This window comes from Equus caballus, chromosome 25, assembly GCF_041296265.1.
Source record: "Equus caballus isolate H_3958 breed thoroughbred chromosome 25, TB-T2T, whole genome shotgun sequence".
NCBI lineage: Eukaryota > Metazoa > Chordata > Mammalia > Perissodactyla > Equidae > Equus > Equus caballus.
The window spans coordinates 40,583,087-40,652,797 of NC_091708.1; the positions used below are offsets into that span (position 1 = coordinate 40,583,087).

Below are 69,711 nucleotides of genomic sequence, written 5' to 3' on the forward strand. Positions count from 1 at the left end.
TCTGGTAGGCTCGTCCCTCTGTTTATCTCTGAGCCCCCAGCTCTGGTCATTCAGGAGAGGGACTTCTGGGCTGGGTAACTGCTAAACGCTGGGACATCTGCTTTGTAGGCCTGCAACATTTAGCAATAAAAATAAAATAAAAATACAGCATACTTAGTTAAACACGAATTTCAGATAAGCAAAAAAATAACTTGTGATTATAAGTATATCTCAAATATTGAATGGGATAGACTTATACTAAAAAATTTGTTATTTCTCTCAAATTCAAATCTAACTTGGCATCTTGTATTTAATCCGGCAGTCCCACCCCCTCGGACCCCTGCCCCCATGGCAGGCATGCTCCATAGCTAAGGAGCCTATACATCCAGGCCGAGCTGTACGCCCAGCCCTCAGCAGGGAACTCAAGCAGAAGCAGCTGCTGGATAAATAAATGCCCACTGACAGGACGAGCGTGGGGAACCCACACCGAGCCAGGTGGAAGAACGGTGCGTGGGGCTCTCGTCGATTTCTGCAAAGACCAGTGTGAATTAGTGAGCGGAGTGAGAAGCGGGCTATTTGATTCAAGAAGTACTTTTTAATTATTGTAAAACGTGGTGAGCGCTGAGCACCCACCGTGCACCAAGCCTCGCACGGTTGTTACACACATCGCCTCTCACAACAGCTCTGTGGGGAAGCCATTCTTAGTGACTTTCCATGGGGAACAGCTTCAGAGAGGGGGTGTGCCTGGCCCCAGGTCACACAGCCAGGAGCCGAGGCAGGTCTTTCTCCAGCCTGGCCCCGGCGGGGTGCCAGCCCAGTGCCTCCCTCGTGGGGTGAACTGGCCTGCCGGGCACGGGTTCTTTAACGGAGAGCCTGTGGGAGTGGTGCACCTGCTGTGCCAACCCTTCCGTGTGCTCCTGAAGTTTTGGAGCAGTGTCTTCTCCCGGGGTAACTGGCTCCCCATCAATCTTGCTTACGCAGCTCATTTTTTTTTTTTCCAGTAAATCCTGCTTGCCTCCACATCTGGCGCAAAGGAGAATCTCCCCCATCTCAGGAATTCTGAATTAAGGAGGCTTTGAATGAATGACACTCTGCTGAACTTAAACTCCCGCTGGGGCAGAGAGATGGCAGGACAATTGGGGAAGGGGCACCGGCTGGGCGGTCAGAAGGGACAGGGGTCCAAATCCAGCCCCCACCATTTATTGGCTCTGTGACTTCGAGCAAGTCACTTCCTCTGTTTCGCTGTCTCTAAAGAGGGAGTTAAATGAACTCGGATACCCCAAGGCCCCCAGAAGTCCCAGCTGCCCATGGGGAAGGCTACTAGGGGCAGGGCGTGGCCTGTGTGTGTGTGCGCATGCGTGTGCGTGTGTGAGACCAGGCTGCAGTCTGGGGGCTCTCCCCTGTTCTCAGTTCATCACCTGGCTGGGGAAGAGGGACTGTCTTTGCTCCAGAAAGGCGGCTCTGTTTTCCCAAACTGTCACCACTGTCTCTCACATGTGGCTGGAATAAACTGCAAACTCCCCCGAGGGCTGCCCCCTCCGGACCCCCTCCTGACCCCCTCCCTCCTTGACCCCAGCCCCATGGCGACCCTCAGTCACCCCAAGTTCTTTCCTGCCTCACAGGCCTTTGCCAGAGCTGTGCCCCCCAATGAACCCCCTCTCCCCTCGCTGCCTCTTCTCCCATCCCAGTCGCCTCAGAGAGGTTCCTGACCATCCATGGACCCGGGGCGTCCTCATGGCCCCTGCAGGCTCCTCTGAACCCCTGGTTTGTTTCCCCCCAACGGGAACAGAACCTCCTCCATGCCGGCTCTTCATCCCTCATCCTCCCCTCAGGATCTGTCGAAAGAAGGAGAAAGCGGGCTGCGCCAGTCAGCTCCCATTTTTGTTTAGAGCACACATTCATTCATACATTTGTTCTTTCAACAAAAAACACCAGACACTGGGAAATTCAGCATTGCGCGCAAGGCTGGCCGCTACCTTTGTGAGTCTGTGTCCAGCCAGGTGTGTGTGGGCAGTGGTGGGGGGGGGGCGCCGAGACAGGTGCCAAGCAGGTGGGAGCAGAAAGCGAACCCATCCTGGCGACTTTTCTGGGACCCTCCAATTCCAGGTGCCTCCGGTTCCCCCACACATTCTCTCTTCTGCATGGAAAGAGATTAATATATGCAAATACCCTTTTCCTATGGCGGTTTTAGCCTTGAACTCTGAGGATTAAGTTACTTGATTTAAATACATATTTGGGCACCCCCCTGACACACATATACATGTATAAATCTTAAGCGCTAAATACCATCCCCTCGTTTCACATGTGCTGTCGAGCTTCTAATCCTGAGTCCTGTGGGCATTTCGACAGTTAAGACAGTTCACGGGGGCTGCCGAGATTTTATTTGGAATATCAAATGCTGTCTAATATGGCATGCTCCTTAACGGGGCTTGCTAATGCCAGCCGAAGGGGGACAGGGATAAGGCAGGCGCTGCAGCGTGCGGGGAGGGGTCCTGGAGGGACGCAGGCTCTCGAGCGGGCGAGGAAGGAGGTGACTCCACCAGGGCTCTCAAGTAGCCCGGCTGGGCGTTGCTGGGCGGAGAGAGTGACACGGAGGGACAACTGGTTTGGATGCACTGGAGGCCTGGCCAAGACTGTGGGTTCAGAGGAAGCCTGTAAGGAGGTTTGGGAACAAATGTGACCAAGGATGAGACCTGGAGCAAACATTTAGGGAGGCACCGAGATGGAGGGCAAGGCAGACGGGTCCTTGGGGAAGGGCACAGGATGGTCTCCGACAGCTGGACCAGAGGGTGGCCTGGGCTGACTTGGATAAAACAGATAATAGGATGACCGTTTCCCCAACAAATGCTGCCAAACTGGGACCTCAGTCCCCCTCCCAGCCTCCGGGCAAATCGGGGGCCCTCCGGGCCTTGTGGACCACCTGGTGGATCAGCTCTGCTCCAGAAGTTGAGGGACAGCCCTGGGCCTGGCCTTTGGTTGCCCGAGTAGCAGGCACATTGCAGCAATACTCACCCTCCCCTGTGACCGGGTGGCCTGGGACACCCCTCTCACCCCCTGTTCCTGGCACCCTCCAGACTCCCTCTGCCTGGAGATCATCCCCACCCAGATTTCAGGGGGACTCCCTCCTTCCCCTCCTTTTCGAGGAGTCCAGCCAGAGCAGCCTGCGCACCCCAGCCCAGCGCGCCCCAGCCCAGCGCACCCCAGCCCAGCGCGCCGGGGCCCTGACCCTGCCCCACTTGGTTTCCCCATGGTCTCCTTCTAACAAACTTTGTCATTTATTTTTTATGATGTTTACCGTTTACTGTCTCCCCTCCTCCTCATCAGAATGTAAGCTCCTCGAGGTGAAGGTCTGGGTTTGTTTTGTCCGACAATGTATCTATCCCCAGGTCCGGGCACAGGCCGGGCACACAGCAGGCGCTCAGTAAATATTTCATCGACGCGATGAACTTGGCAAACATCGCCCGAATTCCTCTGGCCCCCTTTCTAGGCTCTGGCCAGGAGCCGGTAAACCAAGGCGATTACAGCCTTCGGACCCAAGACACCACCCCGGAGCCCACAGCATCTGCCAATCTCGGTGAGCGCCTCCCGCGGACGTGCCAACCCCAGGTGGGTTTGGTGGCGGGTGGGTGGAAAGGTGCGCGGGAAGACCCCGCCTGGCTGAGGGCGGCGCCGGGGTGCACACAGCCCCGGCCCAGTGCCCAGCGCCCTGCCCCTTCCTCCTCCCTGTGGTGTCACGGAAGGCTTCCCCAGGGAGGGGACACCAACAGAGCTGGGGGTGAAGCTAGGGAGCGGGTCCCGAGAACATCTGGGACAAGCTTTCTTGGCCGTGATATTTCTATGACGCGCCCGCCTCCCTTGGCTTCCGGTTGGCTGTGTATCTTTGTCTTTATATTTAAAGCCCCACCCTGTGTTGGTTCCTCTGCACCTCCTTTCCTACCCTCTTTGCATTATTCTTATTATTATTTAGTGGTTGCTTAAGGGATTAAAATATACATCCCAAATACCTCGCTTTTCAGTTAACTTAGTTCACATTGAACTACTTCCCACAAAGTGTAGAATTGTTGTGACCAGCTAGGTCCAGTGGCCCCCGCCTCTGCTCCCCTTTATGCTGTCGTTGTCATGTGTATAATTTTTGCTTTAGATAGTCCTACATATTTTATAGAAATTAGGAAGAAAAATGATCTTTTCTATTTACTTGGATATTTATCATTTCTAATGCTCTTCTTGACGATCTGAATTTCCATCTTGTACCTCTTCCCTTTCCAACTGAAGAATTTCCTTTTGGGCATTGCTTGTAATCCATGTCTTCTGGTGAAAAAGCTTCTTCATTTAAAAAATTATTTTTAATTGGAAAATGATGATTTTACCTTCATTCATAAAGGATATTTTTGCTGGATATAGAATTCTTGGGTTGAAGTATTTTTTTCTTCCTCTTTAAAAAAAAAAATTTAATTTCGAAAATATTACAGATTCAGAGAAAGTTCCAAAAATAGTACAGAGAGATCTGGGGACCCTCAGATCTGGGTTTCCCCCACTGGGTATATCTTCCATCACAGGAGAAGAGCAAAACCAGGAGACTGACATTGGTACCATGCACGTGTATAGTTCTACCTTGTTTTTTCACATGTGTAGATTCCTGTAACTAACATGGAAATCAAGATAGTGAACATTCCATCACCACAAAGATCTTCCTCATATTGCCCCTTTAGGGTCATACCCCTTCCTTGCTCCTGCCCCCCAGCCCCCAACAACCACCGATCTGTTCTCTGTCTCCAGTTTTGTCATTTAGGGAACGCTATGTAACTGAAATTATACTGTATGTGATCTTTTCAGAATGGCTTTTTCACTCAGTGCAATGCCCTTGAGATCCATCTGAGTTGCAGTGTGTGTCAATATTCCATTCCTTTTTCTTGCTGTGTACTAGTCCACGGTTCGTTTAACCGTTCCCCTACTGAAGGGCATTTTGACTGTTTCCAGTGTTTGGCTATTATAAATAAAGCTGCTATGAGCACTCACGTACAGGTTTTAGTGTGGATTCCATTTCTCTGGGATAAATGCCCAGAAGCTTGATTGCTGGGTCATATGGTGACAGGGTCATATGATCATATGGGGTTGTGTTTTTTGAGAAACAATCAAACTGTTTTGCAGAGCGGCTGTACTATTTTCCATTCCCAACAGAAATATAGGTATGACCATTTGTCTGCATCCTTGCCAGGATTTGATGTTGTCACTGTTTTGTTTTTTAATTTAGTTGGTTATAATACGTAAGTAGTGATGTCTCTTTGTGGCCTAAATTTGTATTGTCCTAATGGCCAGTGATGTCGACCATCTTTTTCAGGTGCTTTGTAGCCATCTGCCTATCTTCTTCAGGGAAATATCTCTTGGTGTGCTGTCCATTTTTCTAATTGGATTGTTTGTGGTTTTTCATTGTTGAGTTTCGAGAATTCTTTATATAATCCAGATACGAGTTTGTTACATGGGTGATTTGCCAATATTTTTTCCAAGGTGAAGCTTGTCTTTTCATTCTTTTAATGGGGTCTCTGGCGGTACAAAAATTTTAAATTTTGATGTAGTCCAATTTATCAACTTCTTCTCTTATGGATTATGCTTTTTGTGTTAAGTCTGAGAACTCTTTGCCCAGCCCTAGATAATGAAGATTTAGAACGTCTCCCACGTTTTTTTCTAAGTTTTATAATTTTACATTCTAGCCTACAATCCATCCTATTAATTTTTCTATAGGTATGAGGTTTGAGGTTCAATTTTTTTTTTTTTTTTTTTTTTGGTCTATGGATGTCCAATTGCTCCAGCACCATTTGTGGAAAAGGCTATCCTTCCTGCACTGGATTATTTTGCACCTTTGTAAAAACAAATCACTTGGATATATTTGTGTGAGTCTTTTTCTGGTTCTCTATTCTGTCCATTGATCTATGTGCCTGTCCCTCCACCATTACCACCCAGGCTCGATTACTGTAGCTATATAATGTTTTTTTTTTTTTTAAAGATTTTATTTTTTTCCTTTTTCTCCCCAAAGCCCCTCTGGTACATAATTGTATATTCTTCGTTGTGGGTCCTTCTAGTTGTGGTATGTGGGACGCTGCCTCAGCATGGTTTGATGAGCAGTGCCATGTCCGCGCCCAGGATTCGAAGCAACGAAACACTGGGCCGCCTGCAGCGGAGCGCGTGAACTTAACCACTCGGCCACGGGGCCAGCCCCTGTAGCTATATAATGTTTTAAAATCAGGTAGAGTGATTCCTTTCACTTTATTGTTCTTTTTCAAAATTATATTGATGATTCTAATTCCTTTGATTTTTCCATATGCATTTTAGAATAATATTGTCTGTATCTAAGAAATATTTTGCTTGCATTTTGATAGGAATTGTGTTAAACTTACATGTCAGTGTGGGGGAACTGACATTCTTACTATGGTGATCCTTCCAATCTATGAATGCAGATTTTCTCTCCATTTATTTAGATCTTTTTTATTTCTTTCATCTGCATTTGTAGTTTTCAACACAGAAGTCCTGCATAGGTTTTATTTGTACTTAAGTACTTCATTTTTTTGAGCAATTATAAGCGGTCTTATATTTAAAATTTCAGTTTCCATGTGTTCATCACTGATATAGAGACGCACAGTTGATTTTTGGTTGTTGATCCTGTATCCTGAAACCTGGCTGAACTCACTTTTAGTTCTGGGAGATTTTTGTAGCTTTCTTGGAATTTTCTACATAGACAATCATGTCATCCATAAAAAGGGACATTTTATTTCTTCCTTTCTGATCTATATGCCCTTTATTTCCTTTTCTTACCTTATCGCTCTGGCTAGAACTTCTAGTACTAAACATAGATTGTTGACGGTGGGCATCCTTGCCTTGTTCCCAGTCTTAGGGGGAAAGCATTCAGTCTTTCACCATTAAGTATAATGCTAGTTGTAGATGTTCTTTACCAAGTGGAGGAAGTTCCCCTCTACTACTAGTTTTCTGAGAGTGTTTTCATGACTGGGTGTTGAATTTTGTCAAGTGTTTTTTCCTGCATTAATTAAGATGATCATTGATTTTTTTCTTTAGCCTGTTGTGTGGTGGATTACACCAATTAATTTCAAATCCTGACCCTGTCTTTCATCCCTAGAAAAAGCCTCACTTTGTCCCAATGTATGATTCTTTTTACATATTGCCAAATTCCGTTTGCTAACATTTTGTTGAGGACTTTTGCATCTATATTCATTAGGGATATTGATCTGTACTGCATTTTGTACTATCTTTGTCTGATTTTGGTGTCGGGGAATTCTGCTCTCATAAAATGAATTAGAAGTGTTCCTTTCTCTTTTTATGAATCCAATTTCTTTAATAGTTATAGAGTTGTTCAAATGAATTATTTCGTGTTGGGTGAGTTGTGATAATTTGTGCTTTCCAAAGAATTGGTTCATTTCATCTAAGTTGTCAAATTTATGTGTGTAGAGCTGTTCATAATATTCTCTTATTATCATTTTGATGTCTTCAGGGTCTGTGGACTACCTCCTATTCCATTCCTGATATTGGTGATTTGTGTCTATTTTTTTCTTTGTCAGTCTTGCTAGAGGTTTCTCCATTTTACTGATTTTTTCAAAGAACTAGTTTTTTGTTTCTATGATTTTCTCTATTGCTTTTCTGATTTTAATTTTATTGATTTTTGCTTTTATATTCATTAATTCCTTCCTTCTATTTGCTTTGGGTTTATTTTGCTCTTTTTTTTTCTGAATTCTTTTTTTTTTTTTTATTTCACCAATACAATATTATTAGATCAAAACTTGATTTAAAGTTCATACTTTGTAGGTGGGACATTTCATTTACATAAAATTATTTCAAAAGTCTACTTTCTTAAGGTGAGAGATTAGATAAATGATGTGAGACTTTAGTGCTATCAATTTTCCTTGCTGGACTGCTTTAGCTACATCTCATGAATTCTGCTATACTGTGTTTTTGTTTTCATTCAGTTCTATGTATTTTTTCAATTTTGTTTGAGACGTCTTTGATCTGTGGATAATTTAGAAGTGTGTTGTTTAGCTTCCAAGTGTTTGGAGATTTTCCTATTATCTTTCTGTTATTGATTTTTAAAGATTTTTTATTTTTTCCTTTTTCTCCCCAAAGCCCCCCAGTACATAGTTGCATATTCTTCATTGTGTGTCCTAGTTGTGGCATGTGGGACGCTGCCTCAGCGTGGTTTGATGAGCAGTGCCATGTCCGCGCCCAGGATTCAAACCAATGAAACACTGGGCTGCCTGCAGTGGAGCGTGCGAACTTAACCACTCAGCCACGGGGCCAGCCCCTCTGTTATTGATTTTTGGTTTGATTTTCTTATGGTCAGAGAACACCCTCTGTTTGGTATCAATTCTTTTAAATTTATTGAGATTTTTCACATCCCCTAGCCCCCACACTTGCATAGCCTCCCCCATTATCAGCATCCCCTGCCACAGTGGTACATTTAGTGAAACTGATGAACCTACGCTGACTCATCATTATCGCCCCACATCCATGGCTTACATTAGGGTTCACTCCTGGTGCTGTATATTCTGTGGGTTTGGACAAAGGTGCAATTACATGTATCCACCATTACAGTATCATATAGAGTGATTTCACTGCCTTAAAAAGCATAAAATGCTTAGTAATAAATTTAACCAAAGAACAAAATTAAAGAAGTCCTAAGATAAATGGAAAGAAATGGTATATTCATGGGTTGGAAGAGTCAATCTTGTTAAGAGGTCAATTCTCCCCAACTGACCTATAGATTCAGCACAATTCCAATTATAATCCAAGTAGCTTTATGAAAATACATAAATCGTCAAGCTGATTCTAATATTTATAGGGAAAAGCAAAGGACTTACGGTAGCCAAAAAACTTACTGTAAGTTGGAGAACTTACGCGCCCTCATTTCAAGACTAAAGGATTAAGCCAAGGCAAACAGAAGAACGTAACTGACCAGAGAGTCCAGAAGTAGACCCACCCTTAGCCAGCATGTTCGTTTTTGACAAAACAGCCAAAGCATTTTAATGGGGAAAAGAAGTCTTTTGAACAAATCGTGCTGGAACAGATGCCCAGATTGAGAAAAATGAACCTTGACCCTTACTTCACATTTAATTCAAGATGGATCATAGATTTAAGCTTAAAAACTAAAATGATAAAGCTTCTAGAAGAAAATATAGGAAAAAATCTTCATGACCTGTGAGCAGGTCAAAATTTCTTAGCTGGGACCCAGAAAGCAATAACCATAAAAAAGATCGACAAATTGACTTCATCAAGATTGAAAACTTCTGTTCACTGTTAAGAAAATGAAAAGGGAAATTGGGAACTTGGAGAAAAGATTATGAAACATGTATCTGACAAAGGACTCGTATCCAGATTATATAGATAAGCCTACAATTCAATAATCGAAGGGCACATGTCCAATTAAAAATGGTCAAAAGAGTTGAATAGACTGTTCACAAAAGAATGCGTACGACGGCCAATGAATACATTAAAAAGTGCTGAACACCACCAGTCACCTGGGAAACGCAAAGTAAAGTCTGTGAGATGCTACTGCAGTATTTCATGGTTAAGATAATTCGTGATTAAAATTTTAAAAGACTGACAACACCAAGTGTTGGTGAGGTTGAGGGGCAACGGGAACGCTCATAAATTGCTGATGGGAACACACAATGTTGCAAGTACTTTGAAAAAAGTTTCACTGGTTTTCTATAAAATAAAACATACGCCTACCCGTAACCCACATATTTTCTCTAAAAAAATAAGTGCATATGTTCACCAAAAGATTTGTATGTGAATGTTTATAGCAAGCTTTATTTCTAAAACTCCCCAACTGGAAACAACTCAAATGTCCATTAACAGGAGAATGGATTTGCAAATTGTGATATGTCTATACTACGGAACAGCACTCATCAATAAGATGGGAATGAACGATCAACACACACAACACAGATGAATTGCACGGTCATTGTGTTGAACGAAAAAAGCCAGACACAAAAAAGCACAAACTGTATGATTCCACTTATATGAAGTTCTGGAACAGGCAAAACTATTCAACAGTGGAAAAAAAATCAGAATATTGGTTGCCCTTGGGGGTGCAGGATAGTCTAGAAAGACACAAAGGCACTTTTCGGGGCGATGGAAAGGTTCTATGTCTTGAGAAGTGTGTGGGTTACACAGGTGTCTGCGTTTGTCAAAACTCATAAATTGGAGAAAAAGGAACCCTCATACACTGCTGGTGGGAATGCAAACTGGTGCAGCCACTATGGAAAACAGTGTGGAGATTCCTCAAAAAATTAAAAATAGAACTACCATACGACCCAGCCATCCCACTACTGGGTATCTATCCAAAGAACTTGAAGTCAGCAATTCCAAAAGTCCCATGCACCTCAATGTTCATTGCAGCATTATTTACAATGGCCAAGACGTGGAAGCAACCTAAGTGCCCATCAGCAGATGATTGGATAAAGAAGATGTGGTACATATATCCAATGGAACACTACTCAGCTGTAAAACAGAAGAGAACCGTCCCATTTGTGACAACGTGGATGGACCTTGAGGGGATTATGTTAAGTGAAATAAGCCAGATAGAGAAGGACAATCTCTGTATGACTCCACTCATATGAGGAATTTAAACATGTGGACAAAGAGAACAGATTAGGGGCCAGCCTGGTGGCGCAGTGGTTAAGTTCGCACGTTCCGTTTCTCAGCAGCCCAGCATTTGCCGGTTCGGATCCCGGGTGTGGACATGGCACTGCTTGGCACGCCATGCTGTGGTAGGCGTCCCACATACAAAGTAGAGGAAGATGGGCATGATGTTACCTCAGGGCCAGGCTTCCTCAGCAAAAAGAGGAGGACTGGCAGTAGTTAGCTCAGAGCTAATCTTCCTCAAAAAAAAAAAAAAGAGAACAGATTAGTGGCTACCAGGGGAAAGGTGGGGTGAGGGGTGGGCACAAAGGGTGAAGGGGTGCACCTACAACACGACTGACAGACAATAATGTACAACTGAAATTTCACAAGATTGTAACCTATCATTAACTCAATAAAAATTTTTTTAAAAACTCATAAATGGTACACGTGAGATTTGTGCGTTTCATGATACGTAAATTCTACCTTAGAAAACTCTAAACTGTAAACAAACGAAGATTCAGAATAGCACTGAACAGGCCAGCAGGCACTGCAGCGAAGCGCGGCCGCTGTTCACGCATCTCCCGGGTCTGTGAAGACCCCACAGTTGGTTCAGTCTCCGCTTGGCCGCCCTCAAGCGTGGCAGGACAGAGCTCATGCTGCACCGACTGCACTTGCTCGTCGAATCACGAGGCAAAGTCCTTCCACGTTCCGGAAGCGGGAGGCGTCCCTTGGCACTGGCGCATCATTGCTTCGCTCCCCGGAAGCTGGGCATCAGCTCGCGCCTGCTCTCCGTCACGGGCACAGCCTCTTGGTTCATGTCTCTGCCGAGGGACCATCCTCTGCTGCACCAAAGACAAATGTTATGTCTCGGTCGCCCTCTCCCTGGGGACCTTCAGGCCCCAGCGGGTGAGAAGCCCCTGGTCTGCTCCCCCCAGTCAGAACTGGGCTGGGAACTGGGCTCCTTGGTTCTAGTCACGGTATAAAGATTTCCCTGTGAAATGTGGGGCACCTTCAGTCCCGTGTTCATGAAGCACTGAATGCTCATCAAGCACTGACTATGTGCCAGACTCTGTTCCAGGTTCCTGGGACACACGAGCGAGCAAATTAGAGAAAAACCTTCGTCCTCTGGGGCTCTCATTCCAGTGGAAGGACGCTGATGTCGGTAGGCAGAATAACGACCCCCCGAAGACATCCACACCCTAATACCCAGAGCCTTATGTGGCAAAAGCAATTTTGCAGCTGCGATTAAAATAAGAACCCCGAGATGGGGAGACTGTCCTGGATTATCTGGGTGGGTCCAACGTTATCACAAGGGTCCTTATAACAGGGAGGCGGGAGGTCAGAGTCAGAGAAAGCAACATAACGATAGGAGCAGAGGTCAGAATGATGCACTCGGTGCAAGGAGGCCATGAGCCAAGGAACGCAGGAGGCCTCTAGAAGCTGGAAAAGGCAAGGGAATGAATTCTCCCCTAGAAGTGCCAGAAGGAGGGCAGCCCCGCTCTTCTTGCCTTTCGCCCTGTGAGACCCATTCCAGACTTCTGCCTCCCGGAGGTCTACGATGAGAAATCTGTGCCGTTTTAAGCCACCACGTTTGTGGCCACTTGTCACAGCGGCAACGGGAAACCAGTGCACTGACTTAAATAGCAAAGCTAATACGCGAGCAGACGATCCACGACGTGTGGGAAGGCGATGGATGGGCCAAGAACGCTGGGCTCCTCCTTGCCTTAGAGGGAGGTGGCTCTCAGGACGACTGTGTATTTGCACACATAGTCATTGGGCGACCTTGGTTGACAGTTCTTGCCGCGCCCCTAAAGGAGAAACCTTTTCTATTGCTCGGAGGGTGCCTAACTACAGTGATAAAATCTGGCTGCACGTTTAAGTAAAAGTAAAACCCGCGTGCAAAAGTGTCATTCCCGGTGGACTGCTTTGTACTTAGACAGAGTTTCATTGTATTAAAATGTGCAAATGAGCATCCTTGGAAAAGCCCCATTTACCAGATGGAGAGGCTGAGGCACAAGAGGGAACAGCAACCCGACCCAGGGCCTTGTGGGGAGACGACGGCGTTTTGCCTCCATTGGGCTTGCAGCTGGGCCTGGGTTTCCTCTCCACGTGAAAGTCAGAGTTTCTCTCTCGCACAGCAAAGGCACCGTGTCGGCTCACACAGCTTCCCCAGAGAAGTGACCCAGCCTGAGTGCTGCTAGCCCCCGGCTGTCCGAGCCGGAGGGAGCGGGGAGGCCCTGGGAGCCGAGCCCTGCCATCTCCGCAGCTCACGATGCGGCTCAGCCTCCTGGCTTTTGTCCTGGCCCTTCCCCTGTCTAGCTAGCCCATCCCTCTTTTCAGGAAGCACCCCCAGCTCTCTTCCTTTCTTTGGAACTGTTGTGTCTCCTCAACTGCACGGGACACTCTCTGAGAGCAGCAGTCCTGCCTCCCACTCTCTATGAAGCCAAGTGAGGGGCTGGAGGTGTGGACGGCACTAGCCTTTGTCACCTGAAGGCAAAACTGGAATGAAGTTTGGTGCATTGTGATGACCGTATGCTTTCATACAGGTTCAGCTGCTACAACCTCACCCAAAACAGCAGTGACCTAAACACGATAACCAGCCCTCAACATACACAGCCCAGCGTCAAGGGTTCAGACCCCTGCTGGCTTGCTGTTCTGCCATCCTCAATACACAGCTTCCACCTCATGATTTAAAATGGCTGCTCCTGTTCCTGCCACCACATCCTCATTCCAGCCAGCAGGAAGGAGAGAGGAGAAAGAGGGCCCTTTTTGCTTTTAAGGGCTGGATAGGATGTTGCCCCGATCACTTCCATTCACATGCCACTGGCCAGAACCTGGTCATGCTGGCACCCTTAGTTGCAAGGGAAGCTGGGAAATGGGGTCTTTTGTTGGGTGGCTAGAGGCCCAGCAGAAATTCTTATTAATGTAGAAGAGAAGAGCAGACGTCCTCTCTGCCGTGATGATTTCCTCAGCTGCAGGAGGGAGGCAGGTGGGACCTGGCGAAGAGCTGGGAGTACAGGGCATGGCTTTCTTCTCACACCGGAGCAGCTGGGACAGCAACAGCATGAGCCTGACATTCCCACCTCGCCAAGGGCCATGGCTGGGGCCCGGGGCTCCCATCCTGCAGCAGGAGCGACAGCCTACAGCCAATGTCTGCAGAAGCCAGCTGGGGGGCAGAGGGTCTGCACCCTCTCGGGGACCGTTCTTGGATGGGGGCACGGGTCTCAGGCAGGGGTCACTTCCTCCGAGGGCTGCTCATGACTTGGGTCCTCACGCAGGGTCACTGATGCGGGGGCTCGCTCTGCGTCCCGTCGCTGTGCCCCAGCACCGACGCAGCCCGTGCTGGACAAACGTGCAGAAGTTAGGGACAGTCGGGCACTTCTCCTTCAGAGCACTGGTCACAATCACACGCTCGTGTCACTTCTCCTTGCTCACAGAATCCCAGGCTTGTTTGGGCAAGACTGAGGCCAGCCCAGGGGTCAATCACAATCAGTTCAAGCCAGTCCTGTTCCCCTTTTCTAGTGACTGGGGCAAGGGTGAGGATGTGACCCAATTCTGGTCGATGAGATAGAAAGGGAAGTCCGCTGGGGGCTTCTGGGAAGACTCCCTCCTCCCACCTCACAGAGAGAGAGAGAGCTGTTCTGGGTGCTGGTGTGAAGATATGATGCTGGAGATGTGGCAGCCGTCTTGCAACAATGAGGAGACAGATCTGAGGTTAAAAAAATCCCGGGGATGGCAGAGTAAAAGGGTGGAAGGCACCCATTAACATGTTATCTCATGTGGCAAAAGGAATTTCACACACGTGGTTAATAGTCTTAACTTATCTTGACTCACGAGCCACTGCACTGACCACAGGACATCTTATCTCAGTAATTCTTGAATAAACTTTATGGTTCAAGCCACTCAAAGTCGGATGTTCTGTTACTGGTAGCGACGAAAGTGTTCAAACACCATCAGCAGTTCTCCATTCTGCTCAGCACAAGCACTGAAAGCCTTACCCTGGCCCACGAGGCCTGTGTCTAACCTCCCAGCTGTACCTCATAACCCTCCCCTCTTCGCTCACTCTGTTCCCACAACACTGACCTTAAATTTTTTCTTTGACTCCCCAGGCTTCTCCCCACCTCGGGGCCTTTGCACGTGCTGTGCCCTCAGCACCTCCCAGCGTCACCTGGACTACTTCCACAGACTCTTTTGGCCTCAGTTTGTGTGGCTTTAAGTGAGGCCTCGAGCGTCTTTTCTCTTATGGCCCTCGTCTCATGTGGGATCACAGGTTTATTTATGACTTTATCCAGCACCTGTCTCCTCCATCAGAATGACAACTTTATCACAGCTGGCACTGGGTCTGCTTTTGTCACACTGTGGAACTGTTCATAGTGCCATCGAGCCCAGAGGAGGCACGCAGTTGTGTTTCCTGAATGAATGAAACAGTTTGAATCATTAATTCACTGCCCGTCTCCTTGCTGGACTTTAAGGCCGCCGCGGCCGGGAGTGCCTCACTCAGCCCACAGGGATCCTTCGTTCCCTGGCCACTCCCCTACACACCTGTTGGCACTGGATTCGTTTGTTTACAAGTCTGTGACACACACACACATGCCCCACTGTACTACTATGTTGCTACATAACAAACAGCCCCCAAGCACACAGTCGCTTAAACAACCACAGACACCTATTATCTCCCTGTTTCTGTGGGTCAGAAATTTGGGAGCGGCTTGGCTGGGTGGCTCTGGCTCAGAGTCTCTTAGGAGAATGCAGTCAGGGGTCGGCAGAGACCGCTGTCACCGAAGTATGTGCAAAGGCCCCGAGGTGGGGAGAAGCCTGGGACAAGGCTGGAGAAGCAACATCTGATGTGGCTCCCTTCTAGGCCCAGAAAGCTCTGGGCCTCTCCAAGGGCTACGTGAGCATCCTCACAGCATGGCAGCTGGCTTCCCCCAGAGTGAGTCGTCCAAGGGAGCCAGCCAGAGGCCACGAGGTCCCCTGTGACTTGGCCTTGGAAGTCACATATCATCATCTCCACTCTATCCGTCACAACACAAGGGCGTGAGAACCAGCAGGGCCGTCCTGGGAGCTGGCCATCACACTCTTCACCTCCTTGAGAGCAAGCCCTGCCTTGCTCACCTTGGGATTCTCAGCGCAGGCCTGGGGCGGGGGGTGCCATCCATGCTCAACAAGAATTTGTGGGAAGAATGAATGAATGAATGCAGTATCTTATAATAGTGAATGCAAAGGCTCAGAATAACAGCACCCCCCTCTTAGGGCCTCATAAATGGGCTGATGAGGACATCTGAGCCCATGGAGAGAGCTCTGTGCCAGCTCTCGTCTAATCGGGTCCGATGCCCAGAGGAGGTGCTGTGTAGGCATGTGACTCATTTCATCCCACTAGCCCTGGTGAGTCAGGGGCATGGGGCATCAGTGATGGCTCTCGGGGTTTGCGGAGGGGCGATGCTTGCTCCAACCCTTCACCCTTGATGAGAAAGGGTCTAACAATCAGCCTTCGCAGCGAAGACATGAATGAATGGATGGATGCATGAATGAATGATTGTGTCAACACCTTGAGAAATTCCTTGCTTGACAGTGAAATTCGCTCTCCTTGGTGTCCCCTGGGCCTGGACGGGTTTTGGGGGAACAGAGAGCTGGGCAGAGCTGCTGCAGCCATGCCCAGAGAGGGCAGGGGCCTGTGGGTCCATGAACAATGTGCTCTCCTGGCTGCGGAAGTGCTCAGAAAGTATGGACGGTGCCCAACAGCCCCTGTGTCACCCGCTGGGATTGTCCATGGACCCAGACGTCTTCTTGTTGATGCTGGCGGTTGGCGGTGGGCTTGTGTCCCAGGCGCCTTCTCGGGGGTGGGGGCTCCCTCCCCAGCCTGTGGTCCCAGGACCCCGGGAGAGGCTAAATGTCCTTTTGCACAATCCAGGCTTCATGGAAACTGCCCAGACTCAGTTAATCCTGGCTTCCCTTGCTCTCAGCAATCCGGGTTTTTGGAAATCTCTGGGTTTGCAGTTAAAGTAAAAATACTGGTTAGCCTCTGATCCTGCCCCAGCTGGCGGTGACACTCGCTGTGTCGTTTCTGGCAGTGAGTGGACATTGCTTCGTGCAGCCTCTTGCTCCTGTGTCAGCATTGTGAGGTCGCAGGAAGACGTGCCTGCACTAAGCACAGAGATAAGTGACTAATGGGGCCTGGAAACGCCCCTGCCCATGGGAGGCGGGGGCCGCTGAAAAGCGCTGATGCTGAGCCCAGACGGACTTAAGAGCTTGCACAAATTGCCCAGCATCCCTGAGCCTCAGTTTCCTCATCTGAAGGCTGGGGGTGGCGACAACAGCACATCTCAGATGGCTGGAGGACGAGGGGCGGCAGATGCTCAGCCTGGCACGGGCACACGGCACATGCCCCACGTGGCAGCTATAACGGATGTCACCGGGCACTGCGTGGATGAACCAGCCCAAGATTTGCAAAGCCGAGGTGGGCGGCAGACATGCTTGCCGCCCCTGCTCTGGGCCAGGGCCCCGTCCCCCAGAAGCAGCCGTGAATGTGACGTGCATCTGGAGGGGAACTGTGGGCGTGGGAATAGATCAACTTCGCCAGAGTGTGAGGTCTCTGTGCTTTCCAAACTTTCCATCATGAGTGTTTATTGCTTTGATAATGGAGGGTGGGATCCCCCCAAACCAACCAAACAGCAGAGAGAGAGAGAATGAGACCAGGGCTGTGGCATGTGCTAGAATAGAAGACACAGAGAATCCTCTCGACTGGGGGTTTCAGATGATGCCCAGGGGAGAGGAGGCCTCCAGAGGGAGGTCTGTTGGGAGGAAGGAGGAGAGGTGGGCTGGGCCTTGGCATTAACGGGATGCAGCTGGACCAGAGGACAATGGAGTTCACCCGCCATGTGCCGGCTGTGGGGCCTCTGGAGCCTCAGTCTCCCGCTCTGTAAAGTGGGGATGCTGGAGATAACCGCCCCCACCTCTCAGGGCGGTCATGAGGACTAAGGAGTGAACAGCCATTGGGGAGCAGAGCCTGGCGCCGTGGGTTCATTGATAAACAAGAGTAACGTCTGCCCCCTCCCGCAGGCGCACCCCCCCCATGCCGGCAGGCAGGTCTGTGGTTCACGTCAGGGGGTCTCCCCTTTTCTTATCCTCTCCCCTGTCACTCCCCGCTCCTTGTCCTAGGGGAGGGGATGCTGAGCAGACATCGCCCACCCTGAACCCACTCTGCTGGTCCCTGAGGTCCCTCCTCAAAGATGGGGTGCTCTCTAAGCCTCTGCCCATGGTCTCCTATTAACAGGATGGGGGGAGCTGTCAGGGGCCTGAAGTCTCCAGAGGCCCCTGGCCTGGGGGAGAGAGGCTGGCAGGCACTGGCCTCTTCCCCCTCAGGGCCTGGGCTCCCCCCAGCACCAGCAGACAGACCCAGCTGGTTTCTGCCCTGCGGGTCTGGAAGCCCCTTTACAGTGATCCTCTGTGGGGTCAGCTCAGACCCGGGGGTGGCCCTGCGAGGCCCTGGCCTCTGCCCACACCTGCAGCACGGATGGGGTGGGCTGGGAGGGGGCCTCATCGAGAGCGATGGGGACACAAAGAGCCCAGGGACCATCCTGGCCCCCAGATAAGGGAGCCGATCTGGGCCTCAGTCTGCCTTGCCCGGGGGGATGGTGCCACCTCCCTGCCCCGTGGAAACAGCGCCAAGCCTCTGCAGCACAGAGCGTGGTGACATGTCAGCTACACGAGGGGGTGGCAGGGCGGGGCAGGGGGCAAGGGGGGACAGGACTGCCAGGCCAGCCCCAGAGCTCTGGGCCAGCTTTCTGAACACTGACGCCCAGGGTCTGTGCAGCCCCTACAGCGGGACTGTCCTCGTTCCCCCGGCTGCACGAAGGAACACGACCCAGTCAGCATTTGTCCTGAAGGGTGTGGCCACCCCACCCCAAGAGAGTCCTCCGAGCTTCCTGGTGCACGCCCGCCCCTCCCCTTCATCCGCCTCGGTCAGGCTTCACCTGGGGAACCAGACCCAGGAGGAGATCCACGTTAGGCGATTTCCGGCAAGGAACCGGTCACGCGACTGTGCGGCTGGCCAGACAGTCGGAAAGCCGGACCACTGGGCCTGGGCCGAGGCCGCTGTCCACACGCGGAGTTTCCTCCCCGCCAGGAGGTCTCAGCTCTGCTCTGCAGGCCTTTGGGGTGGTTGAGCCGGGCCCACCCGGAACACCCAGGACAACCTCCCACTTCAAGTCCACCCATATGGGCTGTAGTACATGTATGAGGCATCTTCCCAGCGACACCGAGATCAGTGTCTGAAGAACTGGGGACTGCAGCCTCACTATGTTGACAGTGACCATCCCTCCTCTGTCCAAGCTTTCTAGCTCCTGCCAGCTTGAGCACCCCCACTCTCAGACCAGTCCCCACTGCGGGTGGGGTGAGGCGGGCAGCCCTCCCAGCTCCCGAGCCAGCTGTGCTTCCAGTCCTCCTGGGGTGAATTCTCGCCGGGACACTCAGCTCTTGCTGGTGGAATCCTGGGCGAGCCCCAGGGAGCCCAGCCTGGGGTAGAGCACCCGGCCCGCCTCGCCGCCCTCACGGAGGCTTCGGTTCCTCGCGGGGGAACAGCAGAGCCCGCCACACTGCTTTGCTGCACGCCTGTTTTCCTGGCCCAGCCGCCGTGCTCTGGGCTGCGTTCCCTGGTGAGGTCGCAGCTCTGGGCTGCAGGAAACTGGTCCCGTTGTTGTTTTGTTTCGATTGCACAACCCTGTGCATGAGGCAGAGCGGACATCTGCTGTTTTGGCCAGCCCTGGCCCCACGCCCCCTCCTCTTTCTGGGAAAAGCCCCCCAGTTGCCTCCAGGGGAATTCCCCCACATGTGCAGCCTGGGGAAAGGGCTGTTGGTCCAGACGGGCCTGCCTTGCCAAGGGATGGGCCTGAAGCCCGGGCTGGGTCACCAGCCCTCCTTCCTTGGGGGGAGGGGGGCACTCGGTCCTCATCCTGATGGCCAGTCCCTGAGGGTGGTCACCGAGTCTCTCCAGCTCCCCAAGATGTCCTGGTGGTGTCATCCCCGGGGCCCACCTGCTTCTCCTGCATTTCCTTCCATCCTGAGCTCCCCCTCAGTCTGGAGACGAAGCCCCTTTCTGCTCAAGGCTGACAGAGCCCGCTTAAGTTGCTAACAACCACACAAACCCAACTAAAATTGAATGCCAATCCTGGCTCTGCCCAGACTCGCTGTGTGACCCTGGGCAAGATGGCCCCTCTCCGGGCCTCAGCTTCTCCACCTGCACGTCTAAGCTGGCCTCCAGTGCTGACACCCCAGGACCTCACGGCTGCTTTGGGCCACGGCAGCCCACTGGGTCTGGTGTGTCCACTGCCATGGATCGACTGAGGCCTTCTCTGCCCTGACCCTGAGGTCTCTGGGGCATTTGGTAGAGGAGGGAAGACGGTGAGTGGGGAATCCTTGGTTCTACCTCCTGCCATGCGTAGTGGGGCCACGAGGATCAATGTACTGTGTACCAAGGCCTTGCTAAGGCGACTTCGCACCTCTCTTTAAGCCATTATGCCTCAAAGTTTCGAGAATCTGGTGAAAGCTTTGGATGCTCTCCCTATACCAGACACATCTCTCCACCCATTCTCTCTCTCTCTCTCTCTCTCTCTCACACACACACACACACATACACACACTCTAATGTACAGTTTCAGGAAGAGGGCTAGGACCAGCCCTCCGACATCTGTCCTGACCTTCAGGTGAGCAGCCTCTGGATTTGGAGGACAGATAACCAGCTTTGGCACACAGACATTAGGGGCCAGGCCCTACACTAGGTGCTTTGTGAGCATCAGTTTACACACCCATTCATTGTTTCCCTCTTGGGCACAGAGCTGGACTACACTTCCCAGCCTCCCTTGCAGCTAGGCACAGTCACATGACTGCGTGCTGGCCAATGGAACATGAGCTGAGGTGATGTGCTCCCCCCCCAACACTTTTAGCCTGGTCCACAGAATTCCTTCCACACCATCCTCCACACTCTCCCTTTCCCCTTTCACAAGATTACTGCAGAGGAAGATAAGGCCCTAAAACATGCAGAGCCACAAGTTGAAGGAGCCTGGGTCCCTGAGTGACTGTGGGGAGCAGGACCCTGGCCCCTCCCCACCAGCCCACATACACTGTAATGTGAGCAAGAAAGACACTTTTTTTCTTTTTCTTTTCTTTTTTTGCTGAGAAAGATTTGCCCTGAGCTAACATCTGTTACTAATCTTCCTCTTTTTTTTTTCCTCCCCAAGTTCCCAGTGCATGGTTGTATATCCTAGTTGTAAATCCTTCTAGTTCTTCTATATGAGCTGCCACCAGAGCGTGGCAACTGACAGACGAGTGGTGTGGTTCTGCAACAGGGAACCAAACCCGGGCCACCAAAGTAGAGCACGCCGAACTTTGACCACTAGGCCATCAGGGCTGGCTCAAATAAACTTTTCTTTGGGGGCTGTTTGTTACATCCATTAGCCCATCCTGACGAATGCAGCATTTCTATTACCCCCATCCAGGGAGCTTCTCTTCGTTCTGAAGGAATCCATTTCAGGTCTCCTTTAAAATAGCAAGTTTCCCCACTGGCTTCAGCCTGGGATCCCTGAGGCTGGAGAGGGCCCATGGCCGGCCCTGTGCTGGAGCCCACCTGAACTCAGGGCATCTTCTCCAGGACCCCGATTCACAGCCAATATGGGCTTCACGCCTGCACTCAGGCCCCTCCACCCCAGCTTGCCTCATTTCATTATGTCTGTAGTCTGCCGTCTTCTTGTTCCATCCTGTGGCCTCCCGTTACTTTGGCCGTTGCCTGGGGTCTGAAGACCAGCATTCAGGGTCAGCTGTATCTATCTGTTTTTCTCCCTGACAAACAGCTTCTTGAGGGCGGGGCCTGGAGCTGGTTCACTGCTGAAGCTCCTCATGAGCAGGCGGGGAGGGCTTCTGAAATGCTGTGGTCTTTGTAGTTTCACAGCACGGACAGGCCTTGAGAGCACTGTTTCCAGAATCCCGTTTTCTTGGGCACCTGGATTCCAGAGGGATAAGCTGGCCTCTGCCTATGGCTCGGCTCCTAAATGGGTTATAACGGGGCTCCGGAGGGGAGGGGCCGGGAGTCTGGGTCTGAGCTGCCTCGCTCTGGTCCCGTTTCCCAGCCACAAACTGCACCCTGGCCCGGGCCCTACATGCTGGGAGACTGCGAGACAGGTCAGTGCCCCTTACATCCCCACCGTGGGCAACCCTTTCTCTGACTGCGCCCCAGAGGGAGCACGGGCCCCCACCTTTTTAATAATTCAGTCAGTCTCCAAACTACCTTTAGCCCTTTACAAAACCTTTTGCCCTCCATTATCTTCCCAATAATAATAACAACAACATTAACGCTATTTCGGGGTATGTGCCAGGCCCCAGGCTGGGCCACTTACATCCTACATCTCTCTGGGCCCTCACAGCAGCTCCTGGGGATGGATGCCAACATCACCCCCATTTGACAGATGAGGAGGCCGAAGTTCCTGGAACCCCTCCCCAGCAGCCCCCAGCACCAGCTGTGAAGGCAGCGGCCGGGGTCTGGCCAGGCGGGTGTGTTCCGACAGACAGGGCCGCCCAGGACTGGGGCTCCCACTCCAGCAGTGGGAGAAAAGCCGTGGGAGAAGAGGAAGGTGAGGCCCTTGGGGCTCTGGGCAGCTCCCAGCGCCCCCACTCCTTGGCTCCTTTCCGTGGGTCCTTGCCCTTGCCCATGCCACCCGCTGGTTTGACCCCACCCTGGCCCTCATTTCCTCTCTGGTTCCCACCATCAGAAGCATCTGCCGTGGGCCTGGCTGTTCGGTTTCTCCCGAGCAGACCCAGCAAGCGATGCCTCTCTGAGGTTGTGTGCTCACTTTGCAAAACAGCAGAAATTTATAGCCCAAGTAATTGATCACGGTGCCTCCGCCTCCCTCCATCTCTCTCCGTCTCCTAATTCCCTTCTCCCTGCTCTCTTCTCTCTTTTTTCTCAGCGCGCCATCTGTGGTGTCAGAGAAAAGGAAGCCAAGAAGTGGGGGGGGGGGGGGGGGGGGGTTCTAGTCCCAGTTCTGCCAAGTACGAGTCACATGAACCTCAGTTTCCCCATCCGCAAAGCGGAGACGTTAATACCTGCTCACAGGTGCGCTGGGCTGGGCCCTGTGGGTGCTGGGGCTGTGAGGAGCCCCGTACAGTGTGACTTTACTCCCTAGGGCAATCTGTGAGCTGGGGTGGCTCTCGGGCCTACCTTCCAGATGGAGGCACTGGGCCCAGAGAGCTCAGGGCGTTCGCTCGGGCTCACAGAGGTGGTAAACAGCAGCCCTGGGCTTGAACCCTCGATGGTGGTGCTGCAAAGCCCAAACCATTATGCTACACTGCCTCCCTTCCCGCCAGGGTCAATCAGGACGGAGGTGACGGGCCAGGCCTCCGGATCCCTATGTCACTTCCTCCTGGGGCTCACCATGGGGAAGAAATGGAGGCTCTCGGGGCAAGGGGGAGTGCTTTGCCAACTGTAGAGTGCTGTGATGATGGGAGAAAACTTCACAGTCGTTTCCCTCCCTCGGCTATCTGGGAGACTCTGGGCCCTAAGCACTTGCCTGGCCCTCAGATTTCTCCTCTCCTTCCAGAGAGCCTGCGTGAACAGGGGCCTCCTACCAGCTGGGCCCCCACACCTGCTGGCCTCCTGGTACCTCCAGGGAGGTCCATAGAACCTTCCAGAATGACCCACAAAAGGACTCTGAAGAGTATTTCACTCATCCTTCATGCCCTGCATACCTGGCTGGAAAGCCCCCTCCGGACTCCCAGTCGAGTGCTCGCCCAGAACAGAATTTTTGTTTCATTCGGGGGGAGAATTTTTCTAGGGGCCAGAGCTTGTCTTTTTCCTTCCACTCCCTTCTCTTTCCTCTTTTCAGTCTAGGTTTCTCACTGCTCCGGTATGTCTCTCTCTCCAGCTGTCTCTCTGTCTCTGTCTCTGTCTCCCACCCTCCAGCCGCTGCGATGACTCGCTTCCCTCCCCTGCGTGGCCGCAAGGCCAAGCCGAGCTCCCATCGGGCTCCCTTAGCCTCCAAAGGCGCCTGTGCAGGCAGCACCTGCCTCCTGACCTTCCCACCGCAGCCCTGGGGGGCTGCACCTGGGGGGCAGCCGGGGCTTTGTTCCCCCCTTTCTGGAAGGACAGGACGCTCCAGCCCCTCCGGCTTCCTGCTCCCGCCTGGCTGGCGGAGATGAGAGCCGGCTGCAGAGCTGGGAGCCAGGCAGCAGCATACAGAACAAACAGAATTTTTTTTTGCAACTAGAGGGGGAAGCACAGAGCTAAAAATAAAACGAAAAGATCAGTATCTGTCAGTCTGACAGCTGATTGGCTGCTCGGAGATGCATATAATTACCAGCAACTGGCGCTGGGTAGGCAAAGCCGGGAGAAACTGCTGAGACGAGGTTAGGATTTAACCTTTAAATTCTGGAGCCACCGGAAGCCGAGGGGAGGACGACGGGCGTCGGCGCTAATGAGGCTGGGGGTGGGCGGCGGGGCGGTGGGCCGCCGAGTCGGGGCAGGTCCCGGGGCGCCTCCGGGAGGGCCCTGGGCGCCCTCCGCCCCGGCTGCCTCCCCCATCAGACTGGGCGTGCGTCTGATTGGGCGGCCGGAGGTAGTGTCCTTCTCCCCGCCCAGCTGGGGGGCGGTGTCTTCCGGGAAGTCAGGGTCTCACCCCGAGGGAGTGAGGGGGCTGCCTGGGGCCCTGGGGCCCTTCCAGGCCGGCCTCCTGGAGAGGCGCACCCCAACCCCACCCACATTCCTCCGCCTTTCCCTGCCTGGTGTGGGCTTCCGCCAGCCGTCCCCGCTCCCCTCCTTCCTTCACCCCAAGTCACCCCGCTCCTGGCTGTTTCCTGCCCGGCCTGGGGAGGGCATCTCGGCGCCTCAGGCTCGTCCCATCCCCAGAGATAGACAAGCACCGCAAGACTAGAGGGATGTTGTGGTCTCCCTCGGCCTCAGTTTCTTCATCTGTAAAATGGGGGTGATGATAGCAGGCCCGCCTGGGCGCTCAGCAGATGCCAGGGGTGCCGCAGACCCAGTCTGCTGATTCTCTCACCTGAGCCAGGAGTCAGAAGAGGCGGGCTCTAGTCCCAGCCAGGAATTGTCGCTTTCTCTCTTAGAGCTGGTCTCCCCATCTGTGAACTGGGGCTAAGGACTCCTGCCCTCTGACCTCTGGGGGTGTCGGTGACAGTGCTCGGTGAACTGCACCTGTTGTAGGAGGTCAGAGAGAACGTGCGGCTTCTTGAGCCCACTGCTTTCTCCCCTCCAGGCCTTTGCCTGGTCTGTGGCCTCTGCCTGGAACTCCTTCCCTCCCTCTGATTCCAGCCCTTCCCTTCAGGGCCTCTTCCTCTGGGAAGCCCTCCCTGACTCCTCTGCAGGCCCTTTCCTGCTGGCCCCGGCTGTCTCACCTCCTACTCAGGCCCCGATTATCTGCCTTGCATGCAGGACTGTGAGCCCTGTGAGGGCAGGGCCCCACGCCTGGCAAGGCCCTGGCCCAGGGCCCCTCGGGAAGGGAGACAGCCCGGTCCCTGATGCACGGCCTACCCTGTGGCCTGGGGAGCCAGGAGGATGTGGGAACCACCTTGTGCTTTGCTGCGCAGGCGTGGGGCAAGCGGTGGCCTTGGTTGGTGAGGAGCTGTCTTTCCCCAGTGCATCAGGGAACACCCGGCCCTGCCCTCTGAGCACTGACAGTCTAAGGTGATGCCCAGGGGAGGCTGCCCCTGTGTGTGACTCCTAAGGAAGAGGGAGTTTCAGAGTGTGCCTGCCAGCACTGGGCTGGGTGGGGTGGTGGGTGGAGCTGCTGTGTTGTACCAGGACCTAGAAAGCCCAGACCGAGGGACCAGAGACCCTGCTGGAGCTCCTCACTGGGGCGAGATGCAAAGGGCAGTGGAAGGAAATCACAAGAGTTCCCACTTGGGTGGCCTCGTGGTGAATGCTTATCTTGACCACTTAGAGCCCTTACCTCACTGAGTGCCCACAACCACTCGTGACTCCTCGAAGGCGTGCTATTGTTATCCAGGTTTTGCAGATGAGGAAACTGAGGCACAGAGCAGTTAAGCAACATGGCTGGTGAGGGCAGAGCCTGGCCTGCCCAATGCCCCATCCCCCACGGCCAGGCCCAGCAGCCCTGCCTCTCCGAGAGGATGAAATGAAGGAGGTGGAGGGAAGACACGCTGATGCAGAGTCTCGAGAAGGCTTGTGTGTGTGGTGTGCAGAGGGACTCCCCTTTGGGGTGTATTTGAGAGATTTCTGGAAGATTTAAACTGCTTTTCAAGGATTTGAGGGTGTCACACTGGTGTTTCTTTTGAATGTGACATGGTGATGAGACTGGGCCCGGTTTTATTCAGGTTACAGTAATAATAGCAGCAACAAAAGCAGCTGTCCCTGACCGCATGCCCGCCCCGAGCTCGGTGCTGGGCTCAGCCTTGACGTGGCTGCACCCTCGGAGCCTCCCCACCAGCCTGGGCTAGAGATGCTTCTCCTCTCTGTGTTCTTTCTTTCCAGCGGGTCTCAGAATTGGTTTGTCTCCACATTTGCTGCCTCCCGTTAGGCAGTGAGGTTGGTGAAGGCTCCACTCTGGTCTCCCCCAGGCATTGCTGAGTCCTCGGCACCCAGCACCTGCTCCACAGAGAGCACCTGGACAGTAAAGCTTTGCTGGACACATTTCAGATGAAGAGACAGAAGGTCAGGGAGGTCGCACAGCTTGCCAGGAGAGAACCCCAGGTTTCTGTGGCTCCAGAGCCCAGATTCTAGTCACCACCTCTCACAGCTGCTTCAGAGACCCTCTCTGAGACCCCTGAAGAAAGACACAGAGCACGAATCCCCCCACCCCACCCCCACCCAGGGTTCTCAGGCCTTGTACTAAAACCTGAGAGGCTTCTGAACGGACCCTGCCCTCTCCTCACCTTTTCCTTGCTTCCTGGGAAATCAGAGGAGAGTTGGCCAGAGTTAGCTCCGTCTTGGGCAGGTCACACTCTCCCGGAGTTGCCCGGTTTTTTCGTGTGATCTGATTCAATTTTCCTTCCTTGTCACATTGGGTCCCACTCAGAGAAATCTTTCAAGTGGATGTGCCTTTACTATGTGACCATGACCCAGTTAATTCATATGTGCAGTTGATCACTGTTGCTTATCTCTGTGATAGGGCCCCTCGTTCTGGGGCTTTAAGCAAACGTCCCAGAGAGGCCAAGGGCTATAAACCCAAGATCCTAATGGTTAAGAGCTTGGTTCTGCCACTGAGTGACTTTGGGGACCTCACTTGACCTCTCTGAGCCTTGGCTTCCTCATCTGTAAAATGGGCATGCATGGGAAGTATCTATCTCGATTCCTGGCTATAGGTGGGGAGAAGGAAGTCAAGCTTTCTCTTAAAAAAGAAAACAAACCACATTTTGCACAAATAATATATGATTTTTATCCCTATACTTTAAGAAATGTTGGTTTAAAGAAAACCTGTCTGGACACCAACCAGTACCTGAGCGCCCGCCACATACCCAGTGTTGCAATCAGCCCTGGGAAGGATGGTGATCCCCCGCTTGTGGGCGTGTCCTGCACGCTAGGCATGGTGAGAAACTCAGTGAGAAACCAATGAGCCTGGCTTTGGCCCCGGCCCCCTGTTTTGCTGATGAACAGAGTGAAGTCCTGCTTCCAGCAGGGGCTCAGCGTGGTGGGGAAGACACCCCATAGGGACTTTGGGTCCTGCCTGCAGGGTACCCAGTGAGCTCTCAGGGTGCAAAGATGAACCAGAGGTGGTTCCTGCCCTGGAGGAGGTATGTCTCCTAGGAGATGGGGACACATCCACAGAGCAGAGACAACACGTGGTGTAGTTGATCCACACCCTAAAGAGTCACTGGAAAGATCCCCACAGGACCTTGACTTACAAAAGTCCCCTCGAGCCAGCCCTGAAGGTCTAGTGGCTAAAGTTTGGCTCTCTCACGCCTGCACCCTGGGTTCATTTCCGTGGTGTGGAACCACACCACCGTCTGTTAGTTGCCATGCTGTGGTAGCAGCTCACACAGAGAACTAGAAGGATTTACAACTACGATACACAGCCATACTGGGGGGCTTTGGGGAGAAGAAGAAAAAAAAGAAAAGAGGAAGACAGGAAGATGGGCAACAGATGTTAGCACCAGAAGAATCCTTCCGCGCATAAAAAAGATGTCCCCTCCTTGGTGTGTCGACATCAGAGTTCTAGGCCCTTTACTGTGGCTGATGGATGGTGCGTTTTTTATATCTCACAGTGGACTCCTCTTGAGCTGTATTTGAAATCTAGTTGGCTTGACCTTCATTGTCCTTGACCTTCACCCGTTCTAGTCCACGGTCGTGGGGCCTCTGGACCAGGGTGTCCAGCTCCTGCTACTCAGACACATGAGACTCATTTTTAAGAAGCGACTGTGCTTCTCCTCCCCAATCCTGTCCCCAAAGGTGACTTCTAGTCCCGGATGGGAGGACACTTTCCAGTGGTCATGAGCTCTGGGGTCCTCCCCACCAACGAGATGTCTCCAGATGGACGAAGCGTGTCCAGGAGTGAAGTTGGAAGTTGGTTGTGAGCCCCCGGCATCCATCAGCCTTCCGAGGCCTGGCCTTGAGCCTCTGCACGCTCCTGACCAAAAGCTCCAGGGCCTCAAACCTCCTGTGGGTGTGGGGTGGAGGGGGGAGTGGTGGAGATGGGAGGGGTGGAGGGGAGGGTCTGGCTAGAAGGAGCAAGAGAAGCCGCACCCCAGCCCCACGTGTGCACTCGGACGTGCCTGAAGTCGAAGGAAGGTGCAGAGCGGAGTGGAGGCCGCAGGGAGAGGTCCACGCCCCGTCTCGGTGCAGGTTCCTACAAGAAATTCAAGCATGGCTGTGGTTGGTTTCCACTCGGCTTCGCTGAAAACCTGCAAACAAGAGCCCACACGTCGTCCTCAAGGTCAGCTTTTGTGGAGAAGGTGGTACAAGGAGCAGCTAGTGAAGACCTGGGCTGTGTGCCCAGCCAGCCACCCCCCCTTTGCCTCCCAGGGCGGTGCAGGCACCAGGCTTTGTGGGGGTGGGGAAGTACTTACTTCATTTTAAAGAAAGTATAAGAAGCAGTTGCCGCCACTGAAAAATAATGGAGACAAATGCCCTCCCTTCAGGAACTCCCATTTCTAAGCTAATTCCTCTCTACGTTCCCACCAGAAAAGCCCCTCCTGCTGTTACTTGCCCCAAGGCCCATGTTTGGCCAACAAACAAACTGTGTGTGTGAAGTAATGTAAGCTTTCTCATTTGGGGTTAGTCAAGGACAACGATGATGCTTGCTCAGCTGCCATCAGCCCCAGAGACTCTGAACGGGCACAGTGGGTGGAGATAATCCCAGTTAGAGCGAAGAAGCCTGATGTCGCAGGTAGCCCGTGGTGGCCTGGCCAGCAGTAAAGGTGCGTGACCATCGGGGGTTTCGGGAGGCTGTAGATAGCTTGGAGCCCCGCAGAGGGCCTTTGAGGGCCCCCCAGGGAACCCCAGATTGGGAACCACTGGGCTAAGCCAGTTGACAGTCCCTGAAGCCACTCCCCTTTCCCCATCAAGGAAGTCCCATGTGGCAGGGTGTCAGGGGAGAGCTCGGTGGCTGTGGGGTCATCCTGACTCTTCCATTTATTGGCTGTGTGACCTTGGGTAGATGGCTTCTCCTCTCTGAACCTCTGGGCCTCATTGCCTCCCTCCTGGGTTGTGAGCCCCCTGTAAGGGCTGGGTGTCTTTACTGTTGTCATTACCTCTTGTCCGGGTCTCCTGACGTCCTACCCCCTCACACCCTCATCATCTCACTGGATTTCGGTGAGAAAAGGGGGCACAGAGGTGTGTAGAACGCACATGAAAATGGGTCTCGGGAAATTCCGCTTGGAACCCCTGAGAAGTCTGTGATGGGACAGAGAGCCTGGGAGGGGAATAAGGAGGGCGGGCAGGGCAGCCCGTTGGCAGGCAGGCTGAGGACATCTTGAGACAGCAGTTCTGGGGTGCATCCGATCCCTCCCCAGCTTGAATAACCCCCAGATCACTTGAGGATCTTGTTCAAGGGGCAGATTCTGAGGCAGCGGGCCGGGGCAGGGGCTCCCAGGTGAGGCGGATGCTGGGCCAGCGGGGCCACGCTCCGAGCGGCAAGGTGGCCACACCAGGGCCTCTGGCCCGAGGGAGGAGGGCAGGCCACTTGGTGTCTGGAAGTGATGGCTCCAGACAGGCCCCAGAGCCCCAGACCGTCCCTGCTGGGAAAGATGAAGCAACGTGAGGGTGAAATTATGTTTTCAACAAAAGAAAAGACCTCTGCCTCCTAGCGTGTAGAAAGATCTCGTTCCCACCCCCATGCAGCCCCAGGGGCCTAAAAGAATGTGGTTTTCTGAGCGCAGCCTTCCCTCAGTGAAGGGGGTGGATTTGCTCTTGAAAAGTTGCCTGTGAAAGGAATTTTTCTCCATCAGACGCTATTTTCCAGCGGTTCGTGTTTTAAGACCACGGTTGCATTCCCACCCAGAGATGCCCAGCTCTGAGGCCGGGGTACCGAGGATGCCGCCAGCACGGGGAGTGCAGAGTCCAAGGGCACAGCGTGGCCCACGTGCCGGTGGGCTGCGAGCTGATGAGCTGGAGCTACAGAGTTTGGGAACGAAAATCTGAGTCCAAAATGGTCCCCAAATAGGCTGAGGTCCACCGCCAGACACTGGCCCGGAGCCCTGATCAATACCGTTGATTGTAAGACCGGTGGGACCAGAGGGGACCCAGGGCAAAGCGGCCCCACAACTGGAAAAAGAGGCCAGAGGGACTGTGTGCTGGGGGAGGCGGCCGTCCTGTCTGTGTATCCACCCCTCAGGCCACACTCTGAATATCAGGCTGGGAGTGTTTTTGTTTTCATAAATGGGCACAATTGTTTAATGTGCCCGAGGAGCCTGCTGCCATGATGGTTTGCCTGTGTTTCCCAGAGTGCTCTGAGGCGGTGAGGCCAGAGTTCCACAGAGACTCCTGGGAAATGCTGGGTTAGGAGAACGCTGGGCTTCGTTGCCCAGCGGGGCCTGTGCTTGATGTACCAAGGAGCACTGAGACTCTCGAGTAAGAGACTGAAGTGCACAGTCTGCTCACACTCATGGGCCGTGGTTTTCCAGAGCATAGCCTGCGATCAGTATTCCAAGGACTACACTTTGGGAAGCCAGTCAATGAAAGGCCCTGGTAGCTAAAAGCTCTCCCTGTTCCTGTATTAGTTACCTCCTGCTGTGTAACAAATCACCCCAAACTTAGTGGCTTAGAACAATAAGCATCTATTATCTCAGAGTTTCTGTGGGTCAGGAATTCAGAAGTGGTGTCACTGGCTGGTTCCGGCTCCTGGTCTCTTTGGAGGTTGAAGTCAAGGGGTCGGCTGGGGCTGCCATCATCTGACGGCTTGACTGGAGCTGGAGGACGGGCTTCAAAGACGGTGCCCTCGCAGGGCTGGCAAGGTGGCGCTTGCCATTGTCAGAGGCCTCGGTTCCTCGCCACAGGGACCTCTCTGTGGGGCCACTTGAGTCTCTTCACTATATGGCGGCTGGTTTCCCCCAGAGCAATGCAAGAGAGCAAGACGGAAGCCACCGTGCCTTCTGTGACCCAGCCTTGGATGGTCCCTGCAGTCATTTCTGCGGTGTCCTATTGCTCACCCAGGGCAGCCCTGTTCGTTGTGGGAGGAGCCAGAGAGGTGTGAACACAGGAGGCAGGAATCATCGGAGAACATCTTGCAGGCTGACTACCAAGGTAACCATGACTCAGGACAAGGACGGATAACTTGCCTCATCCCCCAGCTGGTTTCTTACCCTTTAGTGCCAGTTGGTGAGTGAGGACTGAAGCTGCTCACCTGTGCTGTGAAGGCGGGAAGAAGAGGTCTGGGACTTATCAGCCACGCCCAGCCCCAGGGAACAGCAGCAATAACAATCATCCAGCCCCTTTGGGGGAGCGCTCACCCCATGCCAGGTGCCTCCCAGACATCACGGCCGCTGCACAATCCTTGTCCCCAAGCAGTAGCTTCCACCAATATTTCCAAATCAGGCCACTCATTCTATGAAATGCATAAAATGAGATTTTTTTCCTGATAACGGCTACAGCCACACCAGCAGCTCTGCCTTCTGGAAGTTCAGAGACAAACTCCTGGCCCAGGTGAGCCCAGCTGGAGATTGGAGTGGAGAGCAAACTGGGGTGGGTTAGATGCTGAAGATAAACAGATAATAGGGGAGATGAAAGCTTTATTTCATGGACAGTCGCAGACGAGGAGTCAGGGCGAGCCGGGGGGATCTTTGCTTTATGGAGCCTCGTTGCTGTGACAAGTGGTCACATCCCCAGGCTGGGAGGCCGTGAGGCCCGGGGGTGAGGAGCGTGCACCTGGTGCGTCCCGGGCCTGCCCATGTCTGTTACTCGCTGTGTGACCCAGGCAAGTGACTTCATGGTCCTCAGTTTCCCTTCTGTAAAATGGGGTGATGATGGCGAACTCCTCCCGTCATGATGAGGATTCAGAAGGTTCCGGAATGCTTTTTCATGGCCGAGCTGATGGTGGGTCATAGAGGTGGTGGCCCCCAGGTTCGAAGAACTCTTGTAGAAATGCCATTGCCTGGAAGGAGGCTCGGTCACGCTTATGACCAAGAATGGACCCATCGGCTGCTGCCCAGGGATCCTGCAGGGTGACCCCTGGGACCTGGAAGGAACCCAGCCCCCCTTCTGCTGGGGGCATGTGCGGCCGTGGAGCCGGCCAGGCCCCTTCCTGTCCTGTCGGGGCACAATTTCAACAGAGGGAGCGTCCTTGGCGTGTTTTGCCCTCTCAGCTCGCAGCCGCTGAGCAGGACCTGGGGAGTCCCAGCCAAAGGCCAGGCCAGGAGACGACCCTTGGAAAGCAGGACGCAGACCTGCGCCCCCATCCTGCAGCCTGGGCCCGGGCCCATGGAGGTGTTTGGGCTGTAGGTGCTCAAGGCGGGTCCTTGGGGCCAGGCTGGCCTGGGGGCACTTGGCTCCATCCCTCAGAGCTGTGTGACTCTGGGCGAGTGCCTCCACCTCCCAGGACCTCGGTTTCCCCATCCCTAACATCTGCGGCTGGGCTGGCCTGCTGGCCCTCAGTGGGTTTGGAGGAGCCCGGGGCTGGCCAGGAGGGCCCGGCGCCCACGTGGGTGTGTACGGGGTGGACCCAGACCACCCCTTTCCTCTCCAATCGGGCAGCTCCGTTTAACCGCTGGTATGTTGGTGTTCTGAGTAATACCTCATTTAAAAAAGAAGGAGGAGAAAGAAAAGGAAACGTTCTCCAGCGAAAGAATACAGTCCAGAAGTTTCCGCTAACTTACTTTGTCCCTTGGCTCATTCCTTCACGCTCTGAGGGGGCAGAGACGCGGACTCCCTCCGCCAGCTAGGTTCAGCGACCGTCCGTTTCCAAACGGTTCCTGGTTTTCTGGATTTGAATCTCTGGTTCTTTCAGCCTCTGTGAAGGCCCATGAGAGAGGGAGACCAGAAGGGGGCTTGGGTTGAGGGTCCTCAGAGGTTCTGGGGTCTCCTCTGTGGGTGCCAAGGTCACAGTGGGCTGGGCCTCCTCTCGGGCCACGCGCCGTGGGCATCTCAGATGCATGCCCCTCGGCCCCCGGACCGGGCACACCCACGGGGCCGGCCCAGCGCTGCCCCTCCACCTGCACTGGAAGCCTCAGCCGGCCTTGCTGCCTCTGGGGCTGCTTCTTCCTCTGTGAAGTGAGGAGGCAGTGGGCCCAATGATCTCTCAGCCCCTTCTAACTTCAACGCTCTAACTGCTGCATTTATTGAGCTCCGGCTGTCTGCAGAGTGGCCTCTGGGGTGTGGGGGGGGCAGACCCCAGCCCGGGACAGGAGCCCGCCTGCTGCCTCCAGCTGGCCTGGGAATGGTGGAGCTCAGAGTGGCCCTCCCAGCCTCAGGAGACCCCAGGCCAGGCCCAGCTGCCAGGCTGCCATTTGAAAGGCCTCCTGTTGGTGGCACTTTGGCGTGGTTTGGGTGCTCTGTCTTAGAGCAGATCTGGTTTGTCCCTGAAAACACGCTGGCTCCCTCTCCGTCAAGGTTCTGTTTTTCTCTCCAGGGAATTTCAGTGCCTCGAGCTAGACTGGACCATGTGATTCCCCAGGTGAAACCCTTCCGTGGCTCCTCACTGCCCTCAAAGACAGTCCAAGCCTGGGAGTGTCCCAGGGCCTTCTGGGGCCCGGCACAGGCCAAGCTCTCCCTCCTGGGGGCTCTCCACCCCTCACCCTCTCTCCTCCAGACACACAGACTAGACCGTGTCCACTTCTGTCTTCTCTCTAGAGCCTCACGCTTGCTCTCCTCTGCCTGGAATCCTCGCTCTCTCCTCTTAAGGCTGGCTAAATGTCACTTCCTCCAGGAAGCCCTCCCTGCCTAACTGCGCCTTGAGTTCTTGCTCAGGCTCACACCATCCTTCTCCTTCGCATCACTGCTCATGGCGGTGATCTCAGATTGCCAGTGTATCTGGAGCGCGGGCTGTGGGATTTTCATGCCTCGTACCCGGCGTAGGCCCGGCCCCCAGGGGCAGCTCTGGAAAGCTCTGCTGAGCAAATCCAGGCCTGGAGACTGTGTGCGCACGACCTGCAGCCTGTTGGTCCAAGTTGGCAACCAGAGGCCAGCTGGGGCCGCCAGCCATTCCCCTGCGGGTCACTCGGGGCCTAGAAAGCCCGGTGGCCAGCGCACAGCCGTCCTCGGGCCGCTGCCTGGAAGGAGGGAAGGGGTTAAGCGTTTCTGGGCCTCGTGCTGTGTCTGCGGCAGTTCCCTTCCGCAGCAACGGAGGTTGGGGAGGAATGTTTGCAATGCAGCGCAGGGCGGGGGGAGGGCGGGCTGCTGGAAGTGGGGGCCTGGGGGGGCCGCGGGCCAGGCTCCCCAGTTGAGCAATCGCCCAGGCCCAGCCGGTTCCTGTAACTCCCGCCCCTCCCGCCTTTTCCCGCCCTGCCGGCTTCCTCCACCCGCCGCCTGCCGGGCAGTGGGGGCGGCCTGTGCTCTGGGGCCTGCAGAGGGAGGCTCAGAGAGCAGAGGCCAGGGGTGGAGGGAGGGGCTTCCGGGGAGAGGCAGAGAAGGAGTGCAGGCAGCTCTGCCAGCTTGGCCCAGAGAGGGCAGGGTCTTTGCCCAAGGTCACACAGGGAGGCCCAGCGAACTGGGCCACACCCTGATTCAGCCTTTTTGTTCCCGTAGCTCCAGGACACAGCTCGATGCAGCTTGGAGGTCATGCTGCCACTCAGATGAGAAGCTCCGGATCACAGGGAGCTTCTCCCACCTGAAGGCAAAGGCCCCCAGCCCTGGCTGGCTGCTCAATCAAGCCTAGAGTTTCAGAGAGGATGCCAGCTCTCTTCAGGCTGGGCACACCTGCCCCCCCCACCCCCACCCCAGCACTGCCCCCTGCCCTGCGTGTCCTGGGGACACTGGTCACCTCCATTCCTTGCCTCCAGGAGCGTGGAGTGAATAATGAAGGCCAGACTCCAGCGGCTTCTGGAAAGACCACCCTTCCTCCTTCTGGTTCCCTTCAAGGAAGGACCTTCATGGCCCCCAAGTACCACAAATCCTAGGCTGAGCCTGGGCACAGAGCGGATTTCCCTCTCTGGGCACACACCTATGGGGGGCGGGGGTGGGGAGCAGCATTCCCCTCCGCTGCAGAAGGAGCTCCATCTATGTTGGCAACCCGATTCGAATCCCGGTTCCACCACCTTCAAGCTTCGTGGCTGCAGCACCTCTTTCTGAGCCTCAGTTTCCCCATCTGGAGAGTGGAATTCAGAGTGGGGGGGGGGGTGGAGCGGGCAGCATGGTCTGGTTCTGCCGAGGCTCCGGGCCACTTGCCCTTCCTGGTCCCACAGATGTTCAGCCCATTCGGGGCATGCTCCGGGTGCCCCCCTCCCGGCCCTGGGCTTTGCCTGAGCTGCAAAGGATGATGGGATGGGAGCCCTCAGAGGTGCCGCCTTGGCCGCATCTCGCTGGAACCACAGTGGAGCTCCTGGGCCATGTCTGGAGGGCGGGGTAGGTGATCCTCGTGGGCTGGAAGCTCCTGTGAGAATACCCCATTTACAGGTGAGGGGGCTCGCAGGGGGAGTGGCCGGCCAAGCCCTGCGACATAGAGAGATTTTAACCTGGAGAACCACGCCAGTAACACCAAGGGCCCTCCTACACTCTGCTCTGCCCCCATTTACTGAGTCCTTACTGCGTGCCAGGCAATCACTGACCTACTTTAATCCAACAACAGCCTAAGAGGAGGGTATATTGATCCCCAATTTTTTAGGAAACAGAGAGGTTGATGCACTTGCTCAAGGTCACACAGTTTGCAAAGAGTGGAACCTGACTTTGAACTCAGGCCACCTGCCTCCAGAGCCTGTGCTCTTGGCCAATCTCCTCTGCCCCCGGCTTGGGATCCAAGCTCTGTAGAGAGGGCCGGGGCCACCTGGGGTTAGCCGCTTAAGCCCCAGAGGCCCAGAGTGAGGGAAAAATCTCCAGCACCCCGCGGGTCCGCGAGGGCTGTGCGGTCATCACTACCACCGGGTGCAGGGAGCTCAGAGGGGCCAAGCCTCTGACTCTAGGGAGCGCAGCCGGCTCCGCGCCCCCTGGCTCCCTGTCCAGGGGCTCCACAGAGGCCGTGGTCGGAAGGACCCCCAAGCCAGCTGGGTCCCCTGACAGACGGACAGAGGACCTCTCTCCACACGCAGCCTCCCGCCCCGGGGATGCGGGCAGCGCGGCCTGCCACCTCCTCCGGAGCAGGTTTCCTTTAAGACGGCAGAAGATTGATTTCCTGGCAGGCTGCGCGCGAGGAGCGTCCACGCGGTTTGCATGTCTGCATTTTTACGGCTCCGTTTAATATGTATGCAAATACCCGCCGCCGCCGCCGCCGCGCACGCGGCCGTCCCGGCCCGGCGCTGGGAGGCCTGATAGATGGGGCCGGGACGGAGACAAATGACGGGCTTTTCTAATTTCTTTCTCTTTTCCGGAGGCTGGGGAGAGGGGGGCTCAAGACTGGAAACCACAGAGGAGATTTAAATATATGCAAAATTGTTGTGGGTTGGGGCGGGGTCAGGAAACCTGAGCCGGGAGGAGAGCATTCCGTGTTTTCCTCGGTGGCAGTCGCGCAGGAGGTGGCCCAGCCCCCTGAGACCCCTGTCACCTCCGGCGGAGGGAGCGGCTTTGCTCCGGAGAAGCCGACTGCTTCCTCGGGAAGCGCAGCCTCAGCGCAGAAAGAAGGAAAATGCGGGTTCTTTTCGGCCCCATCCGCCAGGAGGCCGCTGCGTGTGTCCATCGCACCCCCACTTATTTCGTTGGGCTTCCAGAGCTTATAACTTTATAGGTGTGATGTCACTTAACTCTCACGGTTGCCCTAGGAGGTACATCACACCCATTGTACAGATAGGGAAACTGAGGCTCGCAAGAGTAAGGTCCTTGGGGAGAGTTGCAGAGGGAGGTGGGGGGATGCACTCCCAGAACCACATCCTTGACGCCGCGCAGCCCTCAGCCATCTCCAGCTCTGTGGGGTGTGCTCCCAGCTATGGGGGGTGGGGCGGGCGCGGAATGTGCCCAGACTAACCCCCCAACACACAACCCATGCTCCCCCATCCCACCTGCCCCCACCTGCCTGACTCAGACTGAGCCTGCATCACATAAGCCCGCATCAGATGGGGCCTGAGGACTGAGCCCCAAATTTTCAAAATATTATTTAGGCCTAAAATTTGAGGTGTAGTTTTAATGGAATCTTTCCTAATTTCTGAGGATTTCAGGTGACGGACGGGGTAGCTGGGGGCAGCCTGGAGGGTCCTGTGAGGACGGAAACGTTTCACAGAGGGGGCGCCAGCCTAGAGAGGGGGCTTCTGGAGCAGACAGCTCAGGCCCGCTGGGGACCCGAGTTCCACGTTTGTGTGGTGTGTATGTGTCAGTGTGTGTGTGAGGCTGGGATTGTGTGTCCGTGCACACACGTGTGTGTCAGTGAGCGTGTGCATCGAGGTGGCAGCAGCTGAGACCGCCATACTGGCAGCTGGCATGCGAATTTCCCTGCGGGCTCCCATCCCCGTGGGGTTTGGGCCTCCTGTCTCCCCCACCCCTACCCGAACCTGCTCCCCTCTCCAGGGAAGCCTGTGCTGCTTCAGCTGCAGAACGGGGGTAGGACGGGGGCTGGGGACTTGAGAAGACTGAGGCACCCCTAAAGGTCTGCAGCCATGAGGAGGACTTGGTTATGGGGGATGGGGTGTAGCCTGTTGCCTGAGAACTCTGGGCAGGAAACGAGGGGCGCGCAGCTCCCCCAGGAAGCTCTCCCTGTGTGTACATGTGTGTGCATGTGTGCATGAGTGTGGCGATCCAGACTAGCATATGTCCATTCATAAAATGCTCCTCCTCCCCACCCTCTTCCCTCCCCCACCCCCACCCCTTCTCTCTCCCACCTCCACCCTCACCCCTCCTGCCTCTCCCACCCCTACCCTTCTTCCCATCTCTCAGGTTCACCCCGCCCTGGAGTGCCATGAGCCATCTCTCCTGGAGTCTCCCCCCTCCCTGCCCTCCTCCCCCCTTCCCTGCCCCTTCCCCCGACTCCCCACCTCTCCCCTCCCACATAGGTGTTTGTTTGTTTCCTTCTGTCCACTGTCGTCTCCCCCACAGGAATGTGAGCCCCATGAGAACCTTGAAATGGGGTGCTCAGCACCCCTCTGATGTCTGGGAGCATCTCGGGACCCCTCCCCTGCCCAGGCCGAGCTCCTTCTCCAGGCTCAGGTCTTCTCTGGTGGGGCTCCTGCACCCCGGTGTCCATGGAGCCCACCCAGACAGGGACCCAAGTCCCATGCCCTCCCTCGCCTCGCCTACGTCTTGGGACAGTCCCCCTTCTTCAGGCCTCCTCAGGGTGTCCCCTTCCTGAGCTGGCCTGAGCCACCATCCCGGCACCCACAGTGCTGAGAGCGATTGTCACTGGAGCCTATTGGCGTCAGCACGGCAAGAAAGTCCTTTCCATGAGAACCGCTGTGAGTGGACATCAACGCGGCCCCTCTGAACCCCTGCTCCCCTGGGGGCCTCTGAAGCGTCCTGTAAAGCCAGCCCCGCCACCCAGAGGCCCGAGGGTGGTGAGCCCAGGGGAGAGTGGAGCCCTGGGTCTCCCTGGAAGTGATGACTGTGTAATTCTTGTTCTCACCTGCCCCTGCTGCAGGAGGGCGGCACTGGGTCTGCGCTGGGCCTCCCGCACCCCGGCCGGCCGCACACACATTCGCTCTGCAAATAGCTGTCGAAACAGACAAGTGGCAGGTGGCGGCCTCCACAAAGGCATGGGCTTTGTGACATATCTGGCGGGGACTCCAGTCGGTGGCCCCCTTGGAGTCTGCACCTTCGCTCCCTAGCTGGTTGGGGGCAAGGGGGCTGCTGTGTGTGGACTGGCTGAGTCAGGACCCAGCCCTGGGCCCGGGGCCACCACGGCTCTCGCTGATCTTGCTGACGGGGCTGAAAATGCGTCTGCGCGGCCCTCTGCAACCTGCCATTACTCACGGTCGGTGTTTAGCCCCAAGCCAGGGGTGACCGGCGGACCGGCAGGAGGCTCGGTGTGTGCTGAAGGAGGGACGGCCCGAGGCTGGGCTGCGAGAGGCACAGCGGGAACCGTGGGCAGCTGCTCAGAGCGCCGTGACCATGTTTTTCTGAGCTGAAAAATTAGGACACGGGAGGTAGCTGAGGGTTTTCTCAGATTTGTTCATTCAATGCGTGGAAAAGTCTTACAGAGGTATGAAAGTTGAAGCTTATTTGGTTATATAAGTAATGGATTGTCTTTGTTGAAAAGAATCTGAGTTTCCAAAATCAGGGAGATTCTGGGAATCAGTCAGTCAACATGACTCACATTCTGGGGGCTCCCGGGTCAGCCCTGTCCTTGGTCCTTGCACTGTGACAGGGAGTGTGAACCTGGCCTCACAGAGCTCTTGTGGGGAGGCTGACGTTGCTCCAATAATTTCACAATTCAGTACTGTGAGCGCCTGTAGGCACCGTTCGAGCATTTAGGGCTGTGAGGGCCCAGGGCGCCCATGTGGACCGGGGCTGGAATGTCCAGGAAGAAGCGCATTTCAGGCAGGAGGAAGAGCATGTGCAGAGGGCCTGTGGCAGAAAAAAGTGTTGGGTGTTTGTGGAACAGGAGGCAGCCCAGGTGACTGGAATGTGACCAGTGAGGGAAGAAGAGGTTGGACATGTCAGCAGGGGCCAGTCCAGACAGTGCCCACGAGCCCATAAGAGTGTGGTAGACTTTTTCCTGCCAGCAATGGGGAGCCATGGACTGTTTGACACAGGCGTGACCTGGTCATGCTTCTTGATGTTGATGAGAAGGAGGAGGATGATGATGTTGGTGATTATACGCAGTGCTTCGTGAGCGCTGACCATGCGCCAAGCACCATTTCAGCCGTTTTACAGATGAGAAAACGGGGGGGCTGGGAGGGGAAGTGACTTATCTAAGGCCACACAGCTGGTGAACGGCAAAGATGGAACTCGGACTGAGTCTGTCTGGATCCTAAGTCCCTGCTCGCATCCCACACACAAAGCTGCCCTTGTCCGGAAGTGGAAGGCCAGGGGGTGTGCAGATCACCCCACTTCCTGCTGCGCTGTGGGGCCGCGTCCTCTCTGCTCAGTGTCCCAGGCCTGGGTGGGAACTGACAGTCACAGGGTCAGCTGGGGCTGGAAAGGCCCAGCTCAGTTCCTCCTCAGGCCCAGCGGGGGAAGTTGGGCTTGCAACATCCCACGGCAGCTGAGGTTCTGGAGAAGTTGGGATCCCAGCCTGTCCGCTGGGGCACAGGTCACACTGCAGCCCCAGGAGCACAGGCCCAGTCACCTGTTTGGGAGCCGAGGACTTTGAGCTGCGGCTACAGCATCCCCCCCGAGTAACACAGCACCCCGGCCCCTGCTCCCTCCCGTGGAAACAGACCTAGGTGTCTGCACCACTCTAGACTCACCGGTGGCATTTAAAAAATCCTGCTTCCCTTGTTGATCATCAGGGAAACGCAAACCAAAACCACAGTGAGACCCCACCTCTCGCCTGTTAGGATGGCTACTGTCAAAACCCAGAAAGTAACAAGTGTTGGCGAGGATGTGGAGAAATTGGGAACTCGTACAGTGTTGGTGGGAATGTCAAATGGTGCAGCCGCTACGGAAAACAGTATGGAGTTTCTCCAAAAAATTAAAAATAGAATCACCATATGATCCAGCAATTCCACTTTTGGGTATGTATCCAAAAGAATTGAAAGCTATATGCGCGCCCGTGTTCACTGCAGCATCATTCACAATAGCCCAAAGGGGGGGAGTCACCCAACAGTCCATCAACAGATGAAGGGACCAACAAAACGTGGTGTAGAGTATACATTACAGCGGAGTACCAGTCAGCCTCAAAAAGGAAGGAAATTCTGACACTCGCTTCAGGACGGGTGAACCTTGAGGACACGTGCTAAGTGAAATAAGCCCGACACAAAAGGACAAATACTGTATGATTCCACTTATATTAGGTACTCAGAATGGGCAAACTCACAGAGAGGAGAACAAAGGAGAAGGTTGGATGCCAAGACCTGGGCTGTGAGGGCGGGGGGGAGGGGCAGGATGGAGAGCTTTGTTTAATGGGTACAGAGTTTCTCAAGATAAAAAGAGTTCTGGAAGGGCTGGCCCCACAGCGTAGTGCTTAAGTCCGTGTGCTCCGTTCTGCGGCTGGGGTTCCTGGGTTCAGATCCCGGATGTGGACCTGGCACCGTTCATTAAGCCATGCTGTGTTGGCATCCCACATAAAATAGAGGAAGATGGGCACAGATGTTAGCTCAGCGACAATCTTCCTCGAGCAAAAAGAGGAAGATTGGCAACAGAAGTTAGCTCAGGGCCAGTCTTCCTCACACACACAGAAAGAGTTCTGGAGACGGATGGTGGTGATGGTTGCACAAGAATGTGACTGTACGTTATGCCACTGAACTGTACGCTTAAAAATGGTTACGATGGCAAATTTAAAAAAAATCGTATTCTAAGTTCTCTCAAGTTGTCAACAGTGGGCTTTCTTTTAAGTTGCATTTACAAGAAATAAATTAAAATATCAGATGGGAGTTGTCATTAGAGCAGTTAAGAATCACAGATGCCGTATTCCCGGGCAAGTGTCCTCCCCTCCCGGAGCCTGAGTTTCCTCACGGGGTAATGGGGATGATGATGGTGCCTCCCTCTGGGGCCACTGCGAGGATTCCATGATGCCTGCAAGGTGGTCCAGCGGAGGCCGGCGTCCAGGAAGCACTCAGCACCCAGCAGTCCTTAGTCCTGGCAGATATGCCCCAGGCGTGTGGGGTTTGGGAACAGGAGCAGCACAGGCCCTAGTCAGAGGAGAAAAGACCCCTTGCCTGACAGTACACCTGGGGAAACTGAGGCCTGGAGGAGTCAAGAGACTTGTCCAAGGTCTCTGGGCTTCCCTTGAACCAGAATGTGGTTTTCCACGTCTGTATCGGTGAGCAAGGCTCGGTTGTGCTGCGTAACAAGCGAGCCCCACATCGCAGTGTCTCACACAGCACAAGTCTGTTCTGCATCCAGCAAAGTCTGCCGTGGGTCCAGGAGCTTCTCCAGGGCAACTGCCCTCCACGCGAAGGCCCAGGGATCCAGGCTGCCTCCCGCTGGTGGCGCCTCCATCTCTGGGTTCCCGAGGCAGGGAAAGAGCATCACGTCCCTGCCTCCCACACTCCACTGGCCAGCACCAGTCACATGGCTTCACCCCACGCCTGAGACGGAGAGGAGAACCATGGGTAAGCCCCGGAAGTTTCTTCTCACCATGCGAGTGGGACGAAGGCCAGTGGACAGCTGTCTCCAGGACATGCTCACAGTGAACTGAGTCAGAGAGAAAAGGGTTTGAGGCTGGAATGACTCCCCCTCCTACCCAAGCCCCCCGCTCCTTCCCAGAGCAGCCACGGTGAGCCGCGCTAACGGCCGGTTTACAAGCAGGGGTGTTGACGTGCCTTGTGGACATACAGTTGTTCTCGGCCACTCCTTGAAGAAGCCGGCGGGGGTCTGTCCAGCCTCTTGCTCTCCCACCTGGCGGTGCCTCCACCTGTACGTAATCAGTGCCCCCGATGGGTGTCCAGGCCGTTTGCAAAGTTCTGCTATTATAAACAGTGATGCAATGAATTTCCTGCACGTTTTCCCTTGTCACCCATGTAAGTGTTTCTGTGGTGTAAATTCCTAAAAATGGAATCGCTTGGTCAGAGGGCAGGTGCAGCGAGCAGTCTGACAGCTTTCCAGCGGCAGGGGCTGCTCCAGGGTCAGAAGGAGCTTTTAAGAAGTGTTGCTAATGGAGCCGAGTGAGTTTCGGGGACCAGGGTGAGTCCTCCGCCCCAGGGGGTTTCCAGATGGGACACCAAAGAGGGGAAGCAGGAAGAGGGATGCCCTCGCCATCTCGACTCTGATGCTAGATCTCCTCTCCTTCTCAGGACCTGCCACTCTTGCTGTGCCCATTTTATAGATAGCAAACCCCGAGTTCCAGAGAGGTTGATTCACTTGCCTGAAGCTGCCCAGCAAGCAGCGTTTGAACCCCAGTCCCAGCCTGGGTGGAGTCCTCTTGGGTTCCAGGATCCCAGCTCCCTGCTGGACACCTCACGGATCCTTTCTTTACTGGTCCCTCTCAAAGGCTCTCATGTTCCCCCCAGAGCTTTCTTTTGGCGAGTTTCTGAAACTCGTCTTCCCTTCCTCGCGTCTAGTGCTTCGGCTCCTCCAGTGGCAGAACCATCCGCCTGTTACTTTTCTCCTTTGTTGTTTTCATCTCTGCTCCATCTCTTTGCAAGAGCATCTCGGTTTTTGACCACCGTTAGTCTCATTGATTTTCAAATTTTCTTTCTTTTTGGGGTAACGTCCCTTTTGTTCCTGGAAAAAGACGATACACCTTCATTGTAAAATAAATAAATAAATTCAAGCAACACTGGAAACCACAAGCAAGAAGATGAAAATCACCAACGCCCCTCACCCACAGATGACTATGGTTAACGTTTGGTTGCCTGTCCTTCTGCAGATTCTAAACATTTAATGTTTTGAGCCAGCCCTGACAGCCTAGTGGTTAAAGTTCAGCACACTCTGCTTTGGTGGCCCCAGTTCGGTTCCCGGGTGCCAAACCACACCACTTGTCTGTCAGTAGCCATGCTGTGGCGGTGGCTGACACTGAAGAACCAGAGAGACTTACAGCTATCCACAACTATGTACCGGGGCTTTGAGGGGGTGGAGAGGAAGAAAAAAGGAGGAAGATTGGCAACAGATGTTAGCTTAGGGCAAATCTTCTCCTGCAGAAAAATAAAAAATAAATAAGTAATTTAGAATTTTATTCTAAACATTTCTAACCACCCACTCTAATGGTAATGATAAGGAAAATCTCTACCTTTCTCCCTAAAGGTGGGGTGTATGAATCACCAGACATGAGTTCCCTCCCCTCCAGTGCCATCACTGCCCACACCTTTGCCTGGGCCTCTGCTGCTGCTTCTGCTCCCAGGTTGGAAGCTGCTGTTCCAGCTCCAGGGAGCAGACCCTGCAGGGCCGGCACCAGCTAACTGGTGAAAATGGTTTCCCCACCTCCAAAGAGATTCCACCCACTCGCTCACACTCAGGGAGCAGGAATCTCACCCCTCACCTGCCGGACACCGAGAGGCTGAAACCCAGGCCGGTGTGTGTCTCCAGCTTGTGGAAAGGCAAGTTGGTGTCTCTCTGCTGTGTCCTCTCTCCCACCGCCACCCACTGTCGGCAACACTGACTTTGTAAGCGCAGAGCTGACGCTGGCCTGGGCCTGGGTGGTTGGACAACCCCAGGCGGTTTCCATCGGGCCCTCCTCCTGGGGGGCCCTTCACCTCTCGGGAAGAAGGGGCCGCAGTGGCCTGGCCTGATTTCCCTGGGATGAGGCATGACTTGGGGGTGGCCTGGTGGCGCTGGCTCCAGAACCCAGCCCAGCACAGACGTGAGGGGGAGATGTAAGGGAGTGGGACGATGGGGACCCTCAGGACCCTGCTTTGGGGCCTGTTGGAGACACAGGGCTCTGGCACTTTGGGGACAACATCCACTGGGGAGTGGCAAACACAGCTGTCACTCCCCGTGGGGGCAGCAGGGGCCCCTGGCTGAGGGGGGGAGTGTGCGTGGAGGGCATGGCTGTGCCCACAGCATGGGCAGCTCTGCTCAGACACCATGGCTGTCTCCGGCAGCCACTCCTCAGACCTGTTCTCAGATCTGTTCTCGAGCGTCTGTGAGTCCTCCCCCCCAGGGGCCCAAAGAAACCCCTGGGGACAGCTTGACACTGATGGTGAGTGAGAGCCGATGGCACGCAGTAGGTGACTGTGCTGCATCCTCAGGGGAGGGTGGTGGTTGTCAGGAGCATGGTTTCGGAGTCAGACAGACCCAAGAGTGTCCTAGGTGAGCCTCGTACTGGCTGTGTGACCTTGGGCAAATTAGTTAAGGTCTCTGGGCCCCAGCTTCCTCATCCACACTGTGGGTACAGCAGCATCCACTTGGCGGGCCCATTTTGGGGACTGAAGGCAATGACCCTGTGAAGCGTTCTGGGCCTGGCGAGTCCTCCCAGAGCCCTCCCTAAGTTGAGCTTCTGTTTTTGTTCGCGCTTGGGGTGGTGGCTGGCGGGAAGTTGCGTAAGGGGGGCACTTCAGGAAGCTGCAATCCACTGACCCAAACGGCTCCTAATGAGTCACAACAGTGGGTTTCAAACTGGGTTTTTTACACCCACCTTCCTGTCTCAACCGTGTGCCTTATTCTTTCTCAAAATAAATCTTAGTGATCGATACTGCGCCAAGCGGGTGACAGCTGAGGGCCCACTCACCTGGCCCTCTTCACCCCCGCCCCCAAGGCCCCCTGGGGTCTACACAGGCTTGAAAGCCACTGCTTTAGGCCAGCCAGGGTGTCACTGGCTGTAGGAAGTAGAGGTGGCAGATAGATATACCGGGAGGGGAGAGTCATTTTCCCAACAGATTTCTCACTGGGCTTATGTAAAAACACGGAAAGAAGAGAAGTCTTCAGATCAGGGACTGGCGTTTCTGAGGCTCCTGGAGGGCCTGAGCTCACTAAGCTGGGACAGCCCTGACTCCGAGGGCCCGCCTTCCTGCCAGGTGGCAGTGACGTGGCCTAGGATGTTCCTGTGGGAAGCACGAGGAGCTGAGCGAGGACACCCTCGTAGGACATCCGTGTAGCCAAAGCCAGACCGGGCCAGAACCCCCATCAGCCACCGGCCGGCCGCCTGACCTGGGGCGAGTCCTGGCTCAGAGCCTCAGTGTCCTCATCTGTAAAATGGGGCTGCCTCTCTGGGCCCCGGACAGAGGGATGTGGGAGGACGCAAGGAGCTGGCGGCTCCAGCATGCCGGGCAGCTTGTGAGTAACAGATCAGTAGCGCTTGTGGGGTTAGTAACAATAATAAGGATCCCAAGCAGGTGGGGGCCAAAAGGAACCTTGGAACTCTCATCCCAGACGGGAACTGGACTGGGCTAAGGTCAAAAAGCCGGGTCAGGGCTCAAACCCGGGACCTGACCCCCGGGCCTCAGAGCCCAGAAGGGGCAGGCCGGTGGAGTGGAGCCACTTTCCACCTGCAGCATCGCAAGCAGAGAAAGGACATAGACGCCCTCAAAGGTTTGCTCAGGAGGTCAGGGCTGCCCCGCCCTGCTTCTCTGGTTCTGACCACTCCCTGCTCCCAGAGAAGAGCTTCTGGCCTCCCCTCCTGCTGCTGTTTAGTTGGGCAACCTGGAGGCTACATGGGGGCTGGGGGTGGGGGAGTTGGACACGGGCGACACAGAGCAGGGAACAAGTGCCACTCAGACCCTGACATGTGTGCACCCTTTAGCAGGTTGCAGGGGGAGGACCCTTGTCCTTGGTCAAGGGGAGGGAGGCGTCACAGGCCCAGTGTGCAGAAGAGGAAACTGACGCACTCTACTCAAGGCCACAGGTGACAGTGGCTGTGGCTTTTTCACCTGACACACTGTGACCAGGGGGCTGGGCGTGCTTCTCCCCTCTCCTTGCGTGACTGTAGGGACCCACATGGTACCTGTATGACTTGTTCCCTCGGCCATCCTCCTTTGTGCCTGATAAGCTGTGGGCATTGGTCAGAGGCCTTCAAACCTTCCGGACTCCCTGACAGCTTTGAGAGCGGGTTTGGCCCTAGAGAACAGGAGCTTGGTCCCTGGTCCCACCCCACTGAGGGGGAAACTGAAGTTCAGCAAGCTGAGGGGCTTGTCCTAGTCCCGTGGGAAACAGAAGTTCCGTGGGCTTCTGGCTCCAGCCCCGGCCATCCTGGGCCCAGCCGCTCCCCACCCAGCTCCTATCTTCCCCCCAACGCCAACGTCCCCAGTCCTCTGGAGGAAGATTTCCGTGGTCCCGGTTGGGGGTGCCAGACTGCCAGCGACGAGTGTTTTTTTAATCCCAGCCCCGCTGACTTAGCCGATTATTCTTATTTAAGGCAGGGAGGAAACCGAGAGCGTGGCAGCCCGTCACCTCCGGGCGGCGGCCCCTCCTCGCGGCCCCCAGTGCCCAGCTCCAGCCTCAGCAAAAGAGGGAGGGGGCGATGGGAAGCAGGAACAGGGAAGAGGAGGAGCGGGGGACAGGAAGGAGAGGATTAGGAAGAGAGCGGAGGGGGGAGGGGAGAAGGGGGTAGGGGAGAGATGGAGGAGGGGCAGGAAGGGGGAGGGGGAAGACGGAGAGGGGGTGCACGGAACGGGACACCCCCCTTGGCAGCTCCCTGAGCAGAGAGGAGAGAGGGAGATACACAGATGAATAATTTACTACGGAAATACAGAAAGAATTTAGAAATTCTCAATTTATAAATATTTATTTTCCCAAGTTCGCCCCCTCCTGACTCTCTCCCCCTTGCTGGCCCTCGTCTTTCTCTGTGGGGCCCCCCCTCACTACCCCATCTCTGTGTCTCTGTCTCTCCCTGTCTCTGTATAGGGCTGGGACCGTCTCTCTGCCCGCTGCGGTGGTGGGGGCGGGGGTGTTTTCGTGTCTGTCTCTCTTTTCTCCGCCTCCACTCTCCCTCCTGCCTGAGTCGTTCCCTCCCCGTGCGTCTCTCTCTGTCTCGCTGTCTCGCTGTCTCGCTGTCTGTCCGTCTGTGATGCCTCTGTGCCCCCCAGTCTCTCCTATCCGGGGACCCCAGCTCACGCCCGCCGGTCCCAAGGCAGGAGGACGCGAGGCCCGGAGGAGGGGACCCCGGGATGGGGGAGCCCTTCCAACGATCCGAGGGGAGAGGTCGTTTCCCCGGCAACCGGCGGGGGATTGGCGGGGCCGCGGGGGCTGCGGATTAACGCGCGGGCTCAGCGAGCGAGGGCGGGGGCGGCGGGGAGCCACGCCCACGGCCACGCCCCCTGCCCGAGGGCAGGTGGGGGCGCACCTGGGGTGGGATTTCCGAGGCACGTGGACCCAGCAGTGGGGGCGGGAGGGGGCTCCCTGGGAGGCCGGGCGGGAGCGGGGCCGCGGCAGGTAATCAGTCAATCAGTTAATCAATCGGTTAATTGGTGGGGCAATCAGGCCACAGAGTACAAGCGGTTAAAAGCTCCAGGTGAGGAGTGACACAGAGCTGGGTTCTAATCCCTCTTGGGCCTCTTCCTGGCGGTGTGGCCCTGAGCAAGTGAGGCCCTGCACACCTCGGCAGCCTCGGGTCTCCCAGCTGTGCAGTGGGGTGACAGCAGCACCTGCCTGCCGCGCTGACCCTCCGTGCCTGTCACCGTCGCCCTCGTCCATCTCTTCAATTCACGGGTGGAAAAGGGTGGCCCTGAGAGGGGAAGTGCCTGGTGGGCACGGAGGGGACCTGGGCAGTCCCCAGCCAGTGAACAAGCTCCACGAAATTGACTTCCTTGGGCCTGCTTTTAGTGAGCTGGAACATGGACTCACCGAGGGGACGCCACCCTTGACAGCACCGGGCTCAGTGGCCTTGCCTGCTCCCTTTCTCCTCCTTGCCCTTCTCCTCTCCTTCAGGTGTGGGGAAACTGAGTCCCAGAGAGACCAGATGGATGGCATGGCTGCCTAGACCTGGGAGGTAGATGCCAGCCCCTGCCCCGAAGCCATTCCTGAGCCCCACACATAAGGTCAGGAGAGCTGGGCAGAGGGAAGCACCTTTGTTAAGGATGGAGGACTCCTCAGGCCGCATCCTCGGGTCACCAGCTGGAAGGGGCTCTTGGCACACGCTCCCCACTCCCTGCAACTTCAAACCAAGTGTGTCGTTTAATATGCGAACTCTTGTTGGTTTGTTTGAGCACAACCCTTCTGACCGACCCCGGGTCCTCCCTGCCCGACCTCTCCCTCCCTGAAGCTGGCTGGTGGCTTGGGTGGAAGATGGTAAAGGGGCTGGTGGAACGTGCCCCCAGGATGGACTGGAGAGTCACAGGGCAGGTGGCTGTCTCTAATTTCAGTGGCCCCTTTAAGCCTGGGCTCCGCCCGTTGCCAGGGGCTGAAGCTCGAAGCTCTAATCTGGCTGCAGCAGTTTCTCCCAAGTCAGGTCCTGGGGTTGCCGCAGTGACAGGGACAGGCCAGACCTGCGGAGACTTCAGAGGGCTGGGGACAGCTACAGGGCCGCCCCCCATCCCCAGCCCCCCACACCAGGCAGGTGCATCATACACACACTTCTCTGTGCAACGAATACATAAACTCATCCTTCTCATGCAAACACTCCCACATGGCCCGGCATCGCGTGTCTGAGGCCTGTGGGCCCCCAGCCTGAGGCCTGGCCTGCCCGTGCCACCATGCCTCCTCTGCGGGAAGGAATTCTCCAGAACCCGGTGGCCCTGCCCAAAGGTTCTAGGCTCTATGCCCCATACCCTCAGAGCCCCAGGCCCCCCAGTATGTTTAGAACCTGGATCTGCCTGGGAACTGATGGGAAGAAATGGGGGAGATGTGGTGGGGAGGGGTTGTCAGATCTTGAAGGTGGGGAGTGGTGGTCCAGATTCCCAGTGTGGTCCCCGGCTCTCCATGCTTGAGCTCGTCCCAGCTGGAAGTGTTCTCCCTCCCATTTTACCGGTGGAGAAGGTGAGGCTGGGAGAGGTAACAGGCCCAGGCTCCTCCAGCCAGTGAGAGGCGGGGCTGGGGTTTCTGCCGCATCTCAGGGGCCCAGGGGCTCTCACATGCTTCCACACTTGCAGGCTGGAGCCTTGGGCAGCATCCCGCCGTCTCTTCCCAGGTGCGGGTTTTGGGGTCCCCGAAGGCCTCCTAGGTTGGCAGGACAGCTTGCATCTCTGCCTGGCACACGGCAGGTGTCCCGCTCACACTCCCTGGCTCATGGCATCTATGGGAGAGGCAAGGAGGGCCTCGGTGTGGCTGTGCTGTCCAAACGAGCGGATCTCGCCTGGAGCCAGAGATGAGGCTGTGCATCTCAGGCAGCTCCAGGGGCAGGGAGGGCACAAGAGAGCTTCGAGTGGTTAGAGAGGACCAGTCCCTGAGACTCGGTACCCCCGTGTCAGGCAGGGCGCCAGATGGGGAGCTGAGGCCTGGGATCCAGTTCCAGAACCAGCTGTGTGACCTCGGGCAAGGCCATCTACCTCTCTGGGCCTCAGTTAAAATAAGGGGGCTGTATTCCCTAATCTCCAAGGATCCTTCTAGATGGAATGGTTGAGGAATCTCTGAGCCTTTCATCCTCCACCGAACCCCTCTTGAGCACCAGCAGCGTCACAAAGGTGAGCTGTGAGCTACAGGAGACCCCACTCCAGGGAGTGGGTGCCTGGTCTTGAGGGAGATGGAGCACAAATGACCCACGCCTGGCACTAGGCTATGTGCCAGTGGAGGTGATGAGCAGCTAACCATGGCCATCTGTTCAGCACCTGCTCTGTGCGTTACCCCGGTATCTTGTTGAATTGGCACGACAGCCCCATGCGGTAGGACCATTATTATGCCCATTTTACAGACGACGAAACTGAGACCCAAAGAGGCAAGCACCTGTCTGAGTTCCTACAGCTGGCAAGTGTGAGTCCAGGCACATCCCAGCCTTGGGACGCCGCGGCTGCCTTGATGGTTGTTAGAAAATCTTCCAAGGGGAGGCCTCCTAGGAGCTGAGTCTAGAAGGATCTTCCCAAGTGGGAAAGGAGGCAGAAGGGCAGGCCAGGCAGAGGGCACAGCCTGAACCCCGGCACGAGAGCGGCTGGATGTGGTAAGGACTGAGGGCTTGGCGTGGTGTGGTGGGCAATGGGGAGGGGCTGGGGACCTCCTGTCGGTGCCCAGAGCAGGTCTGCAGGATGCTGTTCCGGTCAACGCTGCTGTGTGACAAACCGTCCCAACGCAGTGGCTTCAGACAATAGTTATTATTGTGAGGTTGGGGTTGACGGGGTTCAGCTGGGGTTCTTGCTGGGGTCTCTCATGGGGTTGCAGTCAGGTAGCAGGGGGGCTGGGGGCCTTGGGTGGCCCCGTGGCTCATCTCGGTGCCTCCTATGCCCTTTCCAGCAGCCTAGACCGGATTTCTTATGTCACAGCTCAGGGCTCCGAGAGGCAGGAGGGGGAGCTGCCAGGCAAGTTAAGGACCCCCCTGGAGCTGTCCCACTGTCGCTTCCGCCATCCTCTACTGGTCACAGCAGCCACGTGGCCCACCCAGATTCAGGGGGGCGGAGAGACCCCACCTTTCACTGATGGGAGTGCCAAAGTATTTGTGGCCGTGTTTAATCCGCTGCAGATGCTAATAGATGTTTCATGGAAAAAGTCGAGTTCGTGGTTAAATACATTCCAGTAGGTTCTTTGCTGCGGGACTTCTCAGAGCCTTCACAGGCTGATGTGGACGGTTGGTCTCCAACCTACGGAGGGAGCTTGTAGAAGTTCCCAACGATTTTTGGGAACTGATTTTGGCTTGACTGCCAAGGGGGCCCCATCTCGGGTTGGGGGGTGCTGGGCCCTGGGAGCTGGGGGCTGAGGTTCCTTCTGTGCACCCCACTTTAGGCAACATCGCTCCAGAACCTCCAGATATGATGAGATGAAGTTGGGTCTGTTTCCGGCTGCTCCCGCCTTCCCAGAGCACTGGGTGTTGGGTGGTGGGGGGCTGCCTGGGTGTGCCAGCCAGGGCCCCCTCCCTCCGGCAGGCTGGGCCGGGTCCCACCAGCTCAGTGATCAGATCCTCAGATCACCCACCTGCCTCTTGCTTCTTCCTGCCTGGCCCCGAGAAGGGGGCTTCCTTCCTTGGGGCTCCTGGCGCTCCCCTCTCTGGGGGCCAAGGTCGAGGCCGACGGGAGCAGGGGGCAGGGGAAGGGGCCTTGCTGCCCGACAGTGTGACCCCACCCCAGTCTCCACCCAGGCTGAGCCTCGGTTTCCAGCTCATTCCCATGGGGTGATAAAGGCCCTTCTCACCAGTGGTGTGTGAGGCCACCACTCAAGGACCTGGTCTTTACTGGATGTCTACTGGGGAGGCAGGCCCTGCACCCTGCAAATTTCAGGCGGCAGCTCATGTCATGCTCTCTGGGCCTCAGTGTCTTCATCTGGAAAATGGGGATGGTAATAGCGCCCACCATGTAAGGCTCAGTGAGGATTAAATGGGCTAATGGGTGAAATTAAGAGATGGAGACCCAAGCCCACCCCACCTCAGAGGTCTCAGCCACAAAGGCCTGTGCGCACCTGGGCCTGGCTGCTGGCTGGTGTGGGTGCCCAGCGGGCGGTGCTAGTTTTCGGCCTCGTCTGCTGGGTGCGGTGCCTGTGCGACCCTGCGCAGGGAGGCAGGCCGTGTCCTTCCCGGGGAGCGGGGCCAACTGCCAGTGAACGCTGCAGCTTGGTGTGTCTCCCCTCCCCCTCTGCAGGCTGCTTCCTCCTCCCTCTCCCTTTGGTGGGGGGCCAGCTGCCACCACTGCTCCGGGAGACCTGGCCCTACTACCTGATGGCCCCGGGCAGAGGCAGGCAGGGGAGGGCTGGCTCCGCAGAGCAGGAGTCACAGAGCATTGCCCCTCCTCTCCCCTCCCTCCCTGGCCTGGGGACAGTCTCTGAGCCTCTCAGACAGATCTCATCACCGTCCAGCTGTGTGTCCTTGGGCACATGACACCATGCCTCAGTTTCCCCCTCTATAAGTGACCCCAGTGATGCTCTTGCCTCGAGAGGCTGGAAGGAGGACTCCATGAGATGCTGCCCCTACCTCCGCTCAAGGCAGCCCCAGCATCATTTGGGCTGGCACCTCCCGCCCCCTCAGGGATTCCAGCCAGAGCCCCATGGCTGGGGATTTGGGGAGGGGGGTGGAGGCACAGGAACAGGGTCCAGATTTTCCCCGCAGCCAGGTCAGAGGACCGAAGCTGGGGTGTGGGACATCCGGGGCCTCCTGGAGAGTGGGGAGTCCCCGGGCTGGTCCTCTGCACCGGCCCCTCCGTGCTGCCCACAGACATCCCCACGGAGCCTAGGAGTCCCCCGACTTCACCCTCCCATCCTGAGAACCATCGCCCACCGGATGCTCACAGCCGTCCTGCTTCCGCTCCTTCTCTCACCTCCCACAGCCTGCAGCCACTCTTCCTGCACAAGGGATCACACGTCTGCCCACCTCTCCCAGCCGCCAGCCCCCTCCGCTCCTGCATCTCCCGCCTGGAATGCTGTGCCAGCCTCTTCCCGGCGCCCACCCGGCCTCCAGGATGACCCCTGACCACCAGTGCTCCACGCAGGGCCCCGTGGGCCTGGGGAAGTGTCAGCCCGGCTCACCACGCCCCAGTAACTCCCGTCGCCCTGACCAAGTCTATTTCTTCCCTCAGCTTTGAAGGCTCCGGGACCAGGTTCCTGCCACCCCTGCAGCCTCCTGCCTCTCCACCCCCCACCCCTGCTCTAGCCAGACTGGCTACTTTCCAGGCCTCGGTGCCCTTGCACACACTGTCCAGAGGCCTGGAATGTTCTCTCTTATCATCACATCGGCTGTTCATTCTTTAGAACTCAGCGGAGGCTTCCCCTCCTCTAGAGAGCTGCCGCGGCCCCTGTGGCCATGGTCTGTTTACTTGTCTGATGCCCCCACTAGATTGTCCCTAATCCTCTAGCCCAAGGCCTGGCCGCCAGCTGGAGTCACCACTGCTGGTGGAAGGATGGCTCAGTCCCACCCTCTCCCCTTCCCGCCCTGCCCCCAGCCCCGCTCCCCACTCCTTCCCTGGGGCTCATTCTCCTTTCCCGACCTCATTGCTCTCTGCAGTGCAGCACTGTGCTAAGAGCAGCCATGCTGAAGTCACACACACCTGAGCCCTCACCCCAGCTGTGCCACCTCGTGGTGCTGAACCTCAGTCCTCCCGTCTGCAGAACGGGGAGAACATAGCACGACCGGCCTAGAGCTGTCGTAAGGGTTAAATGAAGAGCGTTTGTCACGTCCTTGGACATCACAGGACTTCAGTAAATGTTAACTCTTCTTGTTCTGCTGCTGTTGTGTGTTATCCATCTGGCCTATTAGCATCTCCTCCGAGCGCATGTCTGGGTCTCCTGTCAACGCAGCTCTCTGCTCCAAGCTGCCCACAACTTGAATCATTTCATCTTCACAGAGAACACTCAATGGCTCCCCAGTGCCTCTCCTGGGACATAGAAACTCCAGCTAATTTTCAAAGCTTTTCTGGATTTCCTGGTGAGACCACCCTGACTAGTGGCCAAAGACCTTCAAGGAGGAAGGGGCTTCCTCCCAGCAGGCCCCTCAACCCCTGCCCCCCACATACTCCACAGGGAGCTAGGTGACCCTGGGTGGGCGCTCACCTCCCAGAGCTTCTAGCTCCCTTGGCTGCAAAGCAGCGTTAATACCAGTGCTATGGTGAAGGTCCCTCCCAGGGCCGTGGGGGACAGGGGACACTGAGTGCAGAGGGCTTAGCCTGGAGTCAGCCCGAGCTGAGCCCTGGGGCCTCACAGCCCGCCTGGTCCAGCCCACAGCCCTCCCCCAGGCTCTGGAGCGAGGCCAGAATCCACACGCATCCTCTTCTTCTCAGAATCCCCTTCTTTCCAGGCTGAATATTACCCTGATTGTGTTGTAGGGAAAGGAAGAGAACATTTATTCTTTTTAAAAAAATAACATTTTTCTCCATTTACAAAAGTAATACATGTTAATTGTGGATAATTTTGAAATTAAGATAAACCAAAGAGAAAATTTGAGACGATCTATAATTCATCCCCTCTCTATAAGCACTTCGAGCGCTCGGCTTCGAGCCTCCCGACTTTGTCCCGAGTGAGCCACACGCGCTCTGCGTTGAGCCTGGGATGGGACCCCAGAACACACTGTTATCAACCTGGTTCTTCTATCGCCAGCAGACCCCGAACTTCTACCCGCCCAAGGGCCCCACCCCCTTATACTCAGGGAGCCGTCCCCAACCAGCAGCTCTTACAAGAGCAGGATCTCAGCCCCGGACCCCCAGAACCTGCATTTTCCCAGGGCTCCCGGGGGTTCCGAGGCACACCCCAGTTTGGGAAGCAGGCATGGGCCCCGTTGCGTGGATGTGCTCACACTTGTCGAAGCCAATCCTCCAATATTGAACGAGGAGCTGGTTTCCAAGTTGCGACATCATAAATAATGCTGCAGTGAATAGCATCATGAGTAGCTAAAACCCTGGGCACATTGTGGTGTTTTCCTGGAGCGAATGTTAGGGACCGTCCCTTAATTCTGCTTCTCCCACATTCGCTTCTCTTCTCACCGGAACACTCTGATGGAGTAGGGGCCATCTTCATCCCTGCTCTGCAGACGAATAAACTGAGGCTGGGGACAGGGGTGACGACACTCTCTGCGGTCCCACAAATGGCGGCCAAGCCCGGGCTCAACCCCCGGGCCTGCCTCCATGCCCGTCCCACTGACCTTTGCTGTAAGTGGGCCTGTCCATGCAGAACGTCAGCTCCTGGATGCACCGTGTGGGTCTCACGCCCACCCCGTCCCTGCTCAATGGGACCAGTTTGCCCTGGTGACAGACGAGGCGTGACAGCGCCATGCTTGGCTGGGCTGGGTGGGGGAGTCGAGCACCACAGGGGGCACCTCAAGGGGACATGGGCGGGGCTTCGGGACAGGGGTGGGAAATGGAGGAGTGAGGGGGCTGTCAGGTCACAGGGAGTGGAGCTCAGGCCCAGAAGAGAGGAGGGGCTGGGAGGGACATCGGCAGGAGAACTTCCGGCTTCCCGGTGCCCGTGGCGGGAACGGCAGCCATACAAGCGTGAATCCTTTTGGGGGAGACCCTCGGCGGGGAAGAGAATGCGGTGATGGCAGCAGATTCTATTAAAAGCCATTCTCATTACTGTACCGTTAATTATTAATGGGATCGGGCACATAAAGGATGGGAAAGCCCAGCTGGGCCTGACTCGACTCTTGCCTCCGGAGCAAATGGCTCTTGGTTCACGTCCAGCAGACCAGCCACGAACGTGCCTGTTGGAAAAGTGATGACGACCCCAAGGCCGCCACGGCGGGACGGGCCCCACTGAGATCTGCTTAACAGAGATAAAGAAGAGGAAGCAAGCCAAAGAAAGGGGACCCAGAGGAGACAAACTCAGAGCCTCTGCCCATCCTTCTGGGCTTAGCTTTTAGGCCTGGACACCCTGGGTGTCCCTTCCTTTAGGACGCGCCCGTGCACTCAGACAAGCACTGCAGACCTCATCCTCCTCTGAGCACTGCCCAGACCCCCGGTGCTCAGCCTCTAAAGAGACCCAGAGAGGAACTTTCTCCAAGTAGCAGCAGAAAGCACATGGAGAATAAGGCCAAGAGGCAGTGTCAGGTTTGGGCTGAGCAGACCCCAGGGAGAGAGACTTCACCCCTCTTTCCTGCTCCCATCGGCTTTATCCTCTCTGAACTCCTATCCAACCCTCAAAGCCCGGCTCAGAAGTCCTCTCCTCCAGGCAGCCCTCCCCAGTCCCAGCTGCGCTAACAACCAAGCATACAGACACTGTCCCTGCCCTCATGGGGCTGCCAGTCTGACAGGAGTCTAGCGAGGTTGTTAATCAAACAACCGTCACAAACCGTGGTGACAAACAGACATTATGCTCTAAAGCAGAGAGATGGAAACCACGCACCATAAGGGCAGGAATCTTGACGATTCTCTCTTCCTCTCCCCGAGAACTGCCTGGTGCCTGGAGCAAAGTGGGCGCTCAGTAAATGTGTCTGATTTCCCAGACTGCTAATTGGGGGCACAGGAATGAGGTCTTCGAGATGGAAAGAGCCCCGGGGCAGGCAGCTTTGCAGAGCAGAGGGAGGAAGGGGCTGGGCCTGGCTTGCCTCCACTCCCGCATCCTTGCAAAGCTCTGCTGGATTATTGGCTGATTTATCCTGACATCCACCATGCAGCCAAGCAGTGAAGGCTCTCCTTTCTTTGGAATAATTAAATGTAAATGAACGAGTGAGTCTGGGCTTAAAAAAAAAACACTAAAAACCTGTGGACTTCAATATAAAACGGCATCTAATGAGCAACGCCCTGATTCAGCCGTTCTCATTTTTCTACTAAATACCCGTGAAGGCAGAGAGAAAGACGAAACCTCACTCAGTGCGGGGAAACAGCTGCCAACCTCATGCCAGAGTCTGGGAGGAGCCGTACTGATGACAATGGTGGGGGACGGCGTTGGAGAGAAGCCTCAGGACACAGGGACAGGGACAAAGGTAGGAAGGTGCTCAGAGCATCCTCCATCATCTGTCCCCCTCAGTGACCTGGAATCTGTGCCATTCTGACAACTGGACGGTTGTCCCTCTCCCAGAGATGCTCCTGGAGTGCGTCCCCTGGTCTTTCTGAGAATGTGGGCATGGGCTTTCACGGTGCATGGTATCCTGGGGGGGAAACAGGATGAGTGCAGGGGTGGGCGGGGAGCAGCAGGAAGCTCCCGGGTAGCAGTGTATGCTGGGATATTCTGTTCAGAATATCCAAGAACCAGACAGCGGGCGGGAGCGGATGCCACCCTCGCTTGGCAGAGCTGCCATTGGCAGAAGCCTGCTGGAAACTAGGAAATGGATTGAGCAAAGCCCCCTGGATTTCGTTGCTGAGACCAAACACTGAGAACGGGATTTAGCCATCCAACTAGGGGCAAGAGAGCAGGACCGAAGGCAAGCTACACGCCCTGTCTACTTGTGAGCGTGGAGTGTGGCTTACTGTCCTGCATTTGAGAGACAGCCCAGAGGAAAAAGCATCGACAGCACAGGACTGTGAGAAAACACTGTAGACCGTGGAAAAGGAATCGGCATTCCGCAACGCTGAAGAGCAGGCGGCTGACAGTGATTTCCTGGAGGAACCAGAAGAAGATGTCAGGAAACTGCTCAGCAACGTTAATGGAAAGACATGCTCTGCAGAACAGGAGCGGGAAAGCACAGGGCGGCCCCAAGAGATGTGAGAAGGCAGCAGAGGATATGAAAAGGGACAGGATGGTGTGGTGCATTGAATTATGGTCCCCAAAAAGATATGTCCAAGTCTGGGGCTGGCCCCGTGGCCGAGCGGTTAAGTTTGCGCGCTCCGCTGCAGGCGGCCCAGTGTTTCATTGGTTCGAATCCTGGGCGCGGACATGGCACTGCTCATCAAACCATGCTGAGGCAGCATCCCACATGCCACAACTAGAAGGACCCACAACGAAGAATATACAACTATGTCCCGGGGGGCTTTGGGGAGAAAAAGGGAAAAAATAATAATAATAAAATCTTAAAAAAAAAAAAAAAAGATACGTCCAAGTCCTAACCCTTGGTACCTCTGAAGGTGACCTTATTTGGGAAAAGGGTCTTTGAAGATATAATTAAGTTAATCTCAGGATGATTAAGTTAATCATCCTGGATTAACTGGGTGGGCCCCAAATCCAATGATAAATGTCTTTGTGAGAAGAAGAGAAGACACAGACAGAAGAGGAGAAACAGGAGACGAGGCCACGGGAAGATGGAGGCGGAGACGGCAGTGATGCAGCCACGAGCCAAGGAAGGCCAAGCAGCGCGGGCAGCCACGAGGAACAGATTCATCCTCAGAACCTCCAGGAGGAACCAACCCTGCCACCACTTTTATTCCAGACTTCTGGTCTCCAGAACTGCGAGAGTGTACGCTCCTGTCATCCTGAGCCACCTGGTTGTGACCATTTGGTACAGCAGCCCTAGAAACTAATACAGACGGGGTTAGGAAGGATTGCACTGAAAGAAAAAGACATAGAAGCAGAATTCGAATCCATACTGGAGGAAGCAGAAAGCAGAAAGTGTCATGCAGAAAATACAGTCAGTGATGGGGAAGCCAAGCTCAAGACCGCTGCTAAAAGGTGTGGCAGAGAGCAAGAGATGAAAAGAAAGCGCGAGAAGGGGTTGAGGGTGAGGAGGCAGCAAATACAGAGCTGGGATTCTGGAAGGAAAGGCCAGGATGAGAGAGAACTGCGAATATAATGAATGAAAACTCCCCTGTGCCTTAAAGTGAAACAAAAAGATCGGAATATGCACATTGGAAGGGGCACAGCATCCGGGGAAAACAGAGACTTCGACCAACCGAGACACATGCTGGAAAGACATGTGAATTATGCAAATAATGACAACGCCGTCTGCCTCCAGGAAGGAAAGTGAGTTAGTTACAAAAGAACACATCCAGACTGGCTAGATTGTGTCCTACTGGATGCTAAGTGATAAGGGAGCCACTTGTATGAGGTTGGGGGGAAACACTGAGACATTGTTACTGAAGGGTGTGCTCCCATCGGCGGGGAGTCTAAGAATACCAACACTGTGGCTTCAAAAGTCTGGGCATTATGAAACCAGTTCAAAAGCAGCGAGTCTAAAGAATTATTGTAAATATTGTTCCCAGACTGAATACAAATGTCAAAATTATTCTTAAATGACAAATCATAGAAGAGAAAAAATAATAAGGTAACCATCTGGATCTAAAGCTGGAAATCACATCAACATGGATCGAACAGTGGGGGGAACCTTAAAAACACCTAAAATAAGGGGTTCAGGAGGCACTGTTTCTGATTCTATTCAGATGATCAGGCAGCTGCAAATGAAAGACTTTTTCAACATAAAGACAATTTCAAGTGGAATTAGAAATGAAATGTCTACTAACCAAAGTCTGGAGAAGACTAAAGCAAAAATTCAGAGTCCATAAAACAAAATGCAGCTGGAAGGACAAACGGAAAAGGGGGGGGGACCAACTTTCTCATGGAAGTGAGATCCGTGGGGTCAGTGTTAACAACAAACATAAATGCATGACATTCTCCTGGTAAAACACCAAGGACTCTCGGATTGGATAAAACAAAAACTAAGGTGGAAATCCAACTACATGCTGCTTAAAAGAAATAAACTTAAGGGGCCGACTGAGTGGCATAGTGGTTAAGTTTGCGCACTCTGCTTCGGCAGCCCGAGGTTCACGGGTTCAGATCCTGGGTGCAGACCTAGCACCACACGTCAAGCCATGCTGTGGCAGCATCCCACATAAAATAGAGGAAGACTGGCACAGATGTTAGCTCAGTGACAATCTTCCTCAAGCAAAAAGAGGAAGATTGGCAACACGTTAGCTCAGGGCCAATCTTCCTCGCATATAAAAAATAAATTAAAAAGAAAGAAACTTAAAACCGAAGGACACAAAAAGGTTAAAAATCCAAGATGGGCAAAATTATATGAGACAAGTTCAAGTCAAATGAAAGGTAATATTTATATCGGATCAAGAATCACAGGCAAAAATCATGAGCTAGGAGAAAGTCGTTTGTATTGATAAGCAGGATGAGTCTCAGTGAAGATCTGATTGTCACAATCTTTTACATCCTATACAGCATTAGACCCAACTGGAGAAGCAAGAACTTAGCTATTCACAGAAGGACAGACAAAAAAGCCCCGAGGAGACTAAACCCTCTTCTGTCTTTGACATATTTAAATAGTATCCCCCCGCCACATTTGTGTAGGATTGGAATAATATAATTAATAAGGTTGATTTAATAATTGAACTTTGTACCTTACGAATAAAAGACACTCACTTCTTTGCCAGAGCCCATCAAACATTTATGAAAATTGATCATATATGAGGCCATAAAGAAAAATTCAATAGAACCCCCAAAGCAGATATACTAAAAGTCTCATTCTTCGATCACACTGCAATTAAGCTAGAAATTATTAACGAAAGTTTAAATTAAAAGGCCAACCATTCGAAAATTAAAAACGACTTTTGTAAATAATTCTAAATAAAACCTGCATGACAAAGTATTTAAAAAATATAAGACTGCAAATACCACACACCTAAACATACAGGAAGGTGGTTAAAATGTTACAAGGAGGAAAATTCATAGCTCAACGTTATGAATTTCTTAAATAAGAGAGGGTGGAAGTCAATAAAGAGAAAGAGCAGAATTTAATAAATTGCAAAAGAGAAAAACAAGAGAAGTAAAAGGCAAATCTATGACTTGGTTTTTGGTTTTTTGGAAAGTCTGATAAATTAGGTAAATTTCTAGGAGGTCCATAGATAATAAACAGAGAGAAATGAATGCACAATGGGAACAAAAGAATTTTTTTTAATTAAATTATATTAAGTAAAGCCTTGTGATGATGAATTTGAAAATATGAATAAGTGGGTATTTTTATAGGAAAATACATATAACTAAAACCAATTTAACAAGTAGAAGAAAACTCAAGAACCTACTACTACAGGGTAAACTGGAAAAGGAAGGAAGGCGCTACCTCCTGGACAACGGTTGGGTCCTGACACTTCTGGCCAATATTCAGATATTTCAAACATTCTGTTTCAGGACACAGGAAAGACGGAAAGTTTCCCCGACTATCTTAAGAACACAGCATCACCCTAAAACCAAGAATAGGCAGATAGCACAAAACTACAGACCAGTCTTGCTTAGGAATCTGATAAAAATCCCAAAGAAAACATCAGCAAATGATCCTGGTTGAGACTGTGTGGCCTCAAGAAGCAGAAATCTGCTCAGGAAAGGGGGGGATGGCTTACAAGGATTCAGGGCCTCCACACGATTAAAGGCGCCGGTGGAGGCAGGCGTCGTCAGGGCCTGCGAATGCGTCACCTCGCCTTTCTTGTCACACCAGCCTCCTCCGCTAGTCGTCAGACAGCCAAGGCCCCAGTGACTTTTCAAGTTGACTTTTAGGGTCTTCCAGGGTCCCAAGTGTAAAATCGGCAATGAAAGGATGCTTCCTTAACACGGTTAGCGTGACATCTGCAATGTCTGCCGATCTTTCCAGGCTGGGGACGCACTTTCCACTGGGGTTAGGCAGGACCATGTGACATCAACACGAGCTGAAGTAATGTGTGCCATGTCTACATAGAAGCACTTAATTCCTGGTACGAGACTCTCCGATTCTCTTTCCCTCGCCTCAGCGAGCAGGGGAGCATTCCCGGATGTGGAGGTGCAATGCTGAGCCAATCACAGCCGTAACTGAGAGAGAACTGCCTGGACTTAACATGAACAAGAAATAAACCTCGCTCAAGCCGTGAGATTTTGACATTATTTGTTACGGCAGCATACTCTAGCTTATCCTGACTAATTCCATGACAAAGAATATCCATCTCAAGCCAACATCAAATTGAATGGTAAAATATTGGAAGCATTCTTACCAAGATCCAGAATAAGGTGAGGATGCTTGATAATGCCCCTATAGTGTGACATGGCTCTGAAAGTCCTAGACAATGCAAGAAGACAAGAAACATAAAGGACAACCGCTAAAAAGGGGACAAAATTATCCTTATTTGTGGATAATATAATTGTCTACTTGAAAACCCAAGGGAAGGAAGTGAAAAACTATTAAGTAATAGGAGAATTCTACAAAAGTGGTCAGTTATAGAATAAAAACACAAAAAGTCAATCGTTTTCTTCTTTCCCTCCTCTTTTTTGCTTTTTATTGGGCTGATAGTGTTTTCTTTATTTCCCTTTTCCCTATATTGGTTTGAAAGTTATACATTCCATTTCTTCCTGTTGGAGGTTATCTTTAAATTCTTATCATGCATAATTGACTTACAATCTAAATCCGTGTCCTCCACCGTCCTCCTGGACAGGACGAGGTCGTAGGTGACTTAACCCCTTGGAAAGTCATCACCATGTGTGATTGCCTCATATTTTAGTTCCATCTTGTTTTGAGGGTATGTTTGTCATTATTATCACCGATTTTTACAGCCAACATTTATTTAGGTTTTACCTTTTAAAAATCTTTGCTCATTGCTCATCACATACTTGATACCGGGCTTGACCACCTTCTTCCTAAGGTAATCTTTTATGAGTTCTTTCAGCGAAGCTCTGTGAGTGGTGAAGTTTCTGTGTTTGTCTGAAATGTCTTTATTTTGCTCTTACTCTTGAAAGACGGTTTAGCTGAAAGGCAGCTTAAGTTGACAAACATTTTCTTCCATCGTCTTGAAGATTTAAGGTTGCATTGTCTTCTGGTCTCCATTGTTGCTGATGGCTTTTGCCATGGCATCATGGTGAAGGTGCCTGTTCTGGAGTCCTGGCCTGCCTGGGTCCCAGTCCCGGCCCTGTCAGCCATCACTGTGTAATTCTGTGCCCGGTGAGCTGCGGCTCACGGTTCTGCTGTGTGCGCTTGTCTGGCCTTGAGTCACTCGTGTGGCTGCTCTCATCTGGGGCTTGACTGGGTGGAGGGTTCAGGATGGCCTCGCTCAAAGCCTGGCAGTTGATGCTGGCTGTCAGGTGGGTCATCTTGCTTCTCTTCCACCAGAAGTCTGTGTTGGGCTTCTTGACGCAATGATGGAAGTGATCTAAGATGCAAAAGTGGAAACTACAAGGCTCCTTAAGGCCTGGCTTTGGAAGCCACACAGCATCATCTCTGCTGCATTCCATTGGTCAAAGCAAGTCTCGAGGCCAGTCTAGACTCAAGGCGGGAGGAGAGTGGCCTCTCCTTCACAGCAAGAGTGTCCTCTTGGGGAGGAGCAGTGAAGTCGCACCACACAAGGGTGTGGTCATGAGGAAGCATGACTCCTCAGGGGCCATGGTCGCAACCAAAATTACTTAAGTAGCATGAAGTAATGAAGATCACTTAAACTTTCTGTGCCTTGATTTTTCAATCCTTAAAATGTGGATAATAAGAATACTAAGAGAGTTATTCTGAAGACTTAAAGAGCTAACGTATAAAGTGTTGGAACACTATGCTTTTACGACGGGCATGAGGTAATCTGGTCTCTCCTTCTGGTTGCTCTAAGTCACTTTCTTTGTCTTTGGTACATATATCTAGGTGCAGACTCACTGTTATTCATCCTTCTTGGGACTGACCCACTTCTTAAATCTAAGGAGTTGTGTCTTTCATCACTTCCGGAATCTTCTCAGACATTATCACGTTGAATATCTCTCCCCTCCATTCTCTCCCTAGTGTGTGTCCTTTCAGGTCCTCTCTGAGGCGTGGGTTGGACTTTCTTACTCTATTTTGTTAGTTTTTATTTTCATTCTGTTTCTCTATCTTTGTTGACCGCATGCTGGGTAATTTCCTCAGTTCCGTCTTTCAGTGTGTGAACATTTCTCCAGCTGTGTCTAATCTGCTATTCGACCCATTCGTTGAAATGTTAACTTCAACAACTGCATTTTTCACTTTTAGATCCTTGTTTTTCCTTCACGTCTGCCTCTTCTTTTTCCACGGTGTCTTTTAATTTTCTTACGCGTTTTTAATTTTTTAAAAATAATTTAAAGCATTCATGTTGTAGTCTCTTTTGGGCTGTGCTGTTATCTCAGTTTCTTGAGGACTGACCCTTCTTGTTTTGTCTGCTGACTCTCCCTCGTGGTAGATCGTTCCAGCCTGTGGTCTCTATTTTCAGCTGTGAGCTCTCTTCACTGAGGATCTTGCCTTTTTGGGGTCCTCAGTCATGGAATAGCTTCCGGTTCTGGTTTTTCCCTCCCATCTTCCAGCACCTGGGCATCTCCCATTCCTTCTTTCTTTCAAGATTAATTACTTTTGTTGTTGTTGCGAAGTTTGGTTGACGTTGCTCAGCAGGAGGAGGCCACATTCCTCAGTCTGCTACGTTATCGGAGCAAGAAGTCAAATTGAATATATTATGAAGGTATCATTTAAAATCAATTGGGAAAATGTGGACTATTATTAAATGGCATCGACAGCTGTTCAATAATTAGTGGGGGAGGCAATTAGCCTTAACATACACCACAACTAAAATAAACTGCAGACAGAGCAAAAACTTAAATATAAAAGTGAAACTGTTAAAGCGCTAGATGAAAATAATGTGACTGGGAAAAGCCTGTTTAATTATTCGACTGATGGAAAAATCCTCTCAAAGCTTTGACTACAGAAAAGTTGAAAAGTTATATACGTTGAAGAACTATGAAAAAACCTAAAAAGCAAGTGACCCATTAGGAAGATATTTACAAGCTATAATAAAGATTCAACATCCCTAATCTACAAAGAGCTCTTGCACACCCAGAGGAAGACAATGACACCTAATAGCGAATTGGACAAAGGACACGAATCAGTAAGAAAATGAGAAATACAAACGACCCACAAGCCCACGAAAATCGTCCCTCTTCATTAACAGCTAAAGAAATGCACTTTAAAACAAGAGATCATTTTTACCCTACCAAATTGGCCAGACATTTCAAAAAGATGAGACTGTGCTGTGCAGTGAGGGAAAAAGGAATTCAACACGACCCTCCTTCCTCAGCAGGAGTAAGGACATGATCACGTCCCAACCCCCAGAACCCAGGAACGGTACCTCATTTGGCAAAAGAATCTTTGCCAGCGTGATTAAATTGAGGATCTTGAGAGGAGGAGGTCATCCTGGATCATATGACAGTAAGAGACACACAGGGGAGAAGACGACAGGAGGAGACGATGTGAGCACAGGGGCAGAGACCTCAGCGATGGGGCTACAAGCCAAGGAATGCGGGCTGCTGGCAGAAGCTGTGAGAGGCGAGGAAGGATTCTCCCCCAGGGTCTTCAGGGGGAGCGTGGCCCTGCCATCACCCGATTTTGGATCTGGCCTCCAGAACTGCGTGAGAAGAAATTTCTGTTGTTGAAGCCACCCCGGTTGTGGCAGTTTGTTATGGCAGCCCAGGAAACTCACAGAGCGTCACCAGGACATTTCCGGAGGGCAGTGTGTGGTATCTAGAACAAACTGGTCCTAAAACGTGCGTACCTTTCCCAGGGCGCATCGCTCTCCTCCTAGAAAACACTCAAAATTAATCATTGAGGATTTGTCAAAGATTTCTTGGCAAGGATATCCACTGATGCCTTCTTCTTGAAGGGAAACCGAATAAACAACCTAAATGTTCCTTAACAGAGGACTGGCTAAAGAATGATGGTTTAGCTGTATAACAATACAGACAAAAAATAATAATAGCCATCACTGATGGAATGCCTTCGATGTGCTCTGCGTGGACTGCGTGATTTCTGCCTCTTTCCTCCTGTAATCCTCGCCACCAGGCTGTAGGGCAGGCATCAGTACCCCATCACGCAGAGGAGGACCAGGGAGGCCAGAGGGTGCAGGCCACCTGCCTGAGGTCACACAGCCAAGGGGCCGAGACGCTGACTCCAAGGCCTTTGTGGGGCCTCCACCATCCACTAGGACGACTCGTGGTGCAGCCATCAGACACAATGATGTTGCGCCAGGAAACGGCACAGAGAGATGTTGGTGGCAGAGAGTTGAATTTGAAAAAAGCAGCTGAGCATGTCCTATTTTTGCAAAAATAAAAAGTGCATTCGATGTGCAGAGGCTGGAAGGGTTTACTACACACGTTGGCAGGGAGGTTACCTCTGGGGATGGATTCAGTAATTTTTATTTTCTACGTTAACATATACAGCTTTTGTAATCAGAACAAAAATCTTAAAAGACAAAACCACATCGCTGGCTTCCGGGCTGCCCACGCCCGCCTCTGAGTTTGTTCTGGGAGCCGGGGAACAGCCAGCGCCAGGCCGGCGGGCCCCCGGGCGCCTGCCTCCCCCGGGACCTGGGTCTTCTCACTGCGCTGTCCGTACCTTCCATGAGCCCGCTCTTCTGCGGGCATCGATTTTTCCATCCTTCAGAGAAGCACCTGAGGAAAGAAAAGAGCATCTCTGAATCAATGAGCAGAGCCCTGCAGCCAGGGCTAGGGCCGGCTACGCGCTTGTCACTGCCCCCTGCCCAGGACCCGGGGCGGGGGGCGGGGGGTGAGACTGGCTGGGCTGCCCAAGGGGGTCAAGCGTGTGTGGGGGGGACTGTGTGTCTGTTGGGGGGAGTGGTGTAGGGTAAGTGTGGTGTGGAGGTGTGTGCATGGGGGGGGCAGGGCGTGGGGGTGGGGGGGTGTATTGTGGGAGAAGCGGGTGTGTGGTATGAGATGGGGGGGCACACAGGGTGCAGGGTGGGGTGTGGGGGAGGGCTTGTTGCCACCTGCTGGGTGCGAGGCTCTCTGCAGGGTCTGATCTCTGCCTAGAGGAAGGGGGACCGGCTCCAGCCGGCTCTGTGAAGAACGGTCTCCCACCAACTCACCTCACGGCTCTGTGAGGAAGGTGCTGGTACCCACCCATCGCCCAGACAGGGAAACGGAGGGATGTGTGTGGGAGAAAAGGCAGGCGGGGGGGGGGGGGGGGGGGGGGAGAGGGGAGGGGGAATGGAGGAAAGGAGAGAGAGGGCATCGCTGTGGCCACTAGTAGGCTCCCCCCTTCCCCCCCCAAGCTGTGCCACAGACCAGAATCCTGCCTCTAAGGGACTGGGCGCTAGCCTGTGCTGGGTGCTTGGGTGCGCGGGGCACAGGGAGGAGAGAGCTCACAACAGGGGGGAAGGGGGTCAGGGGGTGGGCAGGCCCCCGACCCCATGCCCTGCAGGCCTGTCTGGGCCTCTCCCACCCGTCACACTAGCCTCTCCCTTCCTGACTCGTCATTTGACCCAACCCTGGTCCCCCCACCCCTGGAAACACACCTCCTCTCCAGACCTCCCAGAGCCGCTCCCCAGCCCCCCACAGCTCCCTGTGCTTCTCCTCCAGGCCCCAGTGACAAATGGCCTTAAAGATTTAGGTCTGTCTTCTCCCGGCCTAGAGTGAGCTCCGGGGAAGCCAGGCTGGGACTGTGGGGCCTCTTGGCTGTGTCTGCAGCGCCCACCCCTCCCCGGGCAGGCACTGAAAACGGCTCAGCATATGTTTGTTGCATGAATGAATGAACCGTGATAATTGCTAAGGAGAGAAGTGTGCAGATGGTCTGTGACGAGGTTCTGTGAGCATGCACCGTGTTTGTGTCCACGTGCATGTGCACTGAGGAGTGCTCATGAGTGCATACGTGTGCTCACCTGTGGGTGTGTGCATTCACATGCATGGGTGCAGGTATGCATGTGTGCATGGATGTGTGCATGCACACACAATGCATGTAGTGTGTGCATGTGTGCATGCATTCATACATGCCAGTGTGTGCCTGTGTGTGCATACGTGCACACCCGTGCCAGTTGTGCCTGCTACTTCTTGCTCAAGGTGGGAGGAGTCCACACATCTTTCCCGTCTGCTCTCTCTGCTCACCTGCAGCCCGCCCTTCTGCCTCGTGCCTCCTCCGGGCCCAGGCCCCACGCCTTCAGCCCCCATAAGGGCCCCCACCAACGACTCTGGCTCCAGCTCCGCTTCAGGCCCGACATCCCAGCCAGCGGCACGCAGGGCCCAGACGTCTCCCAGCGCCTGAGCCTGACTCGGGGCTCAGCAAGCGCACGCCCTTGGCTGGGGCCTCCACCCCTCTCAGTGTTCTCACCTGTCAAGTGGGCCCCTCCTGGCCGTGGGATTCCTCCCAGAAAACCCTGCGGCCGAAGGACTCAGGGGAATGAAGAGCAGGCGTTCAGTCCAAGTGCACATCCTGGAGCAGCTCCCCAGGCTCACTTCAGTCCAGCGGGGGTTCTCCCACAGCAGCTGTTCCTGCCCTCTCCACACCGATCACACGGGAGGAACGTACTTGAAATCAGACCCAAACTCCTCTCCGTGGCCTGCACACCCCTCCTTCCCTCTGCTCCAGCTGACTTTCTGCTCTTCTTACACGCCAGGCATATTCTTGCCTCAGGGCCTTTGCATCTGCCATTCCCTCCGCCTGGCCTACTCTGTCTCTATGTCTCTATGGCTGGGCCCTGCTCATCCTTCAGCTCAGAGACCCCCCCCCCCCCACGGAGGCCCTGCTCACTGTGCTCTCTCTGTACTCGCTCAGTCCCTCACTAACACGCCACTTATCAATAACTAAAATTATCTTAACGTTTTTGTCTACGGGGCTCTTGTTTGTGTCTTAATCACCACGTAGAAGGGACTCAAAGCTTTGTAGGAAATGAGGGAGGGAGGGTCCATGGAGATCGACCTGGCTTGCTGGATTCCAACCTGCACAGTTCCATTTATTAACCACTTACTCTGTGCCAGGGCCCAGCCCAAACTCTAGCGAGCGGGTGACCCTGGGCAGCACCTCTCAGACCCCCAGCTCTCCACCTGCAGAGTGGAAGGCAGCCCCGAGGCTCTGAGGGGTCCTCCCCTTCATCTCAGGCTACCTGAGACTTGGCACTCTGAAGAGCCCCGGGGAGGTGGGACCTCCTGAGGCCAGCTACTCTCCCGCACCCGCCTTAGCAGGGAGCACCTTTGCGCTGGAGGACACCTCCTCCGGGAGGCCTCTCGGCTGGGCCTCTCCTGGAGCCCTGGCCACACCATGATTGCTTACTTCTCCCTGCCTCATTAGCTATGGGCTCGCAGAGGCTGAACCAGCTCAGTGGGGGACACCCTGCAGTGCAGTCCGGAGCTCGCCCCCTGGGCCAAGGTCTGGGATGGGTCTTCCAACTCCCCCGCGGACTTGCTCGCCACGGGAAGAAGTCACGCCCTTCTGTGCATTTTGGGAGCCCTGGGAGCTGTGTACCGGCCCCAGGCGCACCGGACTCCGGCAGCCCTTGCAGGACGTTCGAGGCCTCTCCTGGTGTTTGCGCGGAGGCCCGACGTCGTGATGGTGGAGCGTCTGCGCCTCTGCGAAGGCAGCGCCCGGGGTCCGTGTTTATTTCAGCTGCGGCGTCCCTGGGGCGCCTCTGGAGGGGGCGCGGACGGCAGAGCACTGTGTGGGCAGCCAGCTTCCCTGTCTTCACTCTTCCCACCCAAGCCCCCGGGGAAAACAATCCCCACCCGCCAGAAGCCTGGCGAAGCCGCCGAGCTGGAAAAGCCGGTTCTGGGAAGGGAAGGGGGGCGGGCGCTCCCGAGGCGCCAGGGCCGCTGCCGCGAGCTCTTCTCCCCAGCCCGGCGGCCCTTGGCCTCCCAGGGCGGTCCCTCGGAGGTTCCTTCTCCGGGAGGCCGGCTGCTGCCAAGGCCACCTGAGCAACGACCCCTGCAGGGTCCTGGCGCTCCTGGGGGCCGCTGGGAAGGGACAGTTCCTGCACCGGCGGGGAGGGGCGGGGCGAAGGGCCCCCCGGGCGCTGGGTCAGAGCCAGGCCTGGGGG

General features: G+C 54.3%; 1 protein-coding gene and 1 long non-coding RNA gene across 3 annotated transcripts in view; one reads left to right on the forward strand and one right to left on the reverse strand.

The window, feature by feature from the left end:
- Window positions 1–22,750: 22,750 nt before the first annotated feature.
- On the forward strand, window positions 22,751–53,820 carry LOC111770611 (uncharacterized). The gene is made up of 3 exons (XR_011432688.1): window positions 22,751–28,977; window positions 34,736–42,847; window positions 52,930–53,820. It is a non-coding gene; the product is annotated as an uncharacterized lncRNA (long non-coding RNA).
- A 12,249-nt stretch (window positions 53,821–66,069) lies between these two features.
- The window catches only part of LOC106782570 (transcription initiation factor TFIID subunit 4), a 3,816-nt gene continuing 174 nt past the window's right edge, over window positions 66,070–69,711 (reverse strand). The window contains exons 1-3 of one of the 2 annotated variants that reach the window (XM_070251872.1): window positions 68,952–69,711; window positions 68,013–68,180; window positions 66,070–66,340 (exon numbers count right to left, since the gene is read on the reverse strand). The exon at window positions 68,952–69,711 is cut by the window's right edge and continues 174 nt beyond it. In XM_070251872.1, coding sequence (XP_070107973.1) covers window positions 68,134–68,180; window positions 68,952–69,711 — 807 coding nt within the window. In that variant the 3' untranslated portion in view covers window positions 66,070–66,340; window positions 68,013–68,133. Of the gene's footprint in view, window positions 66,341–68,012 lie in introns of both variants that reach the window. The other variant, XM_023629106.2, reaches the window with a different exon arrangement.